The sequence below is a fragment of the Sceloporus undulatus genome, chromosome 5, assembly GCF_019175285.1.
Source record: "Sceloporus undulatus isolate JIND9_A2432 ecotype Alabama chromosome 5, SceUnd_v1.1, whole genome shotgun sequence".
Classification (NCBI taxonomy): Eukaryota; Metazoa; Chordata; class Lepidosauria; order Squamata; family Phrynosomatidae; genus Sceloporus; species Sceloporus undulatus.
The window spans coordinates 119,538,415-119,610,503 of NC_056526.1; the positions used below are offsets into that span (position 1 = coordinate 119,538,415).

The window sequence follows — 72,089 nt, forward strand, 5'->3', positions numbered from 1 at the left end:
TCTGGAGAAAATGGCTTTCAATCTAAATGTTTGGCCCAAATGGAATAAACTCACTGCCGCAAATGTGAACTTGGTAAATCAACACTTAGGAAGGTGCCATTGACTCTGTGTGTCTTCTCCAGCTGGGCCTAACAACTGGATTTAGGTCAGTGAAAATTGCCAATGAACACCTGGAATGACAAATGCTGTGACCAGTACTAAGATGAAATGTAGGCTACAATACAGTAAAAGGAAAAATAAGATAAGCAATTTGTGGGATTCTTCTTTTGCCTCTAAAACTACCCCAGTGTTAAATAGAAAGTTGTCTTTGAAAAATATTTAGCAGCTGAAGCTTATTTTTAACTGGAGAAGCAAGAGACTGAAGGTGGAAACGAATGCATGAAAAGCAGATGCTCACCAAGAAAGCAATGGCACTTTCTTTAAGTTACACTAGATTTTCCAAGGCTCTGGGTACATTGAAAGAAGAAAGAATCAAGTGGTCCCCAAATATTTGGAATCTTGAAGGTTAAAAGTAGAATCCTCAGCACAGTGTAGAAACACAGCCAGTGCGGAAGCTACATCACATGTGTGTGTTTCTGTACTCAGAAGCTGATAGGACAAGGCTGCCTATTTCTCTACTATCTGTCTTCAGAGAACCAAACTGTGTGTTTTGAATAGTCTACTTTTAAAATTTTGTTATCTTTTATTTTTAGAAATAACATACATTATAGCTACCTAGCACAAATATACCTGGAATTAACTGTCTGAACTTTATCTGGGTGAACCCCTCTTTATGGCCTCTTGTACTTCCAAATAGTATGTGGATGCTGAATTTAAAAAATAAAATAAAAATCCAACTCTGCTTTCTCAAGGAACTTTGATGGGGGAAGACTGGTGATCCAGATTCTTGAATCTTGTTAACCCTGATCAGAATGGCTTTGGTCTGGATTGATCTGTAACAAACTGAGCAGCACTGAGTAGTACAGCAGCCTTGTGAAATGGGATGGGAATTATTAATTTGAAAAGACAGAATGATTGAACATACAGATGTGAAACCACTGAAGATATAATCACTGGATGTATCCTCAATCCTTAAGAATGGACCTTGAAATGAAAGATTCCAGAGTTGGTGCTGGGAGGAATAAAAAAACTATGTGGTACCATTAGTCCTTTAGTAATTATCACAGGAAAGCAATTGTTATGTTTTAGATGACATGCACATTGCACAAAGTTATCCTGGACTGGCTTCATGACAGTTGAATAGGAACCACCTCAAAGCAGTACTTAAATCAATGATTCTAGGAAATATAGCATATAATATCTTTTGGGAAGTTCTTTGTTCTGTCATAGAAGTCTGCAAGGATAGTCTATTTTATAGGGAAAAATAGTAGCCACTAAATTGTACCCCCAGTTCAGTGTTGTCCACCTCATAGCTTCTCATTGGCCTGCTCTTTTCAGCTTTAACTACTTCATACTTTTCCCCGAAGTGCTTCATAATTTGAACATAGAAATACTAAGCATTTTGTAAAAGCTTCAATTTCAGTATCTCAATTTTTAAAAGATATTCCCATTATGAATGACTGCCCTAAGTGGTCATAAGGACAATTTAGCTTTAATTTATTATTTCCCTTAGTGTCCTTTAGGAATATTGGGATGACAGCACATTCCCATTCATCTTCATAGTAGCTGCTGAGAAATGTGAAGGTTGTCTGTAAAACAATTTTCCTATTTAGCTCAATAACCACTTAGCAGTTTTAGCTACCTTCTCATCTCAGCAGAGTCACAAATCTTGTATCTCATAGTGTGTTATGAACCAGTATATTAAAAGCACTATTTTTTAAAAAAAAGCAGGGATAAAACCTACGTACTGTGACTCAATGCAATCCATGCTACAAAGATCTTACTACTTGTATATGCTGTCAATCCATCATTACACTTTGGAAGGGGGGCAGTAGCTTGTGTATTTTGTGAAACTTTGGCGCGTTACAGAGTTCCGAAAAGCGGCGCTCTGCCTGCGCCGTCATTAGCTGCGCTGAGAAGCCCCAGTGGCCAAACCGCGAGGCTTCTCGGCGCAGCTAAAAAGAAGCGCCAAAATGGTGCTTCTTCTTGCGTCGTGGAAATGACGCAATGAGGCACCAATGGTGCACTCAACGCGTCATTTTCACGATGCTACGTGCAGACGCTAAGCGTCTGGCACGTAAAAATGACCGCGCCCGTGTGTATAGGGTGTGGTCATTTTTACGCCCCCGTCACATGCTAGGGGTGAGGCCAGTATGGACTCTAGGTCCTCGGCCAACCCCTAGCATGTGACAGGGGCGCCGCAAAGGTCCGTGCGGAATGGGCGATTGCTATTCCTTAGAAGCTTACTAGGAGTTCCATCATCTAGTGAGATCAGTAAAGATACAACACTGTTAGACCTTGATTGTAGAGATTCCTCTGAAAATTATAATCCCAAATCCTGGATGTTCTCTGCGTCCACTCTCAGGTCTGCTCTATGTTCAGGCAATGACCTGAGTAGACTTGGATAAAGCTTTTTGGGCACTGAGAGTGCTTTTTAGTCCAATACAGAATACTCAAGAATTCTGCAGTAATCAAGTCTTTGTAAAAATTGAAAAGTTTGAATAGTTGATATTCTGCAGCTGTAAAAAAGTAAAAATCAGTGCTAGGAATAATTATTAAAGGGACAGAAAAAATAATGAAAAGCTGTAGTGTGGGACATCTGGAATGGTGTATGGAATTACAATTATTCATATCAAAATTGACAGTATGGCGGAAAGTGCAAAAAAATGTTGAGTATATTGTCCTGGTAACTAAATAATCCTCCTTTCAGGAAGTCTAGAACATTTGGCATTTGTCTCTTCCAACTCTCCGATTCTATTCTATGATTAATTTTGTGGGGGAGCAAGTAAGGAAGAATATGGTAAAGGTGTGTGGCATCATACATGGTGTGGAGGCAATGGGGGGAAAGTTGTGTAACCCCCCCCCCATTTCTTATAATAGTAGAAGTCAGGTTCAATAGTACAATTCAAACTGCCTGACTGTCATTTCAAGGACAGACAAAAGAAAGTATGTGTTCACACAATAAATAATTCACTTGTAGAGTTGGCTGCCACAAGATGTAATGGCTGCTGGCTTTGATGGCTTTCAGAAAGGATTAGGCTTGTTCATGAAGAATGAAACTATCATTGGACATAATGGCTCTTTTCAAATTCCAGGTTCTCAAATATGCCTCAGTGTACTAGTTACTTGTGAAGAGCAGCAAAAGTAGGCTGTCAATTTCAAACCCCACTTCTGGGCTTCCCAGAGTCCTTTGGTTTGACCACTGTGTTAAGCAGAGTATTGAAATACAGAAAGGCTTGATCTGATCCACCAGGGTTGTAATTATGTTAAAGCCATTGCCCTAGAATCAAATGTGGGAGTTCAGGATTGCTAAAATATTGCTGGCTTTGTATCTGTGGCCTGGTACAGATGAGCTAAAAGTGGTGTGGCGCCACCGATACTAGTGTTCGGGAGCATGCAACAACTGCACGCTCCTAAACCCTAGTACGTACGGGCACCATCATGACTGCGTGGCCTGCCCACACGGGGTGCACGTCCATGATGCAAGCGCTGCACAGTATCTATATGTTGCTGTGCTGTGTTTGCATCACTGATGCGCCACAATGTGCTAATGGTGCATTTGTGGCATCAGGCACGCACTCCTAAAAGAACCTGGTTTTTCCAAGTTCTTTTAGGTGTGGAGGGACGCCGCGTGGTTTGGCTGCTGTGCTGTCCCTTGGGAGCCGAAAGGGGTGGCTGCAGACCGCCCTTTCAGGGTGGTCTACAGCCCCACAGTGCAACTATGACAAGTTGTCCTAGAAACTCCAACCTTGTAACATGTTGTATCCCTTCCACTGTTAGCAGCACTATCAGTGCAGGACTTCAGGGCAGACATAAAGGATACACTCTAGCACTGAAGAGTAGCATGGATTAGGACCTGCTGAGTGCTCAGTGGCTCAGAAGGGTTGTTACTGACAAAACATTTGCCTGTAGCATGGCACCCCTTTGCCAATTTGGCAATTTGCTCTGCTCCACAGCAGTTATCTATCATGTTGTATTTCACAATGCCTGACACAACAGCATAATGTGTACCTACTTTAGTAAACACAGAGACGTAAATACTACAGCTGTAGCCTTTGAAAATTGTGGTTAATTTCATAGGAAACTACCTGGCACATTTATTGTTTTTCTTTCCCTCCAACATGTTAAATTGTGAAATAAATTGTGTTTGGCATTACAGCAGATTTTGTCTTATTAGCGTCTTCAAAGGAGAAGAAAAAACACATCCTGTGTCATAAATAAACAACCTAAGAAGTACTCTTTCATTTATCACACACTGACCAATCAACTACACAGCAAGTCACCCAAGTAAAAAGAAGCATTTGAAGAGCTTTATAAAGTGTGCTGTTTAACCACATATGATTCTTATCGCATTACTGTCTGGAATATCACAGCACAGTCCTATCGGTTTCCTTTGTTAAAAGGGCACACTAATAGCTTGATTTAAACTCGGTGGTTATAAAAAATGCCTTTGCGTTTGGAAGGCATTATCTATCTTTGTCAAAATGTATGCAGACGTTCTCTTGGGCTTTACATCAGTCTGGCCTAAAATGGAAGGGAGCAAGGACCCGAATTATCTGTTTTTCTTGCTCAAAGATATAGTTCTAAAGAGAGGTCGGTGTTAAGGGAGAAAGGACCTGCTGATAATGTTAGTGCAAAAGTGTCATTTCTTTCTCCTGTCTAAGAACAGAAACATCACATTAGGCCAGGGTTAGGCAATTTGGTGTCCTCCAGATATTTTGGACTACAGTTCCCATAAGCCTTAGCCAATATCGCTAATGACGTTGTAGGAGTTGTAGTTCAAAGCATTTAGAGAAAACAGATTGCATATCTGGCATTAGGCTGTCCATCATGGGTCCAGAGTTACAGATGATGTGCTGAAGGTCATATTGAAAGTTATAGATTTGCCACCAAGCAACTTAGAGATGGAGTGTATCACATGGAAGAGTACGGGTATTGAATGGAGCCTTGCACTTCCAAATCAGGCCTGTTTGAAACTCTGGATAGTCATTCAGTGTAGATAATACTGAACAAGATGGTCCAGTCATATGACTCAATGTAAGGCAGCTTTCTCCATCCATGTCTTTTGTTTCTTTTCTCATTATTCTAAAATGCTAGCTATCTTCAGAGAAACATCTCATTCTACCTGTTTGATTTTTAATGCACCACATTATTTTGTCTTGCAACTTGAAACACTGTATTGATAACCTGCACAACCAAAATGTTCTTTTTCAGTGAATTATTGGCAAAAAGACAGGGGCAATTTGTGGTGTGGTGTTTTTTAGACTGTTTTAGGAGAACTTGTCTGCTTCATTTAATTGCACACCCCCCTTCTCCCTTTTTATTATTGCAAATCTTCGGTAAGCTTCTGCAAAGGGGGAACCAAACAATGAAATGCCATTTAGCAGGCACTCACTGTGTCTCGATAAACACATTGCTCATTCTCTAGAAATGATGTGTAAAGGCCACAAGTAACTACTTAGCATTTTATACAGCCCTGTTCAGATCCCTTCTTAGTGATTACCATGTATTAAAACACCTATTAGCAATAATAGCCCATAAGCAGAATACTAAGTCCAAATTAATGGCCAGTGAAAATTAATGGCCTATGGCTTATTCCAACTGGTAATTAATCCCTTGGCATTGTTCAATGTCTCAGTTTTTATTGTTTATTTATTTTTAAAGAGCTGTCATGGTGGTGATGCTTGTTTTCTTGCAATCTGACAATGCTATCCAGTGGACCAGGCTGGGAGAGAAAATAGCAAGCTGCAGTTACTAGGTCACAAGTTTAGAGTCCTGCCAGCTCTAAATAGGAGTTGACTACAATGAAATAATGAGCCATATTTAGAATTAACAAGGGCAAGACAGTGATTTGATGGTAAACGAGTGAGAATGCATTCTCCAGATTGGTCTGTCTATTGCCTTTTCTTTCCATTTAATGGAGATAGCATGGTTCATTGGCTTAGTGGGGTGGTGGGCATCAATCTTTGGTTCTCTAGATGTTGGGTTTCAACTTGCATCATGCCTTTGATCAGATTGATAGAAATTTGAAATTAACAGCATTTGAAGGCCCATGGGTTACCTAGACTGGCTTTAAATTGCCCCAAGGTTTTATTTATGTAGCAAGGGACTATAGGAAGTCTGTTCGTTGGATTTATGTAGCAAGGGATTGTAGGAAGCCTGTTACTTCTGCTCATATATGACAAGCCTTATTTTCCATCTGTAAAAACTGCCCTTTTGCCTATGAATAAGCAAGCCCTTTTTGGAGTATTTTTCAGAAAGACATCCCTTTCTGACAGACTTCTCCTTATAATGCCTTATCCTCAACCTTGTGACTACGTTTGGGTAAGAAAGGCTGTCCATTCCATGCTTTGGAAATATGATAAACAGGAAGTGGTGATGGAGACACTACCTGAACATTAATCTGAATTGTTGATTAATAATGGAGAACCTACTAAATCATAGGATTATGGTAGTGATCACACAAAGATTTTTGGTTCAGCTGTTTTGATGACAGCAGGACAAATGTCCCATTATCTTTCCAAGGGGACTGGGTCTTTATATTTAAAAAGAGGTGGTGGAAAGAATGGGTTCCTTTTTTTAGTTTTAAGAAAATTATTCAGTATCTTTGAGCTGACATAAATCACTCTGCTTCTTTCCTGCCATGTTTGCAGAGGAAAGATGTGGTTAACTTTAGATCAGGTGGCCAGGTGGGGCTTAGTTTTTAAACCTTTTAAAAGCCCTTTGGCAGCTTTGTGTCACTGTAGTGCTCCCCATATCCTTTCTGCTGCATTTGGAGTCCAATGCCTATCTGTGTTGTATGCTCAGAAATGTGGCTGAGAGAAAAGGAGAAGTGTGAAGTCGAAGGCTTATATAGCTTGCATCTATAGTTTTTTCTGAGTTTTTCGGGTTATGTGACCAGCCATGTTCTAGAAGAGTTTATTCCTGCCGTTTCGCCAACATCTGTGGCTGGCATCTTCAGAGAATGCTGGCATGGAAGGGACTGGCGTATATAGATATATTATGTGACTCTGTGTAGTGAGGAGTGATTTTCATGTTAACGTGTGTATTGTTCTGTTGTTGAATGGCAAGACCTCAGGGTAGGAGGATATGCATAGAAGATTAGTGCCTGTTTAATTAGTGATCATTGTCTTTTGGGAAAACTGTTTTTTCCCCCCATTTGCATTTTGCTGTGTCTTTCCTGTTGAAGTTGTCTTGGTGTTTGTGGATTTCAATGGCTTCCCTGTGCATTCTGACCTGATAGCTGTTGGCATGGTCTAGAATTTCAGTGTTTTCAAATAGCATTTTATGCCCAGGGTGGTTTATAACGTGTTCTGCTACTGCTGATTTTCCCTGGCTGACACAGTCTGCAGTGTCTCTCATGCTCCTTGATTTGTGTTTGAACACTGTGTTTGGTGGTCCCTATGTAGACTTGTCCACAGCTGCACGGTATGTGGTAAACTCCTGCGACTGTGAGAGTGTCTCTCCTATCCTTTGCTGAACATAGCATTTGCTGGATTTTCTTAGTTGGTTTGTAAACCATTTGGAGGTTGTGTTTCCTCACCACCTTTCCTATTCTGTCTGTGACTCCTTTGGTGTATGGTAAAAATACCTTCCCTTTGGATGGTTGTTTGTGTTCACTCCTCTGAGTTTTTCTGGGTCTGGCAGCCCTTCTGATGTCTGAGCTGGAATAACCATTATCCTGCAGAGCCCAGTATAGGTGCTTCAATTCATCTTCCAGGAAGTTGGATTCACAGATCTGTTTTGCCTGGTCTACCAGTGTTTTTATTGTGCTTCTTTATTGTCCTTGGTGATGGTTGGAGTTCTTATGCAGGTATCTGTCTCTATGTGTAGGTTTTCTGTATACTGTGTGGCCCAAACACTGGTTCAGTTTGTAGATGACCAGGACATTCAAGAACTGCAATGTTCCTTCCTTTTCATTTTCCATTGTAAATTGGATGTTTGGGTGGATGTTGTTCAGATGTTTCAGACAGATCTTCTTCTCCATGGGTCCAAATGGTGAAAGTGTCATCCACATATCAGAACCATGTTGTGGGCTTTTTTTGGTGCTGTTTCCAGGGCTTGCTTATCTTATCTTCTGGATTTTGAAAAAATATTGCCGCAAACCATCAGCTATTGCAGTTTAGCTATCACAGGGCTCAGAGGGCTTCCCATGGCTACCCCATCTGTCTGCCCATAGAATCCATTGTCCCACTGAAGTAGCTTGTGCTGAGGCAATGTTCAAACAGGGCTGTGATGTCTTCCGAAAAAAATTTGCAGGATGAGTACCATGGTGTCCATTATGGGGACTTTGGTGAACAAGGAGACCACATCAAAGCTGATTAATATGTCCCTGGGTTTAAGTTCGAGATTGCTGATTTTTTCTTATGAAGTGGGCTCAGTCCTTGATGTAGTGGAGAGTTTGCCCTATATGGGTTTGTAATTGTGTGGCCAGAAAAGGAGGTGTGTTGTGGTACTTTGGAGCTTCTGTGAGTCATTTAAAAGTGTTGGAAAGATTCTCTGTCCCCACCATCTCAACTTCAACTTCAGCGACATTTTATTTTAATAAAGCTCAGCAAATCATTTCAGTTCCCTGCTTTGGCTGTAAATCAGTATAGCCCCCCCCCCCATTTTTCCATCACCTGTCATGAGCATCTATCTTGACCATCTTCTGATTTAGTCCAACTGGTGTTTCCTCCTCTGCCAAGACTTCGAAGTTATGTTTATGGCATAGTGTATGCAAACAGAATGTCATGTTTTCACTCACTCTTTCTTGTTTCCATGTTCATGGCAGCAACCAGTAAACCCCTGAGCCTAAGGGTGAATCTACATTCTATATGATGGAGCTACTGCACCTAAAAGTGGTGTCAAACTGCAGTGTAGATGCACCCCCACAACACAATCAGCCAAGTATCCAGTAAGCTTATTTTTTTATTTCATAACTTAAGTGTTGTGAAATATTTGTTGTGCAATGAGAATGCCTTCTTTCAGCATCATACCAGAGAATTGACTAGTGTCACTTCACAGGTCTATAAAAGGCTAGCAATGCCTAAGACATAGATTTGTCTCTAATAGATTTGATGCTGGAATGCAACCAATGTGAACTGTTCTGCTGAATTTCTCTGCTATCACCCCATTTCTTTCAGCTGAACCTTGTGCCATGAACAACATTATAGGACATCTTTACATATTTTTTAGAATTAAGAGCAAATACCAACTATTTGAATTTAATGTGATTCAGATCAATTCCAATAAAAATAAATTCTAGTAATGGCATCTTTTTGGTATATAGTGAGAACACTGGATGTGCAACTTAGTTTGTTCCTTCATTGACTTGTATTCTCTGTTTCTGAGTGTCTTGATAATATCGGAAACAGAATTAATGAGTATAGATTTTTGTAGGTTTTTTGGGCTATGTGGCCATGTACTAGAAGAGTTTATTCCTGATGTTTCGCCAGCATCTATGGCTGGCATCTTCAGAGAATGCTGGCATGGAAGAGAGAGAATTCCTGAGTATTGCTGTGATAGGAGTCCTACATAAGCATTACATGAAAGAGCAAACTGAGTATGAAAGGTCTGCTGAATCATACACAGTCCTTGGGAAAAATATTTGGAAATGTTACTTCTGATTTTGAGTTGTAGTTCAACAGAGTTATTTATCCCACCTCTGGTGACATCCTAAATCCATACCCTCCGACATTTCACAGAGAAAAACCAAGACACATGTGGCCAAGCAACATCAGAGTGTGGTCATGATGACAAAAGTTATCCATGGGGAAGAACAGACAGGCTGCGAGTGTTGCAGCAGTATGTTTTTGTCTGAGACTATAGGGAAGAATGAGGTTCCATCCCTGCTGAGTTAATTAAGTGCAAACTACTTTTGCAGACTGAACTCAGCTTACAGCAGCTCAAGTAAACAGATATTGAAGAGGGAACGTGGAAGGATGAGAGAGAAATGGGGACATTTTAAAAGCAGTTGAAAAACTGGGATGACAGAGGCTTAATTGGGACCATCCCTGCCAAACTGGGATGATTGGATGGTATGCTTAAACCATCGCACAATCCTTCCTTTATCCTGAGTGCTCATGTAATTTTTTTGCAGGACACAGCCTGCTCTGCTCATGTAAGTTTCTCTATGTGACTTAGAAATAAAATCTGCAGACCCTACCTGAGCAGAAAAGTCTATCCCCATTGACGATATTCAATTTGAATATGTGGGAAACTGGAATAATAGAATTACAGAATTTCTCTTTCAGTTAATTATTCAATCTCAGTTGAGATGGGCTGTCTCAATGCTTCCTGCGGAGAACTGAACTCCTACAAGAATTCTTGCCTCCAATGTATGAATGGGATGAATACATTTTTCCCTGTTGGGTGTCTACAATTTGTACAAAATATCTCTGGCTACCTCTTGGCTTTACCTTGGTGAACCAAAGCCCACATGTAGACAGCAAGCAGAGAAAAACTACTCCATTGATTAAAAAGATAGAAATGGCCTAGTTTATCTTCTGGATTTTGAAAAAATATTGCCGCAAACCATCAGCTATTGCAGTTTAGCGATGCCATTTTCCCATTTCACACAGTTTGAGTAATTGATGCAATTTGTTCGATTTGCACAAAAACCATTCTTGCAAATACAAAACCTCTCTAGAGATACCCTGACATCCTGTGGGCAAGAATGAGACAACTGAACATAATTTGGCTGGTCTTGACCAGTGCTTTTATTTGTTGTTTCTAGTAGGGTTGATACAAAACATTTTGGCATAAAATGCCAAATAATACAGGTTTTACTTTAAATCTTTTTAATGCAAAATCAGTGGTTGATTTTTTTAAAAATCCCAAATGTGGAAAAAACATTTTTTGCAGCAATATTTAATCTCCATCTTCAGGGATAAACTTGGTATGTTATTTATTCAATTTTTTTTGTGTGAGAGTGGATTGAGGATTTACATACAAAAAAAGTGACTAAAGGCAGATATTTAGTTGCAAGGGAAGAGGCTTCCTCAGGAGTAGGAGTCTTCTTGTGTTAAGGCTCCTCTTAGGTAGCAAAATGCCTATAATTAAGCTATGTCTGTGGCCCAGTAATATAAGCCTCAGATTTTAAATCCTACCTACTGTTCCTTATTTATTGTGACTGACTTAGTCCTCAAACTTGAAATTTGCCTCTGGAATCTGTGTGTTTGGTCTTCAGAAATAGAGTGGTTAAACCATGAACTGTTATTTAGCTTTGGATCTTCATCACTTGGCTTACCTTACTCTCTGAGAGGCCCCTGTTCTCTGATTCTTCTTCTGGATTCTCCTTTATTGACTCATCTGTTTGTGGCACAGCAGGGCATTCCTGCCATTTGATCTGCCCAACCAGGAACAGAACAACTTCAAACAGAACTGAGGCTGGCATCCTGCCTGTTTTCCCTTCGACCAATGGGCAAGACCATGGTTACATCTGCACTGCAGAATTAATGCAGTTTGATAGCACTTCGGTTCCCATGGCTCAAAGCTATGGCATTATAGGGTTTCTAGTTTTATTTAGTCTTCTCTGTCAGGGAGCTCTGGTGCCACAACAGACAACAAATCCCAGGATTTCATAACATTGAGCAATGGCAGTTAAGGCAGTGTCAAGCTGCATTATTTCTGCAGTGCAGATGAAACTTTTCTTATTCAAGCAGGGTTTTGATAACTAACCTGCTTCTGTAGAAGGAGATTTGATGGTGTGTGAGTGCCCTGTCCCCCCACTTGATGTGTTTTAAAATTATTTTAAATTAGCTGTTTTGACATGATGATAGAATAATTTGCTCATTGTTTTTTAAACAGTGCAAACTGTTGTATTTTTAGGTGCCTGCTTTGAACCACCATAGGTCCCAGCATTGAGACAAAGGTGGAATATAATTAAAGAAATAAATGTTGATTAAATCACTTACTCTTCCTACTTTTTGCCAGCTCCCATGAAGTTCTCCACGAAAATGGTTTACAAACAGATGAAAACAGAAATACTCCTAGGTTCAGGGGAAAATACATTTGTTAATGAACAGGTGATGGTTCATTTCATTCTCATTTGTTTTTGCACTCACTGCACTAGAAAAAGCTGAAATTATTCCACTAGAAAACAAATGAGGTACACAGAAAATTTTGTCAACAGAGTAAAGCAAACTGTTTTCATAAGCCAAACACCCATAACATTCAATAGGCTTAATACTCCTTTCCAATGTTTTACAGAATTTAGAAATACAAGTCCTTCTTCCCTCACTCCTGCCAATTCAGGATGTTCTCCATTTCCTAATTCAATCATGGGAAGCTTGCAAGTAAACGGAACAGAAAGCAAGCCCAAAGAGGTGCCAAATGAAGATGAAGTACCTTTCATTTGGCCTCATCTTCCAGTGATAGATGGAGCTTCTCCATATCACCTCTGTATAAATGGGGAAGGCAGACCTGTGATTCTTAGACTTGAGCGGAGAATTCTGCCTCTGAACAACATGGCATGTAATATGCAAAATCCAAAAGACAGGTATGGCTGAATATGAATATTGATCTGGGAAGTGTGAAGCAGATCAATTTGTATCGAAATTCACTAAGACACAAGGAATCAAGCACCTACATTAGCAGTAATGGTGAGATTGGCTGGTGTTGTGGCCTTCACTAGGCAACAGATTGTGGGTGCCCATTTTATTAGAGATGGCCTTACTAAGGACCCAAAGATACTGGTAAATTCTCATAGAGTTGTTGACACTTTCAATGTTTTTGATGCCCAAGGAAACACATGGGGGAGGGAAAAACAAAAGGAAAATGGAGTATGTATTAGGAGGTTAGGAACATGAGAAGCTGCCTTACTGCAAGTAAAGCCATTGGTCCATCTAGCTCAGTATTGCCTGGGCAGATTGGCAGTCAATCTCCAGAGTTTCAGATAAGAGACTTCTCCAGCCCTACCTGAAAGATGCCAGAATTCAAAGACATAGCCACGTTAGTCTGTAGAATCAGTATGTAGAGAGATCTTGTAGCATCTTTGAGGCTAACTGAAAGAAGTTGGTCGCATGAGCTTTTGTAAACTTCAATCTACTTCCCTATATGCATCTGAGGAAATAGACTGAAGTCTATGAAAGCTCATGCTGCCAACTTCTTTATTTCAATTAGACTCAAAAGTGCTACAAGAACTCTCTAGATACTGAGAGATGCCAGTGATTGATTCTGGGGCCATTTTTACCAGGTACAAATGTTCCTCAAATGTTTTTGTCCTAGGTCAATTCAACCTGGGAATCTGTGTATGTTGTTGTGTGTCTTCATTTCCAACTTATGGTGACCCTGAAGTGGCTCCATCATGTGTTTTGTTTGTTTGTTTGTTTGTTTGTTTTGGCAAGATTTGTTTAGAGGAGTTTTGACATTGCCTTCCATGAGGCTGAGAGGGTCATCCAGTGGGTTTCATGGCCGAGTGAGGAATCAAACCCTGGTCTCCAGAGTCATAGTCTAATACTTTAACCACTATGCCATTTTGGCTCTTGTGCATAAGCTTCATCTAACTGTACTGAATTGAAGCTTGCAGGCCTTATAATGTTCTTTGCTGGGAGAACCACGAGGGGCTTGGAAGGGAAGATCTCCAGTTTTTGCTGTGTTCTTGATGCTGTTATTGGGCTGGAGTCACATCCAGAACAAACAGAGTGGACCTCAGTTGAAAAAGAACTAGTTCAGGCTTCTTGTAAATCAAGCCCAAAATAGCTCATACGTGGTGAGCCCATTCTGAAATTTGAAAGGCTTGGTAATTGCTAATAATATGGTAGTATTAACATTAGTCTTCCTTAATGGACAGCTGTAAAGACTACTATGTTGTGGTTTATAAATAGCACTTAAATGTACAACATAAAGGCTAAATACTATTATTATAAAGAACCTTCTTCAGACTCTCTGCTCCTGTATTTTAAGGCATGTTTGTTCCAAGTGCTATCATTCTGCATCAAGTTTTCCTTTTAGTAGGTATTCCCAGAAACCAGACTGTGTGCAAAGATAAATTAATTTTAAGCAGCACAATAAATAAGTAATTTCAAATTCAGTGGCTTGTACTTTCCATTTTGTACAGGCTTCTCACCATGTCATGCATATAAGACTATTCCCAGGTTACATTTTCCCTTGATGTTTACTGCATTTAGTTAAAAGTTATATAAGCTTTGCAGTAATCCTTGTAATTAATAAAATTGTAGGTCTGGATGTCATCAGAAGGCCATCCAGCCAAGATGCACTTAGGCATGACCAAGGAACTCTTCAAAAATAGCTCATGGTCTCCAGATTATAATATGTGAGAACTGTAAAATAAGAAAAGAACAAACATATTTGACTGATGGCTTACCAACCTGTGTTGTCAGGTCTTGTTCAAAAAAGAGAATATGAATATGATCTCCATGGGCCCGCTCCAGGTGTTCTCCACAATTTGAACAACAGATATAGGCAGGAATTGGATAGGTGATCTATGTGAGTTGTGCTCCATGTGGTCCAAACACAACCTGTTCCATGCAAATCAGACCATTATGTGAATGCCAAGGGAATGTCTCTTGGAAGTGACTCAGCAAGCCACATGACTCTCAATCTCAGTATTGAAAAGGGGCTTTTAAAGGGGGTGTGTTTCCTGAAAGAAGCAAATCTCAATTAAAAACAAACAAACTCATTGTTGGTACAAAACACACTGCAGAAATAATCCAGTTTGAGACTGCTTTAACTGCCTCAGCTCAGTGCTAAGGAAACCTGGGGATTATAGTTTATTGTGGCACCAGAGCTCTCTGACAGAGAAGGCTAGATGTCTCACAAAACTACAGTTCCCAAAATTCCCTACCACTGATCTAGGGCAGTTAAAACAGTCTCAAACTGGATTATTTCTGCAGTATGTCTTGGGCAATAGTCCTGGAAATGGCTTCAGTGTAGGCTGGGCCTTAGTTGGACAGTGGATACCACTCACATACATCACAGCTTAGATGTAGCCAAGTGATATCATTATTACAGACAATAAAAAAGTATTTTAAAATGAGAGTAATGTTTCTTGATTATATGGTCTCAGACAATCAGAGGTCACACTTTGAATATAATAACATCATTATACTATACAACCAGTCAGATTGGACTGTGTAATGACAGCAAAAGAACAAGAACAGTGTAAATGAGTGAATTTCATTGTTAATGTAGTTTAAAAGTCATCAGTGTTCTTTAGAAACAAAGAGTAGCTTCTGTTTAGCCTGAGTTTTAAGTGTCTATAGAGTAAGGACCCATACTGTGGGCACTTCATGAGATGGGATGACACAGGAGCGAAGCAGACGGGCAGATTGGAGTGGCTAGAGGCAGCCCTATCCATGATCGAGCCCCAGCCAGCCCAGGACTATGGCGAATGGATGGCCTGCTCTTAAAGCAGGATGCTGCCACAGTCCCAAAAGGACCGCTGACAAGGAGTGGCATATCAGCAGCCTCAGAGCGGCTTCCAGCTGCATTGGATGTGTGCATCATCTGCACACCACGCCCCCAAAGCAGCCAGAAGCTGTACTTTTTGACCATCTGTTTCGGGCCATACTAGAAAAGGCAATAATGATTGGTAAAGGGAAATAATTCAAAGCTATAGCTGTGTTAGTCTGTAGAATCAGTATGTAGAGAGATCTTGTAGCACCTTTGAGACTAGCTGGAAGAAAGAAGTTGGCAACAAGAGCTTTCGTAGATTTCAGTCCACTTCCTCAGATGCTTCTTTGGAAGTAGGCTGAAGTCTAAGAAAGCTCATGCTGCCAACTCCTTTCTTTCAGTTAGTCTCAAAGGTGAAACACGTTCTCTCTACATACTAGTAAAGGGGAAGGCAGTGGGAAAAGTGGAAGGCTACATTACCAGATGGACTGATTCAACTAAAAAAGCCAGAACCTTGAGTTTGCAAGACCTGAGCAGGCTGTTGATGACTGATGGTCATGGAGGTGTCTTATTCATAGGGTTGCCATAAACCTAGACTGAATGTTGAACAAACAACAGAGTTAAGGACACAGTTAATATGAAACGACAAATTATCAGCAGTTATGATAACAGCTAACATGGTGTAGTGATCTGAGCATTGGACTATGACTCTGGGGACCAAGGTTTTGATGCCAGCTCAGTCATGTAAACCCACTTGGTGATCTTGGGAAAGTCACACCCTCTCAGCCTTAGATGATGGCAATGGCAACCCCCTCTGAAGAAATTTGCCAAGAAAGCCTTGTGATAGGTTTGCCTTAGGGCCTCCATAAGTTAAAAATGACCTGAAGGAACAGAACAATCAACAACCTGATAACAGATTCCAGAGACTGTATGGAAAATCTGCAATAGTATTATAATTCAAAAAGATGTTTTAAATAAAATATGTAAATTGCATAGAATTAACCTCAAAACTATCATTTAAATCAATACATAGCATTTCCCCCTTTATTCTGCTTCACAAATGAATGCGAAATTTCTGTTACAAATGTGATATATGAGCGTTAGCATTGCTTGTATGAACACCTTGTCTTGTGTTGTGTACACTTTCTAAAAAGGAATACGGATGTAGTGAATTAAAATTGGCAGGAAAAATATCTGCATTTTAAGATTTGGCTGTTTATTTATTAACATTCAGCTCCTGATTGAGCTCATCTTTCCTCTCTAACCATTCCCCAGTTTGCTTCCGTCCCTTATTCTCCCTCTGGCCTTTTGTCTTGCCTTGATTTATTTGAACCACTTCTTTTTCCAGTCCTTTTCCCATTAACCCACACCCAGCTAGGAAGTAAACAATTAAATTCAAATTTTCAATTAAGTTGGACGTTTACTAGCAGGATTTATTTTAAAGTAAAGTTATTTAATTGGGAGAGCCAGCAAGGTGTAGTGTTTTGAGTATTGGACGAACAACTCTGGAGACCAGGGAACTCAACCTTGGAAACTCAGTGGGTGACCTTGGGCGAGTCACATTTTGTCAGCCACAGAGAATGGCAATAGAAAATCCTTTCTAAAGCAACTTGCCAGGAAGTTCACCTGTAATTATTATTAAATGGGAGAGAGAAGGGGGGAGAACCAAAATTCAACAAATTTTATATTTCCAAGAGCATTCTTTACCCAAGGCCTAACTTCCATGCATTTCGGCAAAGATACTTGCTTCTTGTTAATCCTTCAGGGTTGTGGAATTACAGGGTTTCAGTTGCAAGATCCCAACCAATGGGTATTCTTATTTTGTTCTCTTCTGGAATTGCATAGAGCCTCCTATCTGTTCTAGGTAACTGAGCTTTGGCACTCTTAACCATGGAACATTTGCTGGGATCTATGCAGGAACCAGTAAGTTAAAGGTGACAGGTTAAAATGAGATCATAAGGGAGGGGGAAATGGAAAGTCAAAAAGGGTTTTGGGTGGGATGGCTGAGAAACTGAGTTTTCAAAAAGTATGTGTCTGCATAATTTCTCTTCCAAGTTCATAAAAGAGACAGGGTGAGATGAGATGTGGGAGTAAAATGATGGGTGAGATTCTTCGTCTTAATTAAGGTAAGCCTTTTAGTGCTAGGATTTATTAAGTTTAAATGAGAATTTAACATAAACTTAGTTGTTAAATGTCTTCCTCTCAGTGAAATTAATTGAATTAGGTTTCTTTTGCTTGTGAATGACTAACCGATCAACCTTTTTCTAGTCTCTTTCCTACCTCTGCTCCATATCCCAATCCCCATTTTCTGCATCTGCTATTTAAATGTCCATTTGGTCCTTTCATAGTCTTTTCAAGCCCTCCTAGCTTAGGCCTTTTTGCTCTCCAGTTCCCTTTTTAGTATTTGATAAGTTACCATGGCAGCCAGAAAATATCTGCGTGTCTTGTCTGTGGCTTTGTCACCACTGCCCCTAAAAATTATTGTAGGGCATTATAATATAGATTGCAAATCAGAAAAAATAAAGTGGTAGCTTTTATTAGATCAGTTTCTGTGAGTTAAAGAATATTGAAGACAATGAGTTCACAGAACTCTCCATCAGGCAGAATAGGAAACCAGACAATTCTCTGCCTATACAGAGACAGAAGTTTTTGAACACCAATATTTCCAGTCACTTTAGACACATAGTGGCCTAATCACAAAACACAAGTACATCAGACCATTTTATACAAAACAATTAAACCAAGAAGTTAGCAAATGACTCCAGAAGCAAAGAGGTAAACTATTTTCCAGACACATCTTTTATAAAGATTAGCCACATCCTATCTAATGCATCATTCATGGCAACCAAGTATGTCTATGTTCCACCCATGTTTCTATGTGAGACAAATACTAAGGGAAAGCACACAACATGAAACATACAGTGGATAAACACCATTAAGCCATAGTTAGTCATGACACATCCATTCACATTAATAGCATGTCCCTGAGTCTGTGGGCAAGATATCTTCCACGTGCATTTCATGTTTTTACAGCAAACAAAACACCAACATACTCAGGCTACAACATAAAAGGTGAAGCCACTCACTGATTCTCATTCATAAGGAGGTCATGGGAGTGGGCAATAAGTTGTTTTGGCACAATCATTTTTCCTCATGTGAACATGGTGAAAGTTGAGTTTTATCCATGGAGGGGTGAAATAGACCATCTTTTTTGTGCTGCCTTCCAGGTGGCTTGGAGTGTGGTGTTCACACACCAAATGTTCCTAAACTCCCCAGAAGCCACCCTTGCTAACCAGATGTGATTAGATGCTTCAGGCTTGTGGCGCTTACATAGCGCACACTGCTGGAGTGCCAGGAAGCCAGCTTCGGGCTGTAGCGGGGCCAGAAAAGCCAGCTTTTTGCTGGCCCAAATAGGAGAGGATCTTTTCTGCTCCTATTTGAGGTAGCTCTGCGGTGGATTGTGGCCATGATGTGCGGTTGTAGCAATGCCATGGCATGTGGCTCTGTGGCGGCCCCAAACTGCTATTTTTGGGCAGTCTTTTTTGCCCCATGGTCACTCAGGAGTGGATCTATTCATGTCTCCTATATAGGTACATCAGACATGATTACAATAACCACAGTTACCTTCTGTATGACATGATTTGTTTTCAGGATCTATGGAGCTCCGACAGAGGAAGTGTGTCTTCAATTAACCCTAGTGGTCTTGTATGATCAGATTCACTTCCAGTTAAGCTGATAGCAGGACAAGATGGGGCAGAGATGCAGTGAGACAAGGAAAATAAGCCAGAAGGATCAAAACACAGAACACACTGAACGCACCAGTGGGACTGTAACCAGAAATAAGAATGAAATTCCCAAGTTCCTACTTTGCTGGAATTAGTGGCAAGACTCACAAAGAGTAAAATCAAGGAGTCTTACCAGATCTACTATGAGCCATGATTTCTAAGAAGCTTCCTTGTAAATCAGATTAATCTCTCTGTGGTTTCTTCATTTTGACAGAGATGGGAGGAACATGTACCAACTGACTTACATGGCTCAGAGGACCTAATTGCTGAGAGTAACATGTTTTCTCTAAGGAACTGTCTGAGGAACAAAGTGGATTTAAAGTCTATCAAATTTGGTGGTAGATGGTTGTCACACTACAGCAAAAGACACAGGAGCATAGCGTGATGTCATGTCACGTGATTTGGTGATTTTCAGATGATGTTGCGTGATGTTGCTATAATCCCATCATTATCCCATGAACAAAGAGGAGTTTTCAACCCACATTTCATTCACAGGATTTCCCATGAATGAAAAGCTGCTGGAAAACTCCTCTTTGTTCATGGGATAATGGTGGGATTATAGCAATGTCGTCTGAAAATCTGCACCAAATCATGTGACACTGACAGGAGCATCAGGCTATGATCCTGTCTCTTTTGCTTGTATGAAAAATTTCTAAATGTTATCGTGTGGTAATTAGCACTCCCAATTTATGTTTCAGACTTAATCCTAAATCAGTGTTACATGTTTCATTTAAAATTTTCTAGCCTACATCGCAAAGCAACACAAAAGGCTTAGTCAGGGCTGGTACAGAGTGTCACTAAAAGCTGCCTTGTGGTTGGTGGGGGGGCATGGTATATGCATGACACATGCCCCCGTGCCACCCAGAAACCACCCACCTGCCCACACATGGGCTGGCTTCACAGTGCTCTGGCAACACGGTGTTTAGATGCCACATATTGCCTGAGTGCTGCAAAGTCGCTGCAGCAACGGAAAGGGTGCCCTTTTGCTGGCTCAAAAAGGAGTGGCATTTTGGTGCCTCTTTTTGAGCCAGCAAATTGCTGAATCAGGGTCACATTGTGTGGCTGCTGCGGCCCCAATCCAGAGTTCAAAGGGGTGATGTGAAGCCGCCACTTCAGGGTGTCTGTTTCATTTCCATAGCTTATGGCCAATGTTACCTCAAGAGAGTTTCATAATATAATGAGAGTGTTTATGTTAAACTTTCCCTCCAAGAGATGAAAATAAACACTATCTTTTGCACTGTAACTCATTATGATACCACTATATCATACTTATTTCCATTATTCTCAGTGTTTGAAGAATTCTATTCTGATATGAAGAAGAGCCTTCCACTACACAGCTGGCCTTCTGCATCCATGGATTCTGCATCCACAGAATTAACCAATCATAATTTGAAAATATTTACACACAAAAGAAAATTCCAAAAAGCAAACCATATTTTTGCTTGTTTTATGTAATGGACACTATTTTACTACACCGTTGTATGTAATGGGATTTGAGCATCCACAGATTTTGGTATCCACATGGGGTCCTGGAACCAAACCACCAAGTAGATACCAAGGGCCCATTGTAATTATGAGATTGTTTAGTAACATCTAATGGTCTTATTAAAGGAAACATAACTCATCATAATAAGTGAATTTTCACTATCCATCTGATGTGTGTACGTCACTATACATCTCTCTGTGTACTCTGTCTCTGGACTAAACCCAATGAAAGTCCAAATTATAGTAGGCCTATTGAAATGGATGGAAGTTATTAGTCACCATTTCCCTAAATTTCACTGATTGCAAAAGGTTTATTCTAGTTGGAACTCAAAGGCCAATTCTACAGATGGCATGGTTCTTACATTAAATGTTATTTATATTTGCCCCCCTCCCCCAGGATGGTTTCTCTCTATGCCATAATTAGGATTAATGACACAATTTGAGAGGGGCTAACACTGGGGTTACTGATCACATCAAATCTCCAGCAAGGAGAAGTAACCTTGTTGAATTATATCTAATGTTATTGCTCTCTACTTATATTCATGCTGTGGCAAATTGTATGGAATGTTGCTTAAGCTGGTCAAAACTAATTTGGTTGCTGTGTATCACTATATATGATATGAAGAAGAGTGTGCCAGTGTGGTGTAGTGGTTTCAGTGCTGGACTAAACTAGGACCCTGGGAAACTACAGTTCAAATACCTGCTCAGCCTAAGAGGAAGGAATGGCACACTCCCTCTAAACAAATCAATCTTGAAACAAAACAAAACTGTGATAGCTTTGCTTAGGGTTGCATTAAGTCAGAAATTAGATGAAGGAACATGACAACAACAATAACAAGTCATGAACAAGAGTAAGCCAAAACAAAACATATTAGGCCCTAACAAAAAATCATTACAATGCGTATTCTGTGGCATTGTTCCCAAGCTGGAACATTTTTCTTTCCAGATGAAATCACCAAACAGTAGTGGCAACCTTAAAGCAACTTTTTCAATGTATTTCTCTCCATCTATTTTGGGTTACAACTTTCATCATCCACATCTGGCAAGGTGAATGACCAGAAATGATGGGAGTTTGCAGTTTATGCTGCAGATGACTGTGAGCAGGGACTTCCTCCGAGGGTTTTATATTCTGATAGAAATACCTTGATCTTCTTAAAAGTGATACAAATCACATTAAAAACAACAAAAAAGGTGAGCACATAAGGCATATAACATGTAGACAGAAATATCTCAATTTTAGTAACATGCTGGCTGCATGTTGCTCTCATATCTTTAACATACTACTAGACAAACTAATAAGTTGTCCACAGTGTTACACAATTCCATATGAAATGATTTTTATTCAAGGAACAATGAACTACGCATATGAGATGGTAGTTAGTTAGCAGTTTCAGCCAAGTCCAGAGAGAACTTGGGATGTGTTAGATCCATACCTTGAGTTTTCTGGTTATCTTTTTCAGCCTTAAAATAGGCGTTGCAATATGGCAAATCCTTTCTAAAGAAAATCTTAATTCCACCCTCATTATTTTTGAATGGGGGGCAATATATGTGGCTAAAATCTGTTCCTATTGGAGTAAGTGTGCAGAATTATATCAACACCTGCAAATCACAACTCCAATACCTGTCATGTCCACATTCATCTACCCCCCCCCATGGATATTTTCAAACATTTTATTTAAAAGACATCCATTATCAGCACCATTATTCATCCCTATCCAAAAACTGGTCAAGCCAGTAGAATTAATCTAATTTCATCCTAGGAAAATGTTATTCATCAACGGACTTAAAAATTCCTTCATATGTGTTTAGTCTGTGACCAGAATCAATTAAGCAATTCTTTTTCAGTTTCCATGATCTTAAGGCTTTGGCAGTTTTGGTCTAAGAGCTGCAAAATACTTGTCCTCTTTAAATGAATCATGAAGACATTCTTAGTCTAGCCTTTAAGACACTGATCATCATTGAAACTAGTTCAAAAATGAAAGGAAAGTGCACCTTCATTTTCCTTTCAGATCTGTATGATTTGCAACAGTTTTGTAAGTAAGATGGGCAGAAGAGTTTTCTAAATATTTTTCAGTTTTAATTTTGGATCTTGAAAAAAATATCAAACATGGGAAAACTAAAGAAAAAAAGAAATGAACATTTTCATCTTATTTGCTGTGATGTGTTTAAGAATGTCAGTTCTCCCATTTCAAAGACAAATATGTCATATTTATAGGTAAAGGTATCCAATCCAGTAAACAAGGTTGAACAGAGCAAAGGCTGTAGGAAAGAAGATCCTAGAATAGGAGTCAATTTTGGCCACCCGGATGTGTATTCTTCCTTCTCTCCATGATCCTGTGCGGCAGTCATCAAAGCAACAAAAGAAGCTGGTGCAGTCTTTACCTTCAAGGCACTCGTATCCATAACTGTCATCACGTTCTTGAAAGTGACGGATATTGTTAATTGGAATTAATGTTGATCCAGGACGGACAGGAAGCAGTGGTGGATTCTAAAGAAAATGACCAGAGGTTAAAGTTATGTTTGTAAAAACTAGCTAAAGGCACATCCAGCTTGAAGGGTGGAGTAGAAAGGATAAGATAAAGGCTGGAATTCTACTGTGGAATCACACAAATGGTTGCAATTTCTTAGAGGCTGTGCCTGCCTAGGAGTTTCAGGAAGTGCAGCCCTTAGTGGTGGATGGAAACTTGCATCAACTGTTGGGCAACAGGAGAGAGTACAGTTGTGGCATGTACTGCACAACTGCACAATCCATTGCTTCATTGTAGCTATGCTGTTTAATTTTGCACGGTGAACCCCATGATAGGTTCACTTTAGGGTCACCATAAGTCGGAAATGACTTGAAGGCACATGCCAACAGCAACTGGTAAACACACATGTGTGCGTGTGTGATGCACCTGTTCCTGGATTGTGTCATTCAGACAACAAGTAGTGTTTCCAAGTTTTCAAAACAGCAATAAAGGACAGACAAAATTGATGACATGCAGAACTGACAGGAAGCAACTGTTAAGAAGCCGGAGTTCTACCTAAGTGTTAAGTACCAAATTAAAGAATTGATTTCAGTTAACTTAGTCATCTCTTACTTTATAAAACTAACATATTGTCTGCATTCATAAATTTCATGATGCACACATCTACCTTTATGAAGAGCACACAATTCAAACACAGGATTTTTGGCATCTCATTTAATCCATATAAAAAGAAAAGCTTTCCAAGCCTCAAACACCTGCCAGTTCTATAAGAGAGAGACTTTCCAGCCCTCAAAGAAGGGGCATTCCTTACAATAAGCCCCACCTGCTAACCCTAATTACAGGTGGAGATGTTCTTGTTGGAAAATTTGCCTGTATACCACCACTCCATGCTAAATGAACAGGAGTTTGTTTACATAAAATATGTTCAGTCACAAAATTTTCTAAAGAGCCCATTCACAGTACATCTAACATTCTTAAGGATGCTAAGGACATTTTGCGGGTGCACGTGTGTACGCATCTTCAAGTCACCTGTCGACACAGTGTCCATCATGAATTTTATAGGTTTTTCTTTGGCAAGAAATACTCAGAGGTGGTTTTGCCAGGTCCTTTCTCTGAAAGATAGCCTACTGCACCATGCATTCACTGGCAGTCTCCCATCCAACGACTAACCAGAGCTAATCTAGTTTAACTTCTAAGATCGGATGGAATCTGGTGCCTTATTTAGGCCCTACTTTGCAGATAGAGCTGGACAAATTTACTGTAAATAGTTACAGTAATTACAGGGATGTAGCCAAGGGGGGGGGCTGGGGTCCGGACCCCCCCCTCCATTAGAAAAATGAATGGTGTGTGCTGCTGCGCCGCCGCACTCAAGCCCATTATAATGGTGGCACTTAGTCTGGACCCCCCCCCCTTCCTAAATCCAGCTATGTCCCTGGTAATAAGAGATTTGTGTAGGCTTTGGGCTATGTGGCCAATGTTTCTAGAAGAGTTTTCGCCAGCACTGCGGCTGGCATTTTCTGAGAACCAGAGAATGAAGGGGCCAGCCACAGAGGCTTGTGAAGTTTAGGAAGAAACTCTTCTAGAACATGGCAACATAGCCCGAAAAACCCACAAAAATCTATGGATACTGGCCATGAAAGCCTTTGAGTTGCAGTAATTAGTTACAGTTATATAAATATCATTTTAGTTGCAAGTTAAAGTAACTCTTTATTTTCTGTTTTCTCTGAAGTATTTCTCTACATAATTACTTATAGTTAGATTTAAATACTTGAACCCTGCAAGTTTCTGGCCCATGATACAAACCGCACTGTGGAGGGAACACAGGCAGATCAGAATGCTGGGAACAGCCGATGAGAGTTAAGCTAGAAAAGGTGGGGTCTGCTCCCAGGAGTGAGCATAAATAGAGGGTCAAAGCAGTGCTTGGAGTTAGTTAGGAGAGTTTTATTTATTTATTATTTATTTATTTATTTATGGTATTTATACCCCATCCTTCAGCCCTAAAGGCTATCAGATCGGCTATCTTACTCTAAGGGGTTTCGTAGCCAAGGAGGCTGGGGAAGACTGCTATCAGATGCAATTAGAAGGGGGTTTATGTACCCAAGTTAGGGAGAGATGTTGATTGTACCCTGAGGCTAGGATAGGGCAGTGAAGGGCAGTTGGAAAAGGGTTTTTAGGTACAGTGGTACCCCGGGATACGAATTACCCAGCTTACGAATTTTTCGGGATACGAAAAAATCCCATAGGGATTTATTGTTTCGGCTTACGAAGGTTTTTTCGGGTTACGAAAAAACCTTGGCGCTATTTCGCCACCGGAGGGCAGCAGAGAGCTATTTTTTTCCATTAGCGCCTATGGCAATTCGGCTTACGAAGGTTTTTCGGGTTACGAAATTAGCCGCGGAACGAATTAATTTCGTAACCCGAGGTACCACTGTACTTGAGATAGGGACAAGGAAAGTTCTTAATTAAATTGTTAAATATCCTGCAGGAAATATAGTGCTTGGTGACTAGTGGAGTCACAGATAACCAGAAGGGTTAAAAGATACAGAAGATAGATAAAGGTTCTGTGAGAATGTAGACTGTAAAGGAACATTTATAAGGTGCAAAGATAAGCAAAAGAAACTGTTAAGCCGTGTAACTACATCCTGAATGCCATCCACTAAGAAAAATTCTGTATTCAACCTGATTTGTAAATAAAGCCCTTTTGTTTGTTCAACAAGCAGTTGTCTGAAGTGGTTAAAGAAACATGCTACCAACAGACGGCCTGAACAGACAGGCCAAAATAAAGTTGCTTCGGGTCACTTTGGAGGTATGCTGTTTAAATGGCACACACATCTTAAGTGGCCAGAAGCTGCACCAAAGCTGTGCTTCAGTCCTTAGGACTGGAGTGTGGCTTTGGCGTAGCTTCTGGCCTCTTAGGACACATTTATTTACGTTTGGGACACATCAGATAGTGGGTGTGTGGTTGTCAATGAGGAATTGGTGCCAAGCTTGTGTGTGTGGGGAGATTTGAAGACCCAGAGGGCTGGCAGCTATGCGGCTCTAGAGGTGACAACTGAGTTTGAGTGTCATGTCACAAATTAGGAGGCAATGTGGTGGGATAATTGCCACCCTGTGACATATTGGTGGCAGTAGTGAGATGAAAAAGATTGTGTTACCATCCGAGAAAAGTAGTTGGGTGGGTGAGCCTCACCTTCACACACACACTCATAATTTCCACTTTGTTGTCACTTCAGTGCTGCAAAAGCACATGAGTCAGCACTGGAACCATGTGACATTCCCACTATACAATTTAGTGAAGCTACAGCCCTGTACTTGAAATAATAACTTTAAAAGTTTCAATTAAGTTATCCCTCACTGAGTCATAATTATGCTGCAATATAGTTAAACCTTTGCTATTCAAAAAAGGGAGTTAATTACAAGTGATCCATTGTGTGTAACTATTTACTTCTAAGCTCTGCTATCAAATATATATATATATATATATATATATAAGATCACAGAATTGGAATGACAGAGCTCTAACATCACAGCATTTCTAAAGATACCATTATATAACTGCAGTGAATAGGAATGAGGCTGTGAAGCTTAATATGTTGTATTATAATGTTATTAGACCCAAAAGCTTATTTCAGTTAATGTGCGCATCTTTTCCATGATGGTGCTTTATCTCAGAATGACTATCTTTACAGCCTGCTAGCATCCTAGAAATGGGTCTGAAATGGAACTCTAGCCAATAGCCAATTGGTGCTACTCAAATGGTTCAATAAAAGTAGCTGAAATTATGTGATTAAATTTTAAAGAGGTATTTTAGCACAAGCTGCTTTTTCAGCATTCTTGGTAACATTTGGGATCTAACAGAGGCAATTATAGTTTGCTGTGTTGTTAAAATGCAGGGCTTAAATACGTTATAATATAGGAGGCAGATCATTTGTTCTTCATGTGAAGAAATAAAAGGTTTTAGTTATGACTCATTTTTGAAGGACTACTTGCTAAACAACTATACCTTGTGAGTATATTTTCCCTTAGAATTCAACAGTAAGCATTATAGAAGGGAAATGGAATCAGTGATCGGCATAATGTCTTAGACACTCTATGGACATATTATATATTTGCAAAAATTTTATTGCTTCACCATTAAAGTTTGTACAATCGTAGTTTTTTAATGCATCCAGCTCTCTAAAACCTATAAGGAGATTGTATTGCTATTGGTTTAGATGTTTTATTATTTCTATTGTATTATTACATACCTGTTTTTATTGTAAAACTGCCATGGGAAGATTTCTTTGAAGGGTGAGTGGGTGGAAAAACAACAAAAATAAATACATAAATAAAAGTCTTGTGTAACCTATCAGGCACTTTGCTGTTGTTAACTGCTTTTAAGTCAACGCTGACTCATGGCGACCTTCCAAGACCCTCTTTCCTCAATGACTCTACATAACTCCTTCAGGCTCCTAGCCAAAGTCTCCTTGGTTGAGTCTTTCCATATGGTATATGGTCTACCTCTTTTTCTTCTGCCCACCATGCTTCCTAGTGTTACTGTCTTTTCTAGTGAGTTATGCCTTCTCATGATGTGGCAAAACTAAGCCTCAATTTGGTTATCCTGGCTTCTAGGGAGAGCTCAGGCTTGATCTGTTCCAGTACCTATCAGGCATATACATATCTGTTATTTTGCTGACTTTACCAAATATATACTCCAGTGAAAACCATTTTGACTTCCATCTTCCTCCGTCCATGATTTCTAAAATACAACATAACTCAACTGCAAATATCTGAATGAGGAGATGTGTTGTGACAACACTATGCAACTCCCGTGCAGAACAGCAAGTTTTCACAACACGTTAGTGACCGAGTGTCACTGCACAATGAGCAAGCACAATGCATAATGCTCAACAGTGGTACACAATGTCTAACTGCAGTGTACAACTACAATGCATAACAGAATACATCTCTTCACTATTCTGAATACTTCACTCTGCGTGTGCAACATGATTAACACATCCCAAACAGGATACCAACCACTGTGCAGAAAAAACTGTTACTTCTGCAAAACGGTGGTTTTTGTGTGCAGAATGGCCATGTATATTTCTGCACAGAATAATGCCCTCAGTTTTTTTTCCAAAGTAGAAATATCAGGAGACTATAGCATAATGGGAAGAATGCTATGAGAATTATTTGTTCTTGTATGTGGGGATGAACAATGTGAAATTAAACTCCCTACTTCAAATATATTGTTGCAGCTTCTCCTTTGCCACCTTAGTAACATACACAGGAACTGAGGCGACATCAGCTGTGCCTGTAGTGAAATGAATAGCCTTTTTAAATTAGTCATTGGCTAACTAGGCAATTTGTTATTTGTTCTTCCACTACTACAGTTATATATTTATTGCTCCAACAGTGATGTCTTGGTTACATCAGTTTGGATTACTATAATGAGCTCTATATGGGACAACTTTGAAAAGTGCCCAGAATGTCAGTTGGTCCAGAGATCTCCAGCCAGACTGCTAACAGGAACTGGATACACAGAGTACACAACTCCGCTGTTGCAACATCTCCATTGGTTCTAGTTCATTTCCAGGCACAATTCAAAGTGCTGGTGTGGACATAAAAAGCACGATATGTTGGGTCCAGACTATTTGGAGGGCCAATTGTATCTCGCTTTATGAGTCCATTAGCACACTAAGATCTTCTGTAATGGCCTATCCCACCATCTTCTTGGTTTGGCTTGGTGGGAAGAAGGGAGAGGGCCTTCTTGGTGGCTGCACCCAGTGCCTCCCAAGGAAGGGCAGAATAGCTCCCTCCTTGCTCTCCTTACACTAGGAAGTTAAGACATTTTTATGCTATAAGGCTTTTAGGATATGAATATCATTTAATGATGTTCTATGCTGTTTTATGGTTTGTATAGTCTTTTAATGAATGTTAATATTTTGAACATTTAATATTTTAACTTTACAAATTGTTTAACTGCTCTTTTTAAATAACTTATATTTATACTTTTTGTATAAATACAAGTTATCATTTTTAAAATCTGTATTGTTTTTAAATATGCTTTAGCCACCTTGAATCCCATTACTGGAAGAAAGGCACAATATGAATGGATGGGGGAGAACTAATAAGAATTACAATAATAACAAACCTCAAGTACGGAGATGAATCTAGATTGAACCAAACAAATTTCCTATCTTGAAGTGTTTATTTATTTATTCCTTTATTTGAGTGCACATTTGCTCCTGCAATTTGAAGTGAATGAGACCAAACACAGATTTACTACCTCAGTAAAAGAAGACCAAGATGAATATATGGGTCTTGAGCCAAGAGAAGTGCAGGAAAAATAACAGACTAGCTGTTTATACCCTTATCCCATGCGTTATCTAATTCTTAATTAAACTCCTGCAAGCTGGTGGCCATCACGTCATGCAGTAGTGAATTCCATGGTTTACTTATTCACCAATAATAACTTCCTTTTGCCTTTTTTCAGCTTTTCCCTGTTTAATTCATGTGACATCCACATATTTTAGTAGTATAAGAAAGGGAGGAGAAAAATCCCTATCTGCTTTCTCTTCACCATGCATAATTCTGTTTATATCTATCACACCCTCACTTATTCACCTTTTTTGCAACTAAAATTCCCAGACCTGGTACTCTTTCCTCACCGGGAACCTGCTTCAGCCCCTTCATCAATTGTTTTTTTTTTCATTTTTGCTTCTTTTTCCAGCTTTACAATATCCTTCATAAGGTACAATTAATATAACTGTTCGCAGTATTCTACATATGGTCACACCATAGATTTGTATAAAGGCCTTAAGTATCAGCATTGTTTTTGAATCCTAGTGAGACTTCAATTCTTGGTGAAGATGTTCCCAAAGCTTTTGTTGTATAATGGATATTGATGCTGGATTTGAAGGGGAAAGGCTGAATGAATGATCGTCTGGTTTAAAAACAGAGGGACCCAACAGAGAGTAATAAAGAAAATTACAAGCATGTTGTGAAGGGAAATGTTTATTTGCCTTCATTATTACTTCTGTTAGATATTGTTACCTCCTTCAATTGCCTTGAATATGGACTTATAATTCACTGAGCTATACAATGACATAAACATCTAAAAATAATATATATTGTAGATGTAAAACAGCTCCAAAGGTCTGTGTTGTTTTGGCAGTGGCTTCCATCTTGAATCCCTTCCAAGGTTTAGTCAGACTTTATAGGAGCTATCATAGCTATCCTACCCTACTTATTTTGAGGACAGAATTTAGTATCTTCCATACTTCCTTGGAAACTCTGGCTAAAACTAGGAGCAGATTCAGTGCCCTGCAGACATATAAACCCCCAACTGACACTGAGAAGAATGCATCATCATTTCACTTGGCATCACACTCCAGTACAAATGTCTAAAAGGGAATCGGGTGTTTATTCTACAGGTAGGGAACCATCCATGTTGGAAATAATAGGCAAGTCTAAACTGCAATATATATCCTTGTACTGAGTGCTTTACTATGGGGGATGAGGGAGAACAAGGGATGGATGGGTGGAGAATGGCCAGGATACATTGGGGGGGGGGGGAAGCTTCTGAATGAAGTAGGCCTGTGTGAAGCTCACAACAACAATCCACCCCAAAGGGGTGGGATAGAAAGAGTGGAGGAGAGAAGTAATTCTGGTTACTGTCAAAAGAGCAGATTGTTAAAAAGCAGTTTGTCTAAAAGCAGGAGATAGCTGTATAACAATTCTGAATAGACATTTCTTTGACAATATTTAAAAACTATTTTAAAAAACAAAGCAAAAGATCTGTTCTTGGATTTGGAACTACAAATTTGGCAGAATCACACTGTGCTATAAAGATTAGTTTCAGCATTATGGTTTTAACTACATATAAAATAAATAGATGGAACTTGTTGTTGTTGTGTACCTTCAAGTCATTTCTGACTTATGGTGACCCTAAGGTGGGCCTATCATGGGATTTTTGTGGCATGTTTCTTCAGAGGGGTTTGCCGTTGCCCTCTTCTGAGGCTGAAAGAGTGTGACTTGCCAAAATTCACCCACTGGGTTTCCATGGCTGATTTGGAATTTGAACCCTGGTCTCCAGAATCCTAGTCCAGCACTGAAACCATTACACCACTCTGGTTGAACTAAGAAGTAGCTTTTTATCCTTTTAGCCACTGTTCCACTTATGAAAGCTCTTGGCAGATCTCATGATTCCGGTCCAGTGAGCCATTATTCCAACTACTATGCTCAGAGATTTAGGTTTTGGGTTTTGTTTGTTTTTTTTTTTTAAAAAATCTTAACATCATAGTAACTAAAAAAACCTCTTCTTATTTATTTATAAGAGATGGCTAAATTTATATGTTGCTTAATGATCTGTTGCCTATTAATATTTTAGTATGTTTACCCTTTGGGAATTATTAAATGTTCATGTTCCTCTGCACTAATCTCTTTTGAAGTTCAAAATAACTGAAGAGAGATAGTAATTGTTATTTACAGTGGCTTGAGAGAGTAGCATTATAAAAAAAGTTATCTCCAAATGTAACAAGATGATTATAGAGCATTGCCCAGATACCCTGTGACAGATAAAGTTTGTCCATGATGTCAAAATGATTAGAGAAATAGAGCTTAAATTCATATAAAGGAAAAAAAATAGGTTAGGTTGAAGATGGGCAAGTGAGAAAGAACTTGCTTTGGATTTCAGTGTCCAGCAGACAATTTAGTGGTATGTCACCACAACCACTAAATTTAACAATATGTGGGCATCACATATAGAAGGTATCTGGTTAGACTATCGTTTTTGTTTGTTGCCTCTTTACTGTATATATAGCCCTTCCCGCTAAAATAAAAAGTTCACACTCTTTCCATTATACTGTCCACCATTATACACTCTAAGGAGCTTCCATCAAGGTTTCAGCTGTATTGAATTTCAAGTTCATTAATAAGATGCTGTTGGGTAAGTGTTTCTACCAAGCTGATATAGAAAAGTAAAACCGCAGAACAATGCTTGTTGGTGAAGCAACTCTGCTCTCTTGCTCTTGAAATGTCTCCTTCATAATAACTCTCAGAACAGGGATGATGTAATTTCAAAAAATCTTCAGAACACAAATGGGATTGCTGCCTTCCAGATAATGTTGAAATGTAACTCCTTACCATTGGCTATGCTGGCTAGAACTAGAGATGTAGAATTTTCATATATTTTTACGCCGTGGGGGGGGGGGGTGTTCTAATTTTTTCCAAGAAAAAATATCCAAACAAATCAGAATGTTTCAGAAGAATTGGGGGGGTGACCACTTCCCCCTTTAGAGACTGAATTTATTTGTTACTTTATCTACTTTATCTAGCTTTGTTTGACATAAACTTTTCAGCACAGTTTATTCAGGATACAATATAAAATACATTATTTATTTATGTATTTATGCTACAAGCAGAACTAGTTGAAAGCAACCCTCAAAATAAAAAGAGAACAGAACATTGACATTAGTAAAAGAGAACAATTTTTTTCTCCACTTGTTCTCCATAGTGTCAAGCAGACATAATGCCCTTATTTCCATAAAATGAAATTAGGAAAAGAAACCAAAACCAGGAATTACAGTGATTTGATTCTGTACTGTTGTTGTTTTAACTGCCTTCAAGTCGACCTCAACTCATAGCGACCTTGTGAATGAGACATCTCCATGACGTACTGTTCTGCTCAGGTCCTGCAGATTTATACTTGTGGTTTCCCTAATTAAGTCGATCCATCTAGCATGCAGTTTCCCTCTCTTTATGCTGCCTTGTACCTTTCCTATCATTGGTGTGATCCACTCTGGTGCTTTGTGCTGGCTTGGCCACGTACTAGGGTTGCTCATGGGAGCCACCATGATTACGTTATGCACGCGCTGCATCCAAATAGTGTGGTGTGTGCCTGACATCTCTGTGCTGCCTCGTTCCCACAGCCACCAAATTACTGCGGGAATGATGCTGGGGAGAAAGGGGCCGGGCGGACCCTTTCTCCCATGGCTGCAGCTCCCGGGGTGTCCAGGGGCATGAAGCCCCAAGGACACCACTTTTCTGCACCATGGAGAAGCAGCATTTTGCTGGTTCTTCATGGTCTGGAAAAACTCTGGATTGGAGCCGCAGGGCTGTCAGTGAGGCTCCCCTGCCCCCAACCTGGAGCTAAAGGGGGCGGGTGCAGGCTGCCCCAAAGGGGAGGTTTGTACTGCGCCTAAATTGTCTTTTCTAATGAGTTATGATGTGGCCAAAGTACAACAGCTTCAGTTTCATCATCTTGTCTTCCATGGTGAGTTCAGGCTCAACCTGTCTAGGACCCATTTGTTTGTCTTTTTGACTTTTCACAGCATCCTCAGCACTATTTCACAAATTTCTACTTCTCACAAAGCTTTTAGAAATTATTTTGGGTACACAAGTATGTGAACACCTGTTTTAAATATTTTATTCACCAGTCTAAAAGAAAATATTCCATAATCTATTTTCCCCCAATTTTTCCAGAAAAAGGGTTTCAGGAAAAGGTGAGATTTTTTTTCCTTAAAAATTTCCTAGATTTTTCCAGTCTCTCTCCCCAGATCTTCATTTCTGTAGCTATGACTGCTAGGAGTTTTAGTTTAACAACATCTGGAGTGCCACACAGTTCCTACCCACATATTAGAATGCCCATTTATACTTACCGATGACTTGTTTTTTGATTTCTTGTCTTTCTCTTTGGCCCCTTTTTTGTTGCTGGTGAAATAATGCAAGGTGCCATACTCCATCAAAGCAGCAAATACAAAAATAAAGCACACAGAGACAAAAAGATCCATTGCTGTTACATAGGAAACCTTGGGAAGAGACTTTCTGGCAATGGTACTCAGCGTGGTCATAGTCAACACAGTGGTGATGCCTGTTGATAAATGACAAAAACAGTTTTATGACAGGACTTTGGAACAGTATTTACACATTAGGATTCCATGGGATCACTAGACTATGGAGTATTCTGAGACCTACATGAAAAACAGCCATGAAACAGCTGCCAATGATAATAGCAGTTCGGCACTTTTAGGGTAAACAGAGAAACAGAGATCTGCTTATGGCTTTAATTATGCGTTTATGGTATTTTAATTGGATTACTTTTGTCAGTCATTTCAAGAGGCTTCTGAATGAAAAGCAGCAAGTAAATCATGCCAAGTCACTGCAGGCATAATTTTCTACATTCAAAATATATGTATCAGAATCCAAATAAGTTTCAGAATGTTCAAAGCAGCACTGCATTCATATTTTAAGGTTGCATATATCTCTTAAGACAGTTCCAGCAGGTCTACTGACTGTTTTGTTTATCATAATATTTTTAAGGCTTTAGATAGTTTCTGCATTTGTTCTTTTGTATTTTGATTTAAGGAATGTTTAAAATATGTTTTATGATGTTTTTACTGTAAACCTCTTAGAGAGCATTGAGGCCAAAAAGCAATATATAAATATGAATTAATATAGGCACATCACAGCAAAGGGGATAGCATATTTATTTTTAGAGGTGTATATTTCACTTTTATTGTACTACTCTGTCTGACAAACAAGCTTGCAGCTCACATAAGATCTATGGCCTAGCATAAATGATCTGTTATCGTAACAGACGAAACTTTTTAACCCATATCATACGCTGGGTTCTATTCAATGATTTCATCTAGAAATTCAAACAGGAAGATTAAACAATGTGGTAATGCAAGAACGTAGGTGTTGCTGAATGAGACCTAACCAGAAGGAACCAGCTGCAAATATTAATTTCTTTTTAATTCAGTTTTCCAATAAAATAAAGATAACATTACTTTAAAATTGTAATTTAGCACGAGACAACACTCTTTTCACAGTGTAGCTGCATATTTAAAATTACTACTACAGTTCTGTGGGTGTGGCCTCACTAAATTATGGAGTAGACATATCACACATTTCAAATTTTTACTCATTTTTTACTCAAAATCTACTCAAATTTTCTCTCATTCTGTCTTATGCCATGTGTGGGTTTTGAAATGATAAAAAGATTGGCTGGAGAAATACATGCTTTGTATCACAGGTTAATGGATTGTAGCATTCAAATATAAATGCAAGTGACTAAAGGTAATGTAGTTACTTTTGAAAAATAAGTAAAGAAAGAGTAACTTTTCAATTGGCAACTAACTACTTTGGGGGCTTTGTAACTATAACGGCTCCTTGCCAGTGGCCCATTCAGGGTTGCAGCAGTGGCCAGCTTCAGGACCATGGCATCCAGTTGCCACAGTCCCATGTTGATTGGAGTCCAACCGGGGATGGAGCAGCCAGAGGCCACTCCATGCTGCCGGTCTGTTTGACTCCTAAGACAACAGTTGCACATCAGAGACTATTCCTTGTTATGTTGCATTTTTAATGTAAAGTATACTACATAGCATAATTTTGTTACTGGCAAACAAAATTAAGGCAAGAAATTGAAAAACTGAGGTACCCAGAATAGAATGCAATAGAATAAATCTTTGAAAGCCATTAAAAATAATATTAAAAAGAATCCTAACCATCTTTTTACTGAGCAATATGCATTAGGTCTGACCTGCAGCTTCGGTCATCGTCTAATAAATTTTAAGCACTGTTGCACAGGACCTGGCAACATTGTATGTTATATAACGATTTGTATCTGAGAGCAACAGGAAAGCACAAAATTGTCCTGTTCAACTTGGATATTTATGCTATATAGGCAAAATGAGGTTAGTGTGGATGTCTCTTTAATACAAACACTGGAATAACACATGCTCTGTTGTTTCTATATAACCAGTTCATAGGGGCCTGTATCTCCAAATAAGATACCTATATGGGCCTTCAAGGAGAGCTGAAGAGAAAGCATAGCATTGTGCTAAAGACTTTCCAATGTTTAGGCACTTCAATATGCCATAAGGGAATTGAAGAAGCTGTTAGAGTCACTAACAATAAAGGCTGGAGACTGAACTAAATCCAGTTGATGCTCTATATGTCTACTACGAGCTTTGGCTTGATCATACCCCATGTTGAGCAGAAGGCCTGAAGAAAAACCTATTGATGAGATTTATTTATCACTGCCTGTTTCCACATAGATTATAAATCATCACTCAAAGTTAGTGAGGCAAGGTTAATGGGAATAAAGGATAATCAAACCAATAGGTAAGTATGGACACCCCACTCTAGCGTCTACTTTCATGAAGCCTGACTCCAACCTCAGGGTAGCATTGGAAACACATTTTGGAGAAAGGCCAATCTCCGAAATTTAGATTGCACCAATTATAATGTTGCTAAATTGGAAAAAGGGCCCAGCTGGGCATCGTGAAGACGTTGTGCTATTGATTTGGTTTCAAACAATTTAAGAGCTGTAGATATATACTCCTCCATATTCCATCCATACTCCTCCTCTTGCCTTGAGGAATTTAAGAATAGCTGTTGTGCTCCTCTGTGCATTATAAGCAACATAGGGGCTCCACAGACCACCCATAAGGGGTAGTGGGATGCTGGCCCTTTCCTGGCTGCATCGAGGCCATGGCAATCTCACACTGTGGTCCCAATCTGGCCTTTGGAGGGCGTAAAAAGGAGCCACAAAAAGCAGCTTCTTTTTGCACCCACCAAAGGGCACCATAACTGCAGCAGCATGACGGTATGGTGCCCCTTCGGCGCTGCATCATCTGGACAAAGCGCCAGACGCATGCCATGATGCCATATGCTGTCTGGAGAGGTGCACATAATTATGGCGCCCTGAGGGTGTCATCAGGAAGCTGTGCCCAAACTCTGTCCACAGACCAGCCTTTTGGGCTTGTCTGTATAGGGCCATAGTGCCCATGGATTTTCATACTACCAGTGGTATGGAAGACTCCCAGATATTTAAAACAGAGACCTGATCAATGTTATGGCCATACTCCAGGAATAACTCTTAGGTTGTTTGGAAAATGCCACGATTTTAGTTTTGCGATAGGTTAAGTTCTAACTGGTCCTCCTTGAAATACTGTATTAGTGCTTTCAGTGCTCTTTTGAGACTAGTAGGTGTTCTTGAACGTATTGCTTCATCGTTTGCATAAAGTAGATCAGGAATATATTTTTCATCTAGTTTTGGGGAATGAAAGTTTATGTTGTAAAGGTGGCCCACCATGGAGTTAAGATAAAAGTTAAACAAGAGTGGAGCCAATATGCAGCCTTGATTAATGCCTTTCTTAGTGTCAATAGCATTGGTAAAGTGGCCCTGATGGTTACATCTTACTTTGAGTGAAGTCTCTACATAAAACACAGGTCTTAAATGGAGTAGATGCCAATCAATCAAGGAGGGTGCCATTCCCCCCCCCCCCCCCACACACACAATTTGGCTTGAGATATATAATCAAATGCTGCTTTAAAGTATATAAAGGCAGCATAAAGAGAAATTGTATAGCAGGGAGAATATTTTTCAATGAGATGATGAAGTAAGGTGTGCCTGCATCATATGTGGGCACCTTTTATGTGGCTTCCTGCTTATGCTGAAAGCTGCGCGACAGAAACAAAATGGTGCGCGCGCCCATGGTGTGCTCACTGTGCCACACCGCATTCACGAGCCCCATTATTATCAATGGGGCTCAAGCATGCGCACTATTTGCTTTACGTGGATCCCTGCATAAAGCAAGGGCGCTCTGTACTAGGCACTGATCTATAGTAGATTGACCTTCCCTTCCCATCTAATCTACAAGTATTTTTTTATTTGTTCCAACCAGGCCTGAAATTTCCATTGCAGATGTCTTGAGCAAAGTTTGCTAAGTGTGTTGTATTGTATTGTGAAGCCCAATTGGCCTATAATCAACAGGATTATCCTTTGGCCCCCTTTTACATATATAGGAGCTATAATTGCAAGTCCCCAATCCTTAGGGTCAACGGGGTGTAAAGAGTGAGGTACCCAGTTATTTGTAGCAAGCACTACACAAAACAAATAAGACATTACAATACAAGAAAATAGAAGAAAAAAAATATTAAAAACTGAAGCACAATTAACACTGGAGGTAATTTGGAAGAGAACAAATACCTAAGGACGTCCTAGCAGGCACTGCATCTTTATTAATCCAGAATGAGACCCAGGAAAGAACAACAGTCAAGATGCAAGGAATGTATGTCTGGATTGTAAAATATCCCATACGTCTGCTCAGGACAAAGAAAATTGTCATGACAACATAATCCCCTGCAAAGGAAAAAAGAAATCCAGTCAGTTTTATCATGCATGTGACCTCTTGCTACATCTTCCTTTCTGTTCTTCTTCCAGAACAACATCTTACTGTGGTTGGCAGTTTTCTACTGCACAAGTGAAATAATCTGCTTTATGGACGACTGATGGACATGGTAAACCTCTCTGAAAAAACCTTGCCAAGAAAGCCCCATGATAGGTTCACCTTACAGTCACCATAAGTCAGAAATTACTTGAAGGCACACTACAATGATAACCTGGACACTAAATCTAGCAATTGAATGGACGTACAAAAGTGAGTGTTGGTTCACACTTTAAACAAAACAACTTGGCTAGTGAAAGCTGATGTCCCCTTCCTCTCCTCTACACAATATCCTGAAGAGAACCTCAAAATGCTATGAATAACCTCAGTCTATAGAAGAGGTGGGCTATGTGCCAGACTCCATGAGGAGTCTAATTTTACCAGCTAATGTACCTAAATCCAGAAGCAGTTGCCTAAGGAGGTGCTGTTTTCTGTGTTTTTATAGAAAATGAACCAAACTAAAAGAGTGAACCATTTGGAAAGAGGATGTAACTGTAATTATAATGATTATGCTTTATTTGTAAAGGTTCAGAAAACTTTCTGTTTATTGTTTTCTAATATTTCCTGTTATGAACGAAATAAAACAATAACATATGACAAAGAAATTTCAGCAAACGTTCTACTTTGTTTTGAAGAAATGAGGCAAGTATAATTGCATTTTCTTTATTATAGTATCAAACACAATAGGAATATTTCACCGCATTAAATTGCAGGTGTTTCCTTACCAGACTGTGTATGAGAGATATCCGTTGTATTTCGTAAGCCTACGAATGCAAACTGATACAGCCGCCAGTATTTGGGATCTGCCACTTCAACAGAGGATTTCTTCCATTTGTACACAATTTCATTCCTTGGATATCCATCTAGAAACCAGGAGTACAATATGTGTGCAAAAAAACAATTAGTATTTCACAACATAATCCTGATGTAGAATGTTTTGACATTCTGCAGATGACTGCATGGATACATTCAGTAGTGCGGTTAGTTACTATATATAATCTTTATTCAATTCAAAAAGGAAAAAAAAACAATGACAAATTATACTTATATTTAGTTGTAAAACAAAACATAATAACTACACATCTACTTAATCCTTGTAATCTATCTTAATTCTCACTTCTCAGACCCTATTCGCATTAAATTCCCTTCTGCTCTTTTCAAATATTCTACACATAAATTCCAATCTCTAATAAATAAATAAACCTCTAGTCTGTCTGTTAATACATATGTTAATACATATTTGTTTTTATTTCTCCTCTGGTTTACTTTGCATGGTATTCCAGTTTTCTGAATTCCAGGATGACTTCAATTGCACAATAAATAAGAGCATGCACAGTTACCAAATCCTTTCATTTCTTCCATTTTTGTACCTGATTTACTTTCCCTAAACCATTGCTATACATTGATAAAACACTACCAAAAAGCCATTGAGATGGGATGGTATGCAAGTCTGTATTGATATGTTTTCTGTGTGGTGTCTTACTTGCAGTCCTGCATATTAGTAAAACAACACAGAAGATGTATGATTATAGAATCCAATATAGAAGTTTGCTTTTTTCTCCCCATACTTGTACTAAGCAACATACACATATGCATTAGTAAACCAGTATATCAGAATATGTGGAAGGACAGATTCTGAATGAACTTTTAGTGAAGCTACTGAAGTAAAGATGAAGCAATAAATAAACTATACAGTGGTTATATTTCACCCTCTATTAAGTTTAACATTTAGAAAAAAAATTGTACTCAGTGTTTTTTTCTACCCATTACAGTTTTATGTTCTTGTGAGCAAATTAAATTTATATGCTTATTAGTGTTTATAATACTGAAAGCTAGTCAAGCTAGACATTTTTTGATAAATGTAGGTTCACTGAGAATAATTTTGATGATTTGTTTAGGATATGTTATTCTATTAACAATGATCTTGGTACTGATGTATATGAGCGGATCTCAGAACACATTCTAAAGAATTATTATTGATGCAATTCTGTATAATTTATTACTGATTGACTGGCAGCTTGTATTTGTAGCTCCTTCCTTGACACAGCTCAAAACAGCAAATATATCTTTGAGACTGGGCCACAAGCCATGGCAAAACAGAATATTTTGATTAAAGTAGATTTCTGTGGAATTGTCATGGCTAGTTCCTCAGCAAGTGGGCCACAGATTGCAATTTTATAGAGCCAGAAACTGTATGAGCTCTGCATTCTGCTGGATTTGGAAACTGCAGTAAACCGCCTGGCTTAACAACAGTACATATGAAAGGGATCTAGGAGTCCTAGTAGACCACAAGTTGAATATGTCAACAGTGTGATGCGGCAGCTAAAAACGCCAATGTAATTCTAGGTTGCATCTGTAGAAGTATAGTGTCTAGATCAAAGGAAGTAGTACTACCATTCTATTCTGCTTTGGTCAGGCCTAACCTGGAATACTGTGTCCAGTTCTGGGCACCACAATTCAAAAAGGGTGTGGACAAATTGGAGCATGTCCAGAAGAGGGTGACCATAATAGTGAAAGTCTGGAAACCATGCCCAGTGAGGACAGGCTTAGGGAACTGGGTATGTTTAGCCTGGAGAAGAGAAGGTTAAGAAGTGATTTGATAACCGTGTTTTACTATTTGAAAGAAGGTCATTTTGAGGGTGTGGCAAGCTTGTTTTCTGCACCTCCAGAGAATAGGACCCAGAGCAATAAATCTGAACTATAAAAAAATAGATTCCATCACAACATTAGGAAGAACTTCCTGACAGTAGGAGCTGTCTGACAGTGGAACATGCTCCCTTGGAGTGTGGTGAGGTCTCCTTCTTTGGAGGTTTTTAAACAGAAGCTGGATGGCCATCTGTCAGAAGTGCTTTGATTGTGTATTCCTGTATAGCAGGGAACTGGATTGGATGGCCCTTGTAGTCTGTTCCAACTCTATGATTCTATTATTCATTTGTAATGGTGGTCTGCTGAGATGGGTCTGTACTTTCCTCTGACTGCAGACTGTCAGGGTGATGCAGAGATTAAGAAGATTATCAGAGTAGCTCTTACCATGAGGTAAGCACTGGTAAATCACCTTTAAAACATTGAAGAAGTGCACGCGTGTGAAAGCCTGGCACGCTTCCTCCATGTCAGGGAATCGTTGGCTCCCCTTCAGCATCACTGAAACTTTTGGGTAGAGGGAATTACCTCTGAATACAAAGTTTCCATTCAGAGGAAATTCCCTCTCCCTGAATAATTCAGTGATCCTGGAGGGGAGCCGACAATGCCCTGATGTTGAAGAAGCGTGCCAGGCTTTCACAGGCACGTGCTTCCTAAACATTTCAGCAGCGATTTACCAGCGCTTAAGTGCTGGTCTGATAATCTTGTAAGGCTCCTGGTTCATGTTACCATAGTCCTAGTTTCAGATCCTGAGACCTGCAGTGCCAAATCTATACAGATGTTAAGTAGCTTCAATTTTCATGACTTTCCTCCAAACAAAAGCAAAAACACCAACTGTAGGAATCATCTGTTGAGGATTCTCTTTTATGCATTCTAGCACCACGACCACCCGGGCCAAGATTTAATTCCTAGAGATTACTGGAAGAGGATGTTATTGCTGAATTCATTTAACATTATAATCGTAGCCTTGTTGTTAACTGCCCTCGAGTCGATCTTGACTCATGGCGACCCTATGGATGAGACCCCCTGTCCTCCACTGCTCTTCTTAACTCCTGTAACCACATACCTGTGACCTCTTTAATAGAGTCAATCCATCTATTAAACTGTGATTGTAATTGATTTTATTCATTTTATTGGGAATTGTTGTTTTAACTCTATTTTAGGGTGGGAGGGAGTTTTAGGATGTTTTTTTTACTTGTGGTTTGTGTGTAGCATTTTTATTGTTCTCTGGTTTTGTTGTTACCTGCCTCGATCCAATACAGGGAGAGGCGGGATACAAATAAATATTATTATTATTATTATCTAGCATCTTCCTACTTCCCTCTACCTTTCCCAGCATTATTGTCTTTTACAATGAGTCCTTCCTTCTCATGATGTGTCTGAAATACGACAGCCTCAGTTTGGTCATCTTGGCTTCCAGGGAGGTTTCTGGCTTCATCTGCTCTAGGCCCCATTTGTTTTTCCTTTTCGCTGTCCATGGAATCCTCAGCACTCTTCTCCAGCACCACATCTCAAATGAATGGATTTTCTTCCTATTTTTTTTTTCTTAACTGTCCAGTTTTTACATCCATACATGGTAACAAGGAATACAAAGGCTTTTATGATTCTAACTTTTGTACTCAGTTGTATATCTTTGCATTTTAGAATCTTTTCTAGCTCTTTCATAGCCACCCTTCCCATTCTTAATCTTCTTCTGATCCCAGGTCTGAGAATTCTTTTACTATTTCTATTTCTTCATTTTCTAGGTTGATCTTGTGAAGGTCCTCTGTGGTCATTATTGTTGTTTTCTTTATTTTTAACATGAAAACTTCCATTGCACTTTCTTCTTTGATCTTCCTTAGTAGGTGTTCCAGGTCTGTGAGCTTCTCTGCTAGTACTATGGTGTCATCTGCATGTCTTACATTGTTGATATTCCTTCCTCCTGTTTTATCTCCACCTTCTTTTGTGTCCAAGCCTGCTTTTCTTATAATAAGTTCGGCATACCAGTGGATCAGATAGGGTGAAAGGATGCGGCCTTGTCTTATCCCTTTTCCAATTGGGAACCATTCTGTTTCTCCGTGTTCTGTTCTGACAGTAGCCTCTTGTCCTGAGTACAGATTGTCCTGAGTACAATCCTAGCCTAGCCAAACTTTAAAAAAGCTAATTGAATAGAAGGGGACATATTTCTTTCAACAGAACAAAACAACAAACAAACATACAAGCACAGTATTAAGCTGCCACTCTGTAGTATGATTATGTTTTCAAATCACAAATGATCAGACCTTGGAAAATTTCCTTTTTTAGACACCTGTCAGAATTCCTCAGCCACAATTTGACACTCTGTGAGTTGTAGCTGAAAACGTAAGCTTTCTCAAAAATTGGTATTTGGTCTGCTCTTTGCTTTTTTGTATGATTAATAAAATAATTTTTGTATGATTTTGTATGATTTGCATTTCTGTGGACCTCTGCAGCCATGATATACATATGAGACTTCTTTATCATTAGTCCATCCTGTGTATATATTGTAATCCTAGTAAGCTAGGCTGGGGAATGTTTGGGCCCCAAACGCTCATAATTCCTCACCACTGGCTTTACTGGCTAATGCTTCTGGGAGCTGAAGTCCAAAGTATCAGGAGGGTCAATGGTTCCCTACTCCTACTTTATCCTGTCTGCCAGACTAAAATGCCCTCTCTCAGGATTAGTCCCATCCTAACTCAGTGAACACCATGACATTCATCCATCACTGTCCATCTGTCTTATTGCTTCCAAATCAAGAACTCTCCCTGACAGACTTTCATGGATCATAGGGCATATATATAAAAAACCCTACAATATAGAGCTAGATAACAGGTTTGAGACTTTGAAGACTGCAATGATTTGCAGTGTCACTTTTCTCACTGAGAAACTACTTCATCTAAATGGGAAAAAATGATATGAGGCACCAAAGAGGTAAAGTCTTTTTCAGCTGAAAAGCAGAAACACTCTGGAGCATCTCAATCAACAGGGTTACTTGAAATGAAAGAAATATTTGAACTCTTTTACCACCTACAGCTTGAAAACTCCAGTGGGCAGGAATGCTCATCCATAGGAAAGTTATGAAGCTGAAGATAACATTCAGCATTAATCGTCAACCTGCACAGAAGAGGAAAATGGGTTATGAAACAAGTTTCAGGACAATGAACCAAAATTAGTCCTTTTAAATAAGACAACAGCATTATTTTCCTCCCATGGGAGATATCCTAAGGGACGCTGCAAACTGCTTTTATATTTATCCTGTTACAAAAATGGTTTCTCATTTGTCATGCAGAAAGGCTGCTTACAGTGTTGTGAAAACTGCAGGCGTAACACATCATTAATATATGGGTCTCACTGTTCCAATAGTTTTGTAGCTTTAAATGGTACTCACAAACCCATGCTATGTGCCATGATGAACCTCCATAGCCTGGAAAAAAATCATTTTTTAATTTGGACCACAGTTCCCAGATTTCTCCAGCCGACATGGCTACTGACCAGGGGTAATGGTGGCAGCCAATAGGGATTGCTAGGTGGTGACCAATGCTGGGAGGCATACGGACTGCTAGTTCTTTCCTTCTTTGCTTATACTGTATTGTTGTACACTGGAAGGTGGGGATGAGACTAACAAATATTGTAGGTAGGTGATATTCTGTCATGATAACTAAACAGATAGCCAATAGAGCCACAATCACTTGGAGAATGTTCTGAATAAGGGAAAAAACAACAACCAGAAAATTAGGCAAACTTCATTAAGCTCTACCACAAACTGCCATCTACTGAAATGAAGCAGCTAATGCCTGCCTATTAGGGAAATATAACAGGTTGCAGTTGCAGTCAGATGCAGAGAAATTGGCTTTGGACTCTGTAAGCGAATGGCATTTGGGAATGCTGGATGTCTCTTACAATGGCCTCTTAAATATATATCCTGCCTGAGAAGGAAATGTTATTACCAGAAAAGAGGGCTGGCATTTACATAAAGTTTCTTTATGTTAATTACAGCTATATGGTGGATGCATGCTAAGAAATAGTATTTATTATTACTATTACTATTGTATAATTTTTGTATGATTTTGTATGATTTGCATTTCTGTGGACCTTTGCAGCCATGAGGCTATATGAGGCTGCTTTATCATTAGTCTATCCTGTGTATATACTGTAATCCTAGTAAGCTAGGCTGGGGAATGTTTGGGCCCCAAAATCCCATAATTCCTCACCACTGGCCTTATTGGCTAATGCTTCTGTGAGCTGAAGTCCAAAGTATCAGGAGGGTCAGTGGTTCCCTACTCCTACTTTATCCTTTCTGCCAGTTTCAGGCACCAAAATTGCTTGCCTTCTGTCCCTGGCTAGGAACTAAAATGCCCTCTCAGGATTAGTCCCATCCTAACTGTTTTAATAGGGTCATTTTATGATAATTTTAATGTTTGGAATTTGTATGATTTTATGCATATTATTTGTTGTGATCCCACCTCGATCTGCAGGAAGAGGAGGGAAATAGAAACAAATAATAATAATAATAATAATAATAATAATAATAATAATATTTTCTTATACCCCACCTTTCTCCCAATTTAGGGACTCAAGACAAATATAAAACAATATAATTTAAAAACAATACAACAATATTAAAATATATGAATGTAATTTTTATAAAAAATAAATAATTTAAAACAGTTATAAATTAAAATGTAACATGTTAAAAATACAAACTTAAAATTTATATAGAACAACATTTAAAACCCAGCCTTTATCTGTTTAAAAAACCTAACTGCACAAAAAATGTCTTTATCTGGCACTGGAAGGATAGTAGGGATGGTACTATCCTGGCCTCTGTAGGGAGGGAGTTCCAAAGCTTGGGAGCAGTCACTGAGAAGACCCTCTCTCTTGTTCCCACCAAACGTGCCTGAGAGGGTGGTGGGACAGAGAGAAGGGCCTCTCCAGATGATCTCAAAACTCTAGTGGGATCATACAGGGAGATACGGTCCTTCAAATAAACTGAACACAAGCCGTATATCTATAATGTTTTTTGTGGGTTTTTGGGGCTATGTGGTTATGTTCTAGAAGAGTTTCTTCCTGATGTTTCGCCAGCATCTGAGGCTGGCATCTTCAGAGAATGCTTGCCTGGAAAGCATTCTCTGAAGATACCAGCCACAGATGCTGGCGAAACATCAGGAAGAAACTCTTCTAGAACATAGCCACATAGCCCCAAAAACCCACAAAAAACTATGGATGCTGGACATGAAAGCCTTCGACTATCTATAATGTTTTTAGATGTACAATATACCTCACCCTGACAGGAAAGAACAAGGCAACATATACCCTTACTCAGTCTGCTTCATAGCATCTGCCAATCATGAGCACAAATGTACAGTGGACTCTTCTCATCCATGGGGGATGGGGAGGGGAGTTCGGTTCAAAATAAATTAAAATAAATAAATAAATAAGATTTGTGGATGAATATGCCTTATATTATTCAATAGGTGGTGACATGCAGGTGTCCACATCAGCATGTCCATGTGCATGCACCACCACTGAATAATATGTGGCATGGCAAACAAAGACAATCTAGTCTATGGATCATTATCCTGCTGACATGGCAGGTCCACTGTAGTCTGTTTTTTGTACTTGGAAGTGTGCAAACTACTGGATAATTTCAAGACGCTAATTCCGGGACCAAATGGACAACCCTTGAAATGATGCCTTCAAGTAGAGAATTGTCCTTTGTAAAATAGGAGATCTAACTCTCCCTAGAGAGCTGATATGGGAGCAATGACCTTAAGACTTTTGAAATGCTTTACCTATATCTGCTCCAAGGCTCAACCTTGAAATTTTAAAAATAAACAGGGAATTCAAATCATTATAAGTTTCATTTCAGCAGGCAAGTCTAAATACTTTTATCATTTTTTGTCTTGCAGTGAGAATGTCTTTGAAAACTGTGCAGTTTGCAAAGACTATTTTCAGTTCAGGACCTCTGTGTAAAAACAGAAACAAAAACATAGTGGTGGGTTGTTTCAGTTAAAAAAAAAAGAAAATAACATTCCTGTGCAGCAAATACTGTTTTCTATGCAGAAAATAACATTTGTGTGTGTGTGTGGGGGGGGGGGAGCCACATTCACCCCCAGCCCACAAGAATAAGCCCTGAAAAGTGTCTCACAACTGTCTAGGAATCTCCATTTTTGATTTTCCCATCACTCAGGAAAGCTGCCTTCAGTCATTTTTCAAATATTTTCCATCTCTAAAATAAAAATTCCAACCCTAAAACAAGCATTTTTGACATTTCTTAGTACAAAATAACAAGTTTCCATCAGTCTCTTTCTAAAAGAAATCAAAATTAGGAAAGGACTGTAGTCCTGGAGCTTCCTTTTCATCACAGAGAAATGGTGAGGTATGCTAGCAGCACTGGGTTGGCAACTACTGGAAAGACTACACAGGTTTTTTGTCTGATGAAACAGAAATCTTAGTTCTTAAGCATTATGTTCCCTTCCATTTTTGATATGTTTCAGAGCTCAGTTGTCAATATGTTGCCTTTGCACTTATTTTTGCTTTGCCTCTAAGAAATTATAGCTGTTTGCTCAACTGGCAAAGCCAGAAATGAGCTGATATGTCTCAGAAGACGCCCCCCCCCCCCCGAAAATGTTTGATGCTTTTCTTCTTTTCATCCAGCAGTATCTGCCAACTGAGAACAACATTTCCTTTATCCAGTTAAATGACCTCTGTATACTGTGGGGTTTTTTTTAAAATAAAACTTCCAAAAGACTCTGTGTTGTTTGTGCCATGATTCATATTTCTTAGTAAATCTGGCTGTATTATTTATAAGTTATTAATGCCCCCCCCCAAAAAAAGAAATAATCTTTTATTCTAAGTTATAAAAGTTGCACAGATTCCTGTTTTACTCACCATAGGTTTCTAGGTGAGTAGTTTGCCTTAACACCATAGCAATCATAATAATTTTAATAGTCAGAAGTCTTTCGTTTTCTACCATAAGGGTGTCTTGCATGTGCAAGGTGGCACCTAATAAGCCAGAATTGTTGAATATTTCACTCCCCAGATAGTTTGCACTACAGGTATAATACTCATACCATTAGCCATGTGTAGTGAGGCCATAGCTACTGGGAGGGATGAAAGGGCTAAGGAGGACCAGGTGGAGAAAGGAGACAGCTGGAGAATGGCAGAGGAGGAGCTTGAGTTGGGAGGGGACGCGGAGTTAGCCCCTGGGGAAATAAAAGAGGCAGGGCCAGAACGGGCGGGGAAGCTGGGACGCGGAAGAACTGGACGGGAAGTTGCGGCCGAGAGAGGGAAAGGGCAGATACGTCGGAGTCCGGGAAGAAGCGGAACCCCAGTTTCCCTGAGGCGACGAGGGAGCCGCCGGCGGCAGGGCCCGCACGAGGAGGTGCTGCTGCGGGACCCGCGGGAAGAGGGAGAGTTCCCTTTCCCTGACGAGGAGGCTTGGGCTGCTTGTCAGTTGCCGGACTTAGAGGACGAGTGGTGGGACCCTCGAGGGGAACGTTGGAAGGTTGGGCCTTTGCCTCCAAGCAAGGAAAAGGCAGAGACGGAATCCCTCGAGAAGCATCGTAGGGGCCCGGCTCCTTCAGGGGAGGACTCTTCCCTGTGAGTTGGCCAGGACAGTGGAGTTGGGGAAAAGGGCTTAGGCCCTAATGACTTTTGGTTGTGGTTTTCTGCTGACTGTTATTGGGAAAGGAGGTGTCGGTTCAATTAAAGTTAAGTTTGTTGCATTGCAAACCAGTGTCCTCCTTTTTGAGCCCACATGTTCCTGTTTTAAGGGAAGGACGCTCTGCACTGATGCAGCCGGGAACGCCAGCCCCGCCCACACCATGTTGCCTGGGGCTTCTGGAAACTGAAGTCCAAAACATCAAGGGCCAATGGTTCCTGAACCCAAGAGCAAAGAGTACAAAAGCCATTGAAAAGCAGCCTTACTGTCTGAGACAGGGATCTGTCTATCTACCCATGTGCATGCACATGCACACACATACACATGTATACACATACAGGCACACAACATACAATATATTTTTGACTTTAGAAGGAGGCATATGGTATAGTGGAGGAAAGGTATGCATCACCCAATAGGTTCTTTCAAGCATTCTTCAGGAAAGTTCAAATTATCCAAACCAATACTAAGGCAACTATGAAACTAAGAAACAGCTGCCATCATTATCTACTCTCTTATACATACAAATGGCCAGAGACCAGAAAACTATTTGTAATTTTACCCTAATCTATTATGTTACTTTGGAAATGTGGCTTCAATTCACTCTTATTGCCCCAAAAGTAACTAATTATTTCCAATGAGTGCAAATGTTCAAGTACATGGACTGCTATCATACTGTAAGTATGCATAACTATATACGTTGAAAAAACAGTTGATTAATTTCATTTTATTAAACAAGTAATTTACTAATAATATAGCTGCTTCAATCTATAGATAGAATCTACTGTGGCGGGTTATAGACCGCCCATTTGGGGCGGTCTGCACCCACCCCTTTCCCCGCCGGATCGGGGCCTCAGTGTGCAGAGCGGCAGCCGCTGAGGCCCTGATCCACCGCTTTTCAGGCTGCGGGGAAGCAGCAAAACGCTGCTTCCCCGCAGCCTGAAAAGGGGTGTCCCTGGGGCTTCAAGCCCCAAGGACACCCCGCGGCGGTGGGGAGAAGAGAAAGGGGCCGCTTGGCCCCTTTCTCTTTTAGTCCGCTGGGCGCAGCCGTCTGAAGGCTGCGCCCAGTGGACTAAACAAGGAAGGAGCTCTGAAACGGAGCTCCTTTCTGCTCCGTGTTCAGGGTGCACTAAGCGCCCTGGTGCGGAGCAAGGACGTCACGTCCGCGCCGCCCTGTCTAGAGGCGGCACGGCCGTGACGTCCTCACGGCGGCGGCCGTATGGAAGGGCCGCCGCCGTTTAGTGCGTGACGAGCACACACTAGGGTTAGGGTGGTGCAGAAGCACCGCCCTTTTGTAACCCTAGTGCGTGCTCGTCACGCACTAAAGTGCCGGTTTGTAACTGGCCTATAGTTCTAACCAAATTCTGTCAACAAATATGGAAAATGAAACAATGGCCCATAGATTGAAAATAGTCAATATACATTCCAGTTCCCAAGAAAGGGGACACCAAGGAATACAGTAACCATAAGACCATTACATTAATTTCCCATGCAAGAAAAGGGATGCTCAAAATTCTACACTAAAGACTTTTACCATAAATGCAACAAGAAATGCCAGATGTCCAAGCTAATGGAGTGCTCCAAAGAATTTCAAAGCAAATCAGCCTGTGATTTAAAAACTATAGAAAAGCATTTGATTGTATAGATCATGAAAACTATAATTCACTCTTAAAAAAACAGGTGCCTAAATATTTTATTGTAATCTGATGCGTATGTAACCTGATGCGTATGTAACCTGTATGCACGACACAATATGGAGAATTAGAATGGTTTCCAATTGGCGAGGAGGTCAGTCAAGGCTGCATTTTATCACCAGATCTGTTTAACTTGTATTCTGAACATATCATACATAAAGCAGGATTAAACTCAGAAGGAGGAGGCATGAAATAGGATGAAGGAATATCAACAATTTAAGATATGTAGATGATATCATAATATCTGCAGAAAGTAACAAAGGCTCAGAACTATTGAAGAAAATGAAGAAAGAAAGTGCAAGGGCAGGTTTACAGTTAACATTAAGAAAACAAAAACTAATAGTCAAAGATGATTTACATAACTTTAGTAGATGATGAAAACACTGAAACAGAATGGAGACTACAGTAAAAAAAAAATCAGAAGAAAACTAGGACTTGGAAGGGAAGTTATGAAGGAACTAGACAAGACCCAAAATGTAAAAATATATCACTGAATACTAATGTTAGGATTGTCCATGCCATCATGTCTCACTTCTGTGCATGGTTGTGAAAGCTGGACAGTGAAGAAAGCTGAAAAGAAGAAAATCAACTCATTTGAGATGTGGTGCTGGAGACGAGGTCTATGGATACCGTGGACAACAATAAATAGGTCCCAGAGCAAATCAAGGCTGAACTCTTTCTAGAAGCCAAGATTACTAAAATGAGGCTTGGTCATATAATGAGAAGACATGACATGCTAGATAAGACAATAATGCTTAGTAAGGTATAAGTAGTAGGAAAAGAGGAAGACCATATTCCAGATAAATACACTCAATCAAGGAAGTCACGAGCCTGAGTCTGTAAAACCTGAGCAGGGCTGTTGTTGATAAGATGATTTGGAAGTGTCTTATTTATGGGATCTCCACAACCTGAAGTCACCTTGACAGCAGTTAATAATAACAACAGAATGTACTATATTAGTAATTACTGAAAGCTGGTTTAGCTACACTGATTATTCTATACAAAAATATAGTTGGAAATACAAAAATGGCAATAAATGTCCCAAGAAAGCTAAATGCCCCCCATGAACCACCAGAAATGTTTCAGGAGTAATTAATGAATGTTACTCCTGGTACCTGAATAAATGCTAGCACTACTAGTTATTATGTTACCTTTTAAAGAACCAATGGCCTGGTACAGACAGAAGATTGTCGGCATCCTCGCCACGAACTATGGCTAGATGAGGCTGCACATTTACATGCCCAGCAGCCCTAGTTCACGAGGAGTCCACCATCCTTGTTTGCCCCCATCCACATGGGCAGCGCCATGATGGTGCAAGCATGGTGCAGCACCCAAACTGCACTGGCCGGAAGTGACGCAACTAGGGCATGCGAGCTCACCAATCGCATCCTTCCAGGAAGCTGCTTTCAGCAGCTTCTTTTTGCTCCCCAGAGGCAGCACATCATTGCCGTACCTTTTGGTTGCTGCGGCAACGATGCGGGGCAAAAACAGGTGGCACACTCATCTGTCGAGCTCCAATATTGCTAACACTGCTTCTCATTAGTGGCTGGTGACTTCCATGCCAATGGAATAGTGGTTTTTAAAGGAGCTGTCCAGTGTGCTGAAACCACAGGAGTACCTTGGACAGCTCCTTTAAAGTTCCCCACAGCACACACATGGATGCCATCAAATCCCCCACCCAACCCACCCGTTTCTCACTCTGTTGGAAATAAAGAAGCAAGACACCAAAGACTGGGAGGTGGGCAATTAAGTGGCCAACTGGGCATGCAATGAGTGTGTGAAGGCAAGGCAAGCTGATGAACAAGGGGATATATCAGAGGCAGAGGGTACCTTTTGAAACTGCAAAGCCCCATTTTCTCGCATCAGTGTTGTGGCAACACTGCACCATAACATATTTCCCCTCAATCTCTTTTCTGATGGAGGAACAAAAGCTGCTTCTCCAAAAGTGAAGCATTCTCCAAAAGAGAAACCTCCTAAAGGGAAGCATTGTTATGAGGCCTAATTTATTATATTATTTTCAAGTTCTGAAATGTACACATTTTAAATGTCTGTTTGCATACCTTTTTTCAATAACAGTTTGTTCTGACCAAAGTGAACAAATGGGAGGAGGGCACATTTCCTCCTGTGTCAGCTGTATGATTATTTCCCAAACAATCAGAATTTATAGCAGGCCATTTCCTTGTCTGGGAGTTGGTTTTTTAACAAGTGGAGTTTTGCCACTGACAGGAACGAGGTGCAAAGGGATCCAAACTATCATATTTTTGTGGTGTTTGGGATGGTTCTTTTTGGGGGGTGGGGGGATGTTTTTCTGTTAACTTTTCTGATGGCTGAATGCTTAGCATTTGAAGTCCTGAGCACTAAGTGAGTTGCCTCCAACTTAATGGACACGGGACCAGGCAACAGAAGCCTCACTCTTTTTAGTAGCCTGGCAGTTCTGGATTATTATTCACATACAGAATGTATAGCTTGGAAATGTAAGAAAGGGAAATATTTACCCTTTATCTAGTGAAAATATCAACCATCAGATTGCATGCAAAAAGCCTGTGGAAGCTGTTCAGCAACTATGTTTATTTCTCCCCAACACATATTGTACATGGGTTCACTCCTTTACTGATGAAGCATTAACACAAGAGTAGGTTTTAAAGTCTGGCAGCACACAGTAAAAAGAGCAAATTATCAGCCTGACAACAAAGATACAGGTTGAGAGATGCCAGCTCAGTCTCCCATGGAAACAGTGCCATACAGAAAGGGAGGGCACTAGAGACTGTTGGGGAGCCAAATAGCCTCAAGTGTTGTCAGATCCTGTTATTGCTACTTCAATCACGATCATCTAAGCATTGCTTTGTTTTCTGCAAAGTTCTCACCTTGGGCAAATCCAGTCACTTCTCTGTTTCATGTACACAAATATGCAGCTGAAAACTACTGGGTCCATGCTCAACTTTAAAAACTTCCTTTACACTGATAATAAAGCTGCATTAAACCTGCATTATCCAACAGCAGCTATACCATTTGCTGAGAGCAGAGGGAAGGGTATTCTCTAAGTTCTGTGGAATGGCTGTCTTTGGCTCATGTTCTTTCTCATCTGTCATGTAGAAGTAGCCATTCCATCTACTACCCTGAACTATTTCCACCGCACACGGTTCTTTCCCAAAAGTATATCAGCTGCTTGGCTTTTCTCCTTTCTCTCCTTCCTTTACCATTTCTTTTTCCTTTTGTGTCATATCTTTTAGACAGCAACACTGAGAGCATAATCTGTCTTGTTTTTTATTGCTATGTAAGCCACTGTGGAAGGTTTTTTTGGCTGCATATGGGTAAAAGGGATGCTTTAAATAAAGATGTGTTATTCTGTAGAGCACTGCTGAAGAACCATAAGCGCACATGCCTTCTTATGAATTCCCATTACAACTTTTCCATCTTTTCTTCTACTGCTGATGTTTTGGAAGTGACATCTTTTCTTTTTTCATTTAACAGTATGTAGACAAAACAGTACTATGCACACAAGAGGAAGGTACCAGAGGATTTGAGGCAACTCTGTTTTTAGATATATTTAAAAAATAGTGGGAGGGTCCTCTAAAACTCATTTCCTAGGGAGGCTCAGTCAGAGCACTGAAAACTACATTTGGCTTTGTTGTTGCTGTGTGCCTTCAAGTTGCTTCCGACCTAAGGCAACCCTATCATAATGTTTTCTTGGCAAGATTTATTCAGACAGGTTTTTTGCCTTTGCCTTCCTCTGAAGCTGAGAGTGTGTGACTTGCCCAAGGTCACCCAATGAGTTTTCATGGCTGAGCGCACATTTGAATCCTAGTCTCCAGAGTCATAGCCCAAAGATCAAACCACACTTGCTCTTTACAGTTTCCCAAATCCCCAGACCACATGAATACCAGCCTGACTGCCTAAGGGATTCTGAGATCTGTCGTATAAAAAAATAACAACTTTTCCAAGTTCTGCTGTCTTCAGAGAAGGGTGAGAATTCCCAGTAGCTACAAATTACTTACAAAAGGAATTCCTCACCTGTCTCCTAGCAGTAGTCAGATAATAGAATAGCAGTAGCCGGATAATAGAGAATCTGGAATCCCAAATAGCAGCAGGCTTATGCTACAGCATTTTCTTTTAAATCCAGCTTGCAATTTTTGTTTGCCTTCAGTCATTGCTTTATTTCCTACCCCTTCTCCATCTCTGTGTTGATTGTGTGAGCCTTGCTATGAGATTTTTTACAGAGATGAAAGCAGCTAGAAGAGCAAGGGGCAGTGTAATTTCCCTCCTTGGAGATGCTCTTCAAAGCTCCTTGTAGCCAAGGCCATGTTTATAGATGAGAGAGAATAGTGTCATGTATGAGAAAGAAAACATCCATACCTCTGTGGATTATACTGTAGCTATATACCTATAGATGTGTGTGTGAAGTGTGGTCAGGTATGCTCTTCAATATAGTGCATTGGTCAATAAACAATGATAGTGTGATAATCAAATTCAGTGTGGATAAAGTCTTGGATCAAGGAGACCAAAGGTGAAATCCCTGCCCAGCCATAAAGTTGATTGAGTGGCTGTGAGACAGTCACTATCTCTCAAGCAAGACTTCCATCATTGTGAGAGGAAAGGAAATAATAATTCCAATATATACTACTGTAAGTTTCCAAGAGGAACAGAAGAATACAAATGCAAGTGAGAATTTTTATTCTGGATGTACGGTAAGCTTTGCATATGGGACATCACACCATCATAAAATATTATTATTTTTATTCAATTACATAGCAGCTATATAGTGCTGCTGGGAGATAAAAATGAAAATCTTTCTTTTAAAAATTGAATAAAATGGCTGCAAGAGGATATAACAATGAAGAAAGAGAAAAGGTAATTCAGATTACAAGGAGCTCAACTAGTGACTGGGAAGATGGAGAGGATTAATTAGGTTTGCATTTTTATATCAAACTTTCCTAATTCATATTTTCTGAACCAATACATGAACATAAACATAATAGGAGCTTATTGCATGCACAATAAGACGGCTTACCTCTTCCGGCTTCAAATCAGGATCTGGAATGTTATCAGACTTACATCGCCGCTGATCTAGCCATGATGCTGATGCCCAGATGCATCCCGGGTTGAAGCTTTGCTCAGGTGGTCATTTTTCGAAGTCATAAACTCCCTGATTTTTAGAAAGTGGTGGCTGATTGAGGTTTCGACCCAGGATGCATTCAGGTGGCAGCATTGTGGCTAGATTGGTGGTGATTTAGGACTGATAACATCCAGGGACATCCCGGACCCTGATTTGAAGGTGGAACAGGTAAGCTGGTTTATTTGTGCATGTGATAAACTCAGTTAACCTACTCTAGACATATTCCCCCAAACTTCCAGTGCAGTTTTCAATTTTAACAAACGTACACAAAATCTATATATATTACCAAATAATATAAGTATGTCATTAAATCAAGGGGAAATACAAAAAATGTGTAAAGACATGAAAATGTATCTGAATTTTTGTGCATATTTTGTTTTTAAATCTGTTACCTCACATGGAATTAGGGTGTTGGAGTAAAGCAAACAATTCTTCCACATGTAGAGCTTATCTTGAGACTCATGTCAGAAAGTGTAATACATGAACCATCAGAAAGATTAAATTTTTCCATATACACATTTTCTTGGAAGCATGTCTTATTGAACTCAATAAGACACTATAGTATGTATGTGCCTTCATAGACACAAGTTGCCAGTTGACTTAAGATGATCCCATGAATTTCACAGGATTTTCATTAGCAAGGAATACTCAGAGGTGTTTTGCCAGCTCTTTCCTCTGAAATATAGCATACAGTATCTGGTATTCATTGGCAGTCTACCTTTTCAGTACTAAGAGCTGACCCTATTTAGCTTCCAGGATCAGATGCAATCTGTTGCCTTTAGGATATTTAGGCCACTAATACACTAATACTCTATATGAATGCACATAGCACCTGACTCTTAACTTCTGTACAACAGATGTGTTTCCTACTGTCATTGTATCAGAATTCTAGACAGCATATTTTGCTTAACAATACTATGCAGAGGAAAGAATCCTCTTGGTGATCTATGCATGTGTAATGGGAGATTATGCTAGCACAAGTCCTTTTGGTGATGTTGTGTAATGAAGTTACCAGTACCTCATTGTGCAACTACTTTCCCAGGCTGCAGAATGGTTTCTTAACAATTGCTGAGCAATGGTGGCAGCTTTATCCCATCTGATTCAAATGGCCACTGACTGGGTTGGGGTGCAACAGAAGGGAGCTCCCTCATGCCATCAGCCAGTTGGCAGCCATTACCTTCGCATGCTTCCTGGATTTCCTGTTAAAAGCTCTATCAGAACGTTATGCCCTGACACTGACAAATTAGACCTTGGCCTTAGGTTGTAGTTCCATGATCACCTATCTGAAGGAATTTCAACTGAAGAAAGTGAGACTTGCTTCTCAATAAATATGCATAGGATCAGACTCCAAATACTGTAATTTGACCTTTGAAAAGCTGATGTGAATATGAATGTTAAAATGTCAATGGGGGTGGGAGACAGACAATATAAAATAAAATATATCTCCTCTGTTAGGAAACACCTCTACCTTAGGGTATATAATACTCGTCCATCACTCCAAATGCGAAGCAAGCGGTTTGGAGTTGTGATCCAGTGGGCATCAGATTTCCTTGAGTTTCGGAAGAAAGTGTCTGGAATCCATATCTTTCCAACCATATTGCTATTCAACATAAGTACTTTCATGGTGCTATTAAATTTTAAGCGACTATCATACCAAGTCTGTGCAAAAATGATATCTATAGTGTACTCCTAAAAGAGAGAGAGAGAGAGAAGAGAGAGAATAATAACAGCATAAAATACTGTATGAAACACTGAACACTGTATAGTAAACAACACTGAAATCCATGTCAGGAATCAGAACTTATTCTCTAAATGGTGCACCATAAGAGTGACTATGGGGCGAAACAGGCCACTCTGAAGGGGTGGCTTAAAGCTGCCCATGAGAAAGCCAGAGTGGGGCTGCGGCAACCACATTTTGGCCACCATCCGCATTTTTGCTAGCCCAAAATGAAGCGGCAAATAGTCCCTCCTTTTTGTGCCAGCAAAAAGCTGGCTTTTCTGCCCACCGCAGATGTAACCTGGCTTACAGGTGGCATGTGGTGTGTAAACACCACTCTGCTGGAGTGCCCAGAAGCTGACCCATATGTGGGCAGCTGAAATCCATGTCAGGAATGTGAAACCAGCTTCTGGGCAGCTTCAGAGCATGAGGCGTCAAAATGCTGCGCTATGAAGCTGCCCAGACAGTAGTGCAAAGGGGTGGTCTGTTTCACCCCTAAGATTTCCTAAACCAATTTGCTGTGCCAAAGAAATACAAGGTGGTAGCAAAATAAAAATTACATTTCAAGTATTTGTTTTAGTGAGGAATGCAATGGGAAGGTGTATTTAAGCCACAGAGCGCCAAGGATATGCTAAAACCATTGGTATCCACTGTTTTACCATGAACGGGTGTAAAATTGATCACAGTACTTTTTGAGAGCACGGGAGAGGGAGGGAGAAGGAGACAGTGGACAATATACAGAAGGAGAGAAGGAGGGCATATCCAGACTGCCAAGTGTTGTGGAAAGTACTATAGCAATAGCAATAGCAAGTACATTTCTGTACTTATCAGTGCACCTAAGCACTCCCTAAGCAGTTTACAAAGTGTAAGCTAATTGCTCCCAACAATCTAGGTATTCATTTTAGCGACGTCAGAAGGATGCAAGCCTGAGTCGAGCTTGAGCCCTGGCTAGTATTGAACTCGCAACCTTGCGATTTGTGAGTGGCTGCAGTACAGGCATTTACCTGCTGCACCACCATGGTTCTTCTTAGAAACCAACCTGTAAATTGGAACTCATGTTTGGTTTTATTTTATTTGACCATCAGTAGACTTCCCCCCTTCTCTCCTCCCCCCCCCCCATCCTCTGTTTGTATTCTAGACTATGTCTATACTAGGACAGATAAAGCTGGATTTACCCAGGTGGAAATCTCCTTATTCAGTCTCAGCATCCACTTCCACGCCTTTACATCACTGGTTGGAACAGACAGATTTTTTGTTGTCTCTGTATAGGAGGTTGGTCCAGTAAGTTTCCCAATTGTAGGGCAAGGTTTATCAGTGGCAGTGGGTGGTGTTTAATAATGAAATACCGCATGGGAACACATATGTATCTGGTGAGCTTTTCCTAACCTGTTTTTGAGCTATAATGGAACAAAAAACCCAAAACACGAAACAAAACAAAGATTTCACAATGGATGGAAATGACAAGGGGTGTTTATTTTCTGGTGTGCCAAAGAAATGCCCTGGTGGGGGGAGAAAAATGTCACCTTGATTTGAGAAATTGTTGCCCCATTTGGACCCATCTGGAGATGGGAGTTAAGAAAGAGAAGTCTAGAATACAAACAGAGGATATGGAGGAAAGAGAGTAGGGTTGAGAGAAAAACAAGTCTACTGATGGCCAAATAAAATAAAACCAAAAATGAGTTCCGGTTTACAGGTTGGTTTCTAAGTGAGGATAGTTTGGAGGGCGCCTCCATATTACTCCAGATTTGGAAGATTACATGTTATTTCAACAATCTGATTTAATAGAGTTCAGGCTGAGAAAAACCACACTGTATGGTTCTTCTCAGCCTGGACTCTACTGATCTAAGGACCAATGCAGCCAGAACAGCCCATGCAGCTCATTCCTGTTCTAAGTGAGGAAACATCCTACAGAGAAATGAACTGAGTTCTGGTCCTCTAGTTCAGTATGGAGCCCTGATTGATCTGGATTGATCTTACTCCACTGGCGCCCCTTGAGGAAGGGGGGGAGCTATAACCTTTGTTGTTTTTTCACACAACCTCATGAAATAGGGAGACACAGTTGACCAGGGGTCCTCAAACTCCAGCCCTCCAGATGTTTTGTACCTCAGCTCCCAGAATCCCAGGTCATTGGTCAAGCTGTCAGGGAGGACATTATGAGGAAGGAAGGAAAATGGCATGTATGTGGTGATTGGCTGAGGCTTCTGGGAGATGAAGTCCAAAACACCTGGAGGAGCAGAGTTTGAGGACCCCTGCAGTAGACCCTAAAGAGGAATCTAATCCAGTCAGATTTCAGAAAGGGAAAATCCCCACCCCATTAGATAACTCCCCTCCCCATAGACAATTGCAACATTTTGTTTCAGTAATTGTAAAGAATGTTGACTGCTCAATTGACAATCCATGCTGCTTTTCTTCTGGCATTATCCCTTTACAGCATCCTGTTAAAGTTTAGCTTAGATAATAAATTATAACAAATTTCAATGAAGAGAAAAATGCTCACAAAACTGTGCACACATTTGAAAAATGCAGATGAAAAAATGTGGGTATTTGAAAAATGTGTACATATAATATGGAATGAGGATAATGTGTAAATAAAAATGCACATTGCAGTAAAATGCATACAAAAATACTATTATTATTATGTAAGTATGTACCAAAATCACACATGAGTTCCCAATACCTCCTGAGGTTTTGTGGTGTGACACTGAACTGAAAGCTTCTGGGATTCTGGGAAATGTAAGCAAAATGGAACTGGCAGGTTTTCATGTTGCTGCTTAAGAGTAAAACCCTGAAATCTCGATAGGATGAAGCTTTGAGTAACGGTACAAATGGGACTGGCTTAAAACCAGATCCTTGTCACTCTCATAGCTACTCCATCTTTGGGTTCCTCTTCACCAGTGGGTGCATGCATTGTTTATGGTGAGGCTTCAATAACACAACTGTAATTCAATGTTAGATGACAGTAAATAAACTGTAAGGCCAGGCCTTGATCACCTTTGCAATAACATATGCAAGCTTGAGTGCCATTTCACACAAAAAACAGAAGCAAACCCAGGCATGCCACCGTGTGCACTCCCCCTATGATGTCACAGCTGAACAGCACAACCTGTTGTGGACCAAGTATCTGGTATGCAAACATATTTATTGCATTTACATTTTTGCAAAGAGCTTAGAACATTAAACCTAAATTCAACTGCAAACTGAATGAGAATTTGGCCCAAAACAGATGTCCTGGAAGGAGCGGCCATAGGCTTCTCCAGCTGCGATCAGGCTAGGACCACGGCGACCGCACGGCCTGCTCCCAAAACAGGCTGCCATCATAATCCCAAACCAGCAACACCAGGAGTCAGATTAATCCACTCCTTTTTGACTTGGTCCAAAGGAATAGATTGTGGTGCTAAAGTGGTTTCTGGCCACTTTTGGGGTGTGCATCATTTCAATGCCATGCCCTCATAGTGGCTGGAAACCACCTTATTTGGCCAATGTGTTTTGGACCTTTGATAAGCCAATACGTATGTATGGTGATGGCTACACAGGCCAAGATACTCTGGGAGTAGCAAAGAGTATTCTGACCCCAGAGCAGCCCTGGCCTCCCCCTCCCCCCCCATAAATTGGGGACCTCCATCCTAATGATATTCAGCTGTTATCACAGGCGCCCTATTGTGCCACCCAGTGCAGTGGTGGCAAGTCGCTTATTCTGATGTCAGAACAATGAATCTGGCCTCAATCACATGGCTAGGTGGCTTGTTCTGACCTCAGCGTGAGTGAGTTGCCACTGCTATTGCCATGCTGGGTAGCATAGCAGCACACATTTTAAACAGCAGCCTCAATGGTGCTTCAGGGCTCCAGATGTTCCAGTAAGATCTGGAACAAACAGTGGGATTTTAAGTCTGTTTTAAAAGGAATATACCCCAAGCTTGGTGCTGAATAGACCAGACATCATCCAGAATGTTCATGCCAGATTTAGGGATTGGGCTCTGCATTGTCTGGACACCTTGCTGAGAGGAGGGGGCGCACTTGTTTTGGCCCATGCAGACAGGGCCCATGTTCCACTAATTCAGTGGGTCTACTCTGAGACTAGCAATTAGATGTAGGCCTTACATTTAAAATGCAATGTCTTGTGTTACCTATTATAATCTTATAAGATATACAGAAGCCGTTGAGTAACTCTGGAAATCCATTATGATTGCCATTGCATTATGATTTTTTAGGAACCCACTGAATTACTTTCCCCATTAGAAATATATGGTTGTTACATATATAACATTCAGTTTCATCTTTCTCTGTCTCTTCATCCCATCCTACAATCTTAACCCATTGACTTATTTGATATTTTTCATTGACTTAAAAACATGAAGGTAAATGTGCCTTCATGAAGCCTTCATTCTCCCCGCAAAAAAATAACCAGTTGCGGTTTATGGGAATACTTGCAATGTGGTACTTTGCAACTCCATGTTTGCATTTCATAGGCAGACTTTAAAAATCTAAAATAAAATAAAAGTTAATATGGGAGGGGGAAGTGAGATGGCTGAGACTGGCAAAGGCAAAGCCTGAACTGACTGTGTGGCACAAAGCTGGGATTTGACCCTTTATGTTTGGTTGTAAATTCTAATGAAGTAATCTGGTTTCTTTCCATAACAAGTGGGAAGTGAACTAAGTAACACACGATGGGGAGCTCCCCTAATCACTGCTGCCAAGAAATCTCCCCCCCCCCCCCGCCCCAGTTTTAATGAAAGCAGCTGGATGCCAAGCTCTTGAAAATCAGCTTTGTTCAATTACAGATCTCAAGTCTAACTTCAGGCATCTAATTCCAGAAACCATGTCTGCACTTTATGTATGTACACTGATAAATTCCTGGGGTATGACATGATCACATTGTTCCTCTTTCAACAGGCTGGATTAATATTTTTAATACAACAGCGGCAGATCAAAGGGGGAACATCAGTCATTTAGATTTCACTGAAGAGCCATGCTGGGCTTGCCAAATTCACCTTTATACATGTATTTGTACGTTACATTTTCTGCCATAGTTTCATGTCCTTTTCTGTTGTACTGTGGTTCATAAGTCTTTTTATTCTTTTGTTTAATTTCATGAGGCATATTTTAGCCCAGTACTTCAGTTTTAAATCTAATACATTTATCATCTACTCAACGCTAAGCATGACTACCTTTATGCAAGGACCTCATATTGGGGACACGATTTACCTGGTACTGGATGGATATGTAGTTCATTATAATAAGCACACCTATATAATAGAAGTGGGGAACCTTGGCCCATATGGATGCCTTGAACTACAAATCCCATTTTCTTGCCATTGGCCATACTGTGGGAGTTGAGGTACAAAACACCTGGAAAACTTACTTGTCACACTGTCCACTTCTCAAAATATTGTAACAATGTGTTTTACAGAAAAATTAATATCAATACTACATATTTTAGGGGAAATGTATACAAATATGTATATTTTAAGGGGAGAAACAGTTTCAATTTAACTGTTAATTTTCACACATTTATTGCAGATGTGGAACTGGAACAGAACAGACATGATTTAATCTGTGCAAAACTGACACAGTCAATGCATCCTTGTGGTCTTGTCTGGTTGGTTCTGATGTTTCAAGATCCTTGACAGTAGGACTGAACTTGGGACCTACTGAATGCCAAACCTGTGCTCCACTCATCTATGGTCTCTCCTCCTCAGTGTATCCTCTGCATAATCCAAATGCATCATCACTACACTACATCCTGCTGTCTGTAATGCAATGTGGCGTAATAGGTGGAAAGCCAAACTTTCACCATGAGACTGTGGGGGCCAGCACCTGAGCAGAGAGAAAGAGAGAGAACCACAATGACCATCTGAAGGCTACCTAGAGGAAAATGCTGCTGTTTTTGCTGCTGCCTTGGACCTGTGTTTCATGAGTGGGACTCTGCTCTTTGCAGGACTGAGGCCCTGTCCACCATCCAGAACAACTGCCTTTCCTGTCTGGAACATAAAAGCAGAACTCTTGCATAGGTGGGTCCACAGACAATGGGAGGTGAAACCAAAGGGAGTGTGTCCCCTTGGGAGAGTTACTTCAGGGATATGTGAGTGCTTGTTCTTTTGTCTGACAGATGCAAAGGTTCGGTACCTGATTTTACCAGCTGCTTGTCTGTATAATGTATTGGTTGTTTTTAATAGTTACTGCTTTGGTTGCCCAATGCAGGAAAGATGTGTTTTCCAGAGGCCAGAGGCCACTAGAGTCACACAGGGCAGAGGGAGATACTGAGGGAGGAGGCAAGTACAATATCATTGAACAGGGGAGCGTAACAGGTGCTCATTCCCCCAAACTGTCTCTCAGGTTATACAGCCTGTATAGCTTTGGTAACAGTCCCCACTGGGTTGAGAATATCCCTGCCGAATGGCATGTCAGTGGATGAGAAAACAAGTGCTATCAGGATTTATTTCTGGATGACCATGACAACCATGAAAAACATTACAGAGCATGTTTTTTTTAGCATGGTTTTCTAAGCAGTTATACATCCATTAGACAGTGGCCCCATTTATTTATTCCATTTATTTATTCCCCTAAAACGTTTTAGGGTACCTTTGTCAGCGCAACTGCTGGGGTCCAACAACCCTTGTCAGCAACTCAAAACGAGTCCTGGGGTTAAATCAGACCCTTGGAGCAGAGCTGGCAAATTTCCAGAAGCCGAAGCGTGGCTCCCAGAGTCCAATTGGGATGACAGCAACTGGATGTCTTCCAGGAACTGCAGCAATGTAGGAACCTCCAGGGACTCACAGCAAACCGATGCTGTAGCTTCTTCTGATAAACCACCAGAGAAACAAAAGTCCCCAAAGTGCTCTTTATTCACAGTGCTATAATACAATACTAGATCTCTCAAACTCCTACTTCAAACCCACACCACACCCTTGCAACCCCTGGGTTTATATAGACTCCAGACCATGTGGTCTGTCAAACCCAGTGAGTTCAGGTGTGTAGCCATGTCATGTGTCTCCTGTGCAATCCAGACACATGTTTCATCATCCATGGCTACGTGCACTTGGATATTGAAGTGTCCTTGGCCCAATGAGCATCAGCTGTGGATGATCAGTCTTGCCACTGTGCTGACTGCTCATGGCCAAACACACACACACACACATCAAGCATTTCCCTGTGTGCTGTGTTTTAACCCTTCAAATCCTGACAACTTTATCAAATGATTTTCTGAAATCCAGATAAATTACACCCATGGCATTCCCAACTTCTACTGGTGACCTGATTGAAAAAAGATGTAAGATTAGTTTGGTATGATTTATTCTTAATAAATGCATGCTGGCTCCTCCTGATCACTGTCATCAAGATACTTACAGATTCCTGTATAATTTGTTCAAATAGTTTTCCTGGTGTTGAGGTCAGGCTGACAGGTCTATAGTTTCCTGGATCTTCTTTTTGCTTGTTTTAAAGTGAGGGACAATGTTTGCCCTTCCTCAGCTTCTCTGTACTCCAAGATTTTTCAAAAATAATGGCAAGGGCTTCGGAGGGAACATCACCAAGTTCCTTCAGTACTTTAGGATACCCTGCTTGGAACTCATTTAGGTTAGCTAGGTGACTCCTGATTAAGGGCCTTTATAGACCAGCCTGAAAGATGATGCAGTGCTGAAGGGGTGCCATATAGCTGTGCCAACACAGCTATGGTGACCTTTGGAGGGTGCAAAAAGGAGCCGCACTTAGTACAGTAAAACTGCACTGTACTAAACACTCAGACACAAAACATAAATTTCAGAATGCATTAAAATTACGTTTTAAAAGAAAACATATTCAACTGTGAATTTTCCATCCTTTAACAAATAAAACAGATTGCTAGAGCAAATACATTGGTAACAGGCTACTGAGTAAACATTTTTTGTCAGAGACACAGATCAAAAGCGGGCCAAATTGCCTATCCCTTTCTTTCCAGATTGAAAAACAACAACAGTACTGCTACCTGTAAGAGCCATCATTACATCAGTGTAGTAGGTTTTGAGAAAAGCCCTTAATATAGGAAGGGATGGATGGGATTGAAGGGGATGAAGGATCCCAGGCACAACACAATTCAATCAGAATTTAGAAAAGATCTCAAAATTCTCCATCCAGCATAGTTACAGCAGAATCAAAAAGTAACATTTCCAGACTCTTGAGATAATGGAGAAACAGGCAGCATCCCTACACTATTAGAATGTGAAGGCAGAAAGAGAAAATCTTCCTTTTGTTAGTCTCAAAGCATTTGAAGGAAGGGCATTTTATCCTTGGGATAGGAATATAAATCCTCACCCCTCTCATTATTGTTTGTAACTTGTATGTAATAAGAAGAAAACTCAGGCTTATTCTCATTTCCTGCAAGATGGGAAGATGTTTGTGCACATTCTCTGAGAGCATATTAAAAATGTCAGAGGCCAAAGTAAGGTGGAGCCATACAGGAGAAGTATTCTGAATCAAGGAACATTTTAGAAATTACAAACTCTTATGAATCTCAAGGAAACATAGGTGAATCATTACCAGAGCATTCTGACCCCAACCATTGACTGAGGCTACAACTGCAGTGCAGAAAGAATGAAGTTTGACACTGCTTTAACTGCCCTGGCTCAATGGTATGGGATTCTAGGAACTGTGGTTTTGTGAGACATTAAGCCTTCTCTGTCAGGAAGTTCTGGTGTGACAACAAACTACAAATCCCAGGATTCCACAGCACTGAGCCAGGGCAGTTGTCAATAAGCTGGTGGTGTCAAGCTGCATTATTTTTGCAGTGCAGATGTTTGGTTGGTAATTTTCCCTTATGGAGCTTATTGTCAAGTTTTATGATTGGCTAACGTATCTCCTGTGATTTCCTGTATGCATGCCTGTGTTTTCCAAAACTGCTGTAAAGGGTATCGTTTGACTGATAAAATGCTAGATGGTGCAGAATGAATGCTGGCATCCAGGCCAGCACTGTGTCATTATCCTGTATAAAGGCCAAAATAAGAATTCCTGTCTTCAATTTACTGTGCTTCCATTCCTGAACCCCAAATTGAACAAGTTCCTTTTCATCGTACAAGAACATCATTTGTGCAAATTGTACAAACAACTGTTGCACAAACTTTCAAAGAGTAAAAGGATTGTATAGGGGAGATGTTGCATCTTTTAAATCAATAAAATCCCTACTTGGTGTGTGCGCTTTATTTCACAAAGAATAAAGAGACTGGTTTTGTGAAGAGACATCTTGAGAAAATTGTGAAAGCCCTTGACAAAAAATTGAAGGACTCATTGTCTTGATTTTATGCAGTGAATGAGAAATATCACAATTTCTTGACAGGGTGGCTGAGCATTGAGAGACACCCTGTCTCACTGAAAACAAGAAATGTTGCAAGTATCCATCACACCTAGGAAACCAAAATCAGAATATAGTGAAGAAAACATGTTCCTCTCTCTTTGGAAGAGGGACTTTTATTTTTAATTTACAGATTTTATTTACAGGAATTGCCATCTACAGTAACAATGGTCACATTGATCACCAAAGTCTGGTATCTTGAGATGTGAATACAAATGGCCATCTGAGAGACTTCCAAGTCACCCTGTCATCCACTGCCCTGGTCAGGTCTTGCAGACTCATATTTATTGCCAAAAAGGGTTCAGCACCTTGAATACCTCCACTAATGCTGCATCTACACAGCAAAATTAATGCCGTTTGACACTGTTACAACTGCCATGGTTCAATGCAATGCAATTTTGGGACTTGTAGTTTTCTGAGATATTTAGCCTTCTCTGTCAAAGAGCTCTGGCACCACAACAAACTACAAATCCAATGATTTCATAGGATGGAGCCATGACAGTTAAAGTGGTGTTGATCTGCATTATTACTGTAGTGAGGCAGCAGCCTAAAGAATGCAATCTAGAGTAGATTCATTACTCTCCAACAGGGAAGTCTTAAATTGGGCCTGGAGTACACCACCTCCCAAATAGTAATTATTTCATCTGCCTGTAATTTGTATTGCCTTGACATATAGTGAGAACATGACTGCATCAATGAGAAATCTAGAGGTCTATGAGAATAAAATTCTCCTAACTGGCAAAAGAATATGCATCAACGGCTTGTTTATTGCTTCCATGGACACAGCAGTACATTGCCGCTTGGCAAATAGTTGTGTTTATTCTCCCTCTGACTATACAAATCTGTGGTAGCAGCAGTCAGTCATTATGAGTCTGCAGCTGACAGGGAACTGAAAAAGTTGATCTTGGCTTGTGCAAGGTACTGCTGGAATCCTATCAGTAGAAATATTCTGTATGCTAGCACAGCCATAGGCTTGGGAAACAAATCATTCTGCTGAAGAGTAAAACTCTAACAATTTCTTTCTTTTTTTTTTTTTTTTAAAAAAGTTCTCTTATATGGACACCGTTGTTCATCTACCATGTAAGATATAATGAGACAATTAAACAACCCTTGCTCTATTTATTTGGTTCTTCTCCAGACGACATTCAGATCCATCCCATTTTAAAAACTGCATGCCTTTTCATCATAAAAAAAATTATTCCTGCTGGCCAAGATATTTCTCCCCCTTTCCTGCGATAATATTCTCCTGTATTCCTTAATGGGCCATTAAACTTTACAAATTGGTCACTTTCTCTCATGGAGGAAGCGGGAGAGCCCTCTGCTGATCTGTAATTGAGTTTCTCTATTCACTTTAATCCCACGACAAAGATAATGTATTCATTCAAATAAATTATTGTGTTGCCCAGAATACTATGCTAGCATAATACAAATACAAAACAAAGTAATGTTATAGGAAAGTAATATCAAATGTATTATGGAGTGGGTTTAGGTGCTACCTGTATGCATAGGTTCCTCTAAGATTTAACTGTATCTTATTTTATTTCTTCCACCTCTACCTCCACCACTATCACACACATGCATGGCATGAAATTCATGAGCATCCTAACTGTCTTTATCCAACCTTCCATGATACCCCATTCACTTTCTGGAACAGGTGGGATTTTTTAGTTCTTCCATTCTCCTTGCTAGTGTCCATTCTGGCTAGGGCTTCTAGGAGCTGAAATTCAAAACATATGGAAAGCTAAAGGTTCTTCACCCTTCTCTAGAATGTGAGCAACTCAAGAGCAAAAGAAAGGTATGCTAAGTAATTCCTCATACTGACTGCTTATATAGAGAGGCAGAAAGGAAGTGAGACTCTGTACCTTGAGGAGGCAATCCTAGATAGCAGCAGCCAACCACTGGCCAAAGAAAGAAGAGCATTCCCCAGATGAAAGAAGACAGGGGATTCCTGGGACCCTTCTACTGCTAGATGTGGGCAAGACCTCTTCTTCCAGCCCTTTTCTCGGTTGGTGTCAAGGCTTCAGGGCAACATGAAGCACTGAAAATGGACAACTATGGCAAAATGTACTTGCCGTCACCCAGCAAACTATCAGCCCTCCAAAAAGCCTGTTGCTGGGAGTAGCCACTGCATCTTGCAAACAACTGGGGAGAGATGGTTGCAATGTAGTTCTTTGCCACAGTGCTAAGTTGATGAGGCATTTGGGGATAGTGCAACATATTTATTGGGGATCTAGATAGTGGTGATCCTCCATAAGCTGTTGCAGGAGCTGGTGCCTAGTGAAAATTCTCTGGTGCACATGAAGCTCCCTTGAGAGAAAAGCATGGCTGTAATCACTTCTGAAACCAAGTATATGTATACCCTGCTGTACAGTAAATGGTTTTACAAGTGGCACCTGAGTTATTTCCTCCTGCTCTTCTGACCCAACTTCTCCAGCTGTATCAGGGTTTGTGCACATTTATGCACATGCATGAATGCATCTTTCTTTCCCAGGGACTGGATTTCATTGACTTACAACTCCTTCCAGTTTCTGTGCCCCTTCTTCAGCTATTGGAATAGAACCCACAATACAATGGAACCACATAATAACAATGCTAGAGGGACTCATCCAAATTCTAATCATGAACTAAACTTGACAATGCATTATCTCTTGTGGTATTTAACACACACACACACACACACACACATGCACGCACACACACACACACACTTTTGAAAAATGTGATCTACTTCATTTCTGCACATCTGACTTTCAGCAGTCTTTCATGACCTAGGAGTCAGGCTATGTTCTAAGCTACAGGTATATTTGCATTTACATTTACAATTGTTTTCCAAAAGCTAGGATTCAAGCCAGCTTACAACACAAATCAGTAAAAACCTGAGGCTCTCATCCCATCTTTACAAATATATTTCAAAATGTTCAAACTTAATCTCCCCCCCCCCCGCCCCACTTCTTTTCATGTGCAGTTTTACTTTTAAGAACAACTTGCAATGCTGAGCTTTGTGTGAATTCTACTAACAAAATGACAGAAAAGTAGAACCTCCTTGTTTTGTATGTGGCTCTGGAACAACCAAAGATCATTATAATTTGTGCCTGATGAAGTCTGGACATGATAATCACAACATGAACCATTTGTAGATCCTGGTTATCTATCATTTTCAAAATCAGGCATCTCATCATAAAATCAACCTTAATTTTAATTTGGCATAAAATCATACTGAATGATTACATTCAGCTGGAACATGTCCAGAGGAGGACAACGAAAATGGTAAAATGTCTGGAAACCATACCCTATGAGTGGCTTAAAAAACTGGATAAGTTTAGCCTGCAGAAGAGGAGGTTAAGATTAATGTTTAAATATTTGAAGGGCTGTCATATTGAGGATGGAGCAAGGTTGTTTTCTGCTGCTCCAGAGATTAAGAAACAGAGCAATGGATTCAAGCTACAGGAAAAGAGATTCCACCAAAGAATTAGGAAGAATTTCCTGATGGGAAGAGCTGTTCAACAGTGGAACATGCTGCCTCAGAGAATAGTGGAGTCTCCTTCTTTGGAGGTTTCTAAGGAGGCTGGATGGTCATCTGTTATAGTGGCTTTGTTTTTTCCTGCATGACAGGGGGTTGAAATGGACGGTCCTTGTGGTTTCTTCAAACTCTATGATTCTATGATTGATAACTGTCAAGGATCACATCTTAGTTAAATGACTTGTTTCACATTCCTAAATCCAAAGTCTTTGGAAGTGGGCTTTAGGATGGAGTCCTTAGTGAATCCCTTAAACTTAACATGCTAAAGAAAAGGAAAAGAAAATGAAGACAACAAAAATAAAGATGAAGACAAAGAGGAGGGGTGGAATGAGAAAGAAGAACTACATTTATTAGAAATAAAACTGTAGGTCAGGTTGGGAAACTCTGACCCTCCATATATTTTGTAGCACAACCTATAATCCTTTTTCACAGAATATGCTGAGTGAGGCTGATGGGAAGTGTAGGCCCAAATATCTGAAGGGTCAAAGTTCCTCCACTTTGGTGCAGATGCTTTGCAAAATTATGAACATGGTGGCTGCCTGAGGAAAATCAGTAAATAGAGGCATTTATGGCAAGCTAATGTGGAGGAACACATGCCTCTTACAAATTTGTTTAGTAACTTTCTTCCTTCCAGTATCAGAATTCCTATATGAGAATTTGCTGTATCTATTTCGTTGGTTGATATGACTAGCAGCATAAAATAGATAGTTCATCTTTCTCTAGGGCTCAATAAAATTGCTCAGTTTAGCTTTCCTTCTATGTTTGAGTTTTGCAATTTGCTAAATTATGATTTTTAAAAAATGAACTGAACTGAACTGAAATTCTCACCCATCCTCTAGTTATCACTATTGACTTTGAAGGTAGTTTCAGTCTGGCTTGGTCCCATTACTATTTGTTACCACTGCCACATAGTGGCTGGTGCTGGAAGTGCTCCTAATACTTTTAAAGAGACAACACAGGAAATAATTCAAAAGATGGATGAAGCAGTCCTTTCATTTCCTAGCTATGGAAGAGCTGCTATCTGATTCAGTCTCTAGCTAAGAAGTCCTAAAAACACTAACTGCTGAGAAACAACAACAACAAAAATAAGAACTTCAGAAATCCAGGGGTCCTTTTTCTCTGTGTGTCTATGTATCTAGGTAATTAACACATAATGTTTAGCAGTATCACCCAGGACTGTCCCTAGACCTCAGGGTCTGGGATGATCCTAAACCGGAAACCCTAAGCAATTTTTTTTCTGTTCTAGATCTTTCCCAAAACCTCTAAGAAGAAATATTTGAATTTTTTTGAAGAGATCTAGCAAATGAGGCTCCTCTTGCATAAACACATAACACTTGTGCAAACTTTGGATTTGTACCATCAGCTTTAAGACAGTGCCTTAAATGGATCGGGAATGTAAAGCCCTGGGGCTGCATGCAGCCTCCATGGCTCTTTTTGACACCCACAGCTATGTTAGAATCCCCACAGCTTCCAAATTGTAGGTTGCTTCTCCTGGAAGCTTCCAGCAATAGCAATTTACCCTATAGGTAGGCTGATGAGCCCTCTCTAGTGTTCAACATAAAAAAAATTACTTGTTTTCAAACCCAGTCATTTCTGCTCCCCATTTCTGGCCATTTTTCCAGCCCTGTGCAACTCCAGGAGAGTCCTTGGACAGAAAAGTGACCCTTAAACCTGCTGCACTTGCCCATTTCTACTTCACCAATTCAAAAAAGAAGTCTATTCGTGCAGTTCCCTGGAACTGAGACAGCTGGAAAATTGAACTGTCTCCTTGCCTGAGAACTGCAAATTCCTAAATTAGAGAAGGTAGGATGATTAACACTAATGCTACTAGTAATAATACTAATAGGTAAAGGTAAAGATATTCCCCTCTGATAAGGTTGTCAAGATGTGTCCAACTGTAGGGGGTGGGGCTCATCTCCATTACTAAGTCGAAGAGTCAGCATTGTCAGAGACAATGATCAGCATGACTGCACAGAATGCTTTTACCTTCACACCAAACTGGTACCTTCTATCTACTTGCATTTGCATGCTTTTGAAC

At 40.1% G+C, this 72,089-nt stretch overlaps 1 protein-coding gene across 1 annotated transcript; it reads right to left on the reverse strand.

The window, feature by feature from the left end:
* Positions 1-20,692: 20,692 nt before the first annotated feature.
* Positions 20,693-57,348, reverse strand: GABRG1 (gamma-aminobutyric acid type A receptor subunit gamma1). Its single transcript, XM_042470321.1, has 6 exons — positions 56,964-57,348; positions 44,057-44,139; positions 39,114-39,251; positions 38,151-38,303; positions 33,814-34,025; positions 20,693-23,193 (listed from the first exon to the last, which is right to left on the reverse strand). The coding sequence occupies exons 1-6, from the start codon at positions 57,116-57,118 to the stop codon at positions 22,915-22,917; spliced, it is 1,020 nt and encodes a 339-aa protein (XP_042326255.1). The 5' UTR covers positions 57,119-57,348; the 3' UTR covers positions 20,693-22,914.
* Positions 57,349-72,089: the final 14,741 nt, after the last annotated feature.

Bases quoted from the DNA above. Each gene is read 5' to 3' on its own strand.
- GABRG1 (XM_042470321.1), bottom strand. From the start codon at position 57,118: ATGAAAGTACTTATGTTGAATAGCAATATGGTTGGAAAGATATGGATT. The intron at 38,304-39,113 runs GTAAGGAAACAC...TTTCCTTTGCAG, and splicing joins TATCTCTCATACACAGTCTG to GGGATTATGTTGTCATGACA. The intron at 23,194-33,813 runs GTAAGTATAAAT...CATTTTCTTTAG, and splicing joins AATCAAAAAACAAGTCATCG to AATCCACCACTGCTTCCTGT.